At 53.3% G+C, this 67,792-nt stretch overlaps 6 protein-coding genes across 7 annotated transcripts in view; 2 read left to right on the forward strand and 4 right to left on the reverse strand.

Annotated features, from left to right (window-relative positions):
* Positions 1–10,706: 10,706 nt before the first annotated feature.
* Positions 10,707–19,306, reverse strand: CRYGS (crystallin gamma S). 2 transcript variants are annotated; one of them, XM_083869035.1, is made up of 3 exons: positions 19,194–19,306; positions 12,724–12,966; positions 10,707–10,990 (listed from the first exon to the last, which is right to left on the reverse strand). In XM_083869035.1, the coding sequence occupies exons 1-3, from the start codon at positions 19,224–19,226 to the stop codon at positions 10,718–10,720; spliced, it is 549 nt and encodes a 182-aa protein (XP_083725161.1). In that variant the 5' UTR covers positions 19,227–19,306; the 3' UTR covers positions 10,707–10,717. The 2 variants fall into 2 exon arrangements, with proteins under 2 accessions (XP_083725161.1, XP_083725162.1); XM_083869036.1 differs by lacking the exon at positions 19,194–19,306 and adding an exon at positions 17,234–17,401.
* On the reverse strand, positions 19,026–27,819 carry TBCCD1 (TBCC domain containing 1; the record flags this gene model as incomplete). The annotated part of the gene is made up of 7 exons (XM_083869037.1): positions 19,026–19,480; positions 20,072–20,247; positions 23,212–23,709; positions 24,343–24,529; positions 25,582–25,948; positions 27,206–27,358; positions 27,481–27,819. 6 exons carry the CDS (start codon positions 27,817–27,819, stop codon positions 20,118–20,120), a joined length of 1,674 nt encoding a protein of 557 aa, XP_083725163.1. The 3' UTR covers positions 19,026–19,480; positions 20,072–20,117.
* Positions 27,820–28,136: 317 nt separating this feature from the next.
* On the forward strand, positions 28,137–40,274 carry DNAJB11 (DnaJ heat shock protein family (Hsp40) member B11). Its single transcript, XM_083868780.1, has 10 exons — positions 28,137–28,280; positions 28,560–28,716; positions 31,539–31,636; positions 32,552–32,684; positions 33,602–33,744; positions 34,313–34,395; positions 34,924–34,981; positions 35,482–35,593; positions 36,108–36,267; positions 39,428–40,274. The coding sequence occupies exons 1-10, from the start codon at positions 28,213–28,215 to the stop codon at positions 39,490–39,492; spliced, it is 1,077 nt and encodes a 358-aa protein (XP_083724906.1). The 5' UTR covers positions 28,137–28,212; the 3' UTR covers positions 39,493–40,274.
* Positions 40,275–45,705: 5,431 nt separating this feature from the next.
* PROCR (protein C receptor) lies at positions 45,706–48,143 on the reverse strand (the record flags this gene model as incomplete). The annotated part of the gene is made up of 4 exons (XM_083868624.1): positions 45,706–46,542; positions 46,630–46,896; positions 47,771–48,007; positions 48,086–48,143. 4 exons carry the CDS (start codon positions 48,141–48,143, stop codon positions 46,430–46,432), a joined length of 675 nt encoding a protein of 224 aa, XP_083724750.1. The 3' UTR covers positions 45,706–46,429.
* Positions 48,144–55,489: 7,346 nt separating this feature from the next.
* Positions 55,490–61,845, forward strand: PFKL (phosphofructokinase, liver type). Its single transcript, XM_083868428.1, has 22 exons — positions 55,490–55,590; positions 56,136–56,209; positions 56,306–56,383; positions 56,469–56,658; positions 56,830–56,995; positions 57,100–57,144; positions 57,234–57,342; positions 57,666–57,761; positions 57,840–57,932; positions 58,233–58,358; positions 58,446–58,510; positions 58,688–58,751; positions 58,838–58,984; positions 59,081–59,151; positions 59,238–59,325; positions 59,444–59,596; positions 59,735–59,899; positions 60,072–60,133; positions 60,464–60,575; positions 60,664–60,763; positions 60,879–60,984; positions 61,070–61,845. Exons 1-22 carry the CDS (start codon positions 55,506–55,508, stop codon positions 61,215–61,217), a joined length of 2,343 nt encoding a protein of 780 aa, XP_083724554.1. The 5' UTR covers positions 55,490–55,505; the 3' UTR covers positions 61,218–61,845.
* A 2,531-nt stretch (positions 61,846–64,376) lies between these two features.
* CFAP410 (cilia and flagella associated protein 410) overlaps positions 64,377–67,792 on the reverse strand; it is a 6,754-nt gene continuing 3,338 nt past the window's right edge. The window contains exons 5-7 of the mRNA XM_083868622.1: positions 67,724–67,792; positions 67,246–67,339; positions 64,377–66,084 (exon numbers count right to left, since the gene is read on the reverse strand). The exon at positions 67,724–67,792 is cut by the window's right edge and continues 103 nt beyond it. Of these exons, the coding sequence (XP_083724748.1) occupies positions 65,959–66,084; positions 67,246–67,339; positions 67,724–67,792 (289 nt within the window). The 3' untranslated portion in view covers positions 64,377–65,958. The remainder of the gene's footprint in view (positions 66,085–67,245; positions 67,340–67,723) is intronic.

Genomic DNA, 67,792 nt, shown 5'->3' on the forward strand with positions numbered 1-67,792 from the left:
GCCCCGTCGGAAGATATTAGAAATGGGAAAGAGGGGGGGGAAGCTTTTCTTCTCTAAATGTCTGCTATTCAAATCATCTCTTTTTTTATTTCCTTTAAACCCATCATTTGTATGCTGTAGGTCGCTACTTTAAAACCCAGCTCGCTGTTGCTGAAAGGATCACCCGTATAATGATGTCATCCATATTCAGCTGGAATCTTGGCGCCGCTGGAGCTCCAGCGCTTCCCTCCTCTCCCGCTGGAAGCTCAGCCGCAGGCTCCCCACTGCTCCGCGCTCACCTGGAATTTCCCAGTGGGAATGAGCGGCCTGGGATGGGGACGGGGAAGGGGGAGGAAGGGGGTCCTGGCGGGAGGTGCATCAGGCACACGGAAGGATGCTGTGGTGTACAGATAATAGAGCAGGAGGAATAAAAACACCTGGTTTGGAGACTGTTCTGGAGGAAGATCCTTCCTTGGGGTGACCCCACACAGGAGAACAACCTGCTGACACTGACATCACCACAGGAGAGAGATGGGGGTGTTCACCTGGAGAAGATTCCAAGGAGACTTTAGAGCCCCTTCCAGTGCCTAAAGGCTCCAGAGGAGTTGGAGAGGGATATTGGACAAGGGCCTGGAGTGACAGGACAAAGGGGAATGGCTTCCCACTGCCAGACACTAGGATTAGATGAGATATTGGGAAGGAATTCCTAGCTGTTAGGGCAGGGAGGCCCTGGAAAAGGCTGTCCAGAGAAGCTGTGGCTGCCCCATCCCTGGAAGTGTCCAAGGCCAGGTTAGATAGGGTTTGGAGCAACTGGGGATAGTGGGAGGTGTCCCTACCCATGGCAGAACATGGAATGGGATAACTTTTAAGGTCCCAGCCCAAACCATTCTGGGATTCTATGACTGGGTCTGTCCTGGCTGTCCCAGCCCTGCCAGCCTGGCAAGAGCCAGGTTTCATGTATGGAGCAATGTCTCAAGCCCACCTGGATGCCCCCTGCCAATTCCAGCTTGTCTTTATTAAAATCCTAATTGTACACATGTGCACAAAATCCCCCAGCCCCTTTTGTGTCAGCCCTGATGTTTCCCTGACACACTGATTGTACCTGGATCAATGTTCTGTTAGCAACTAATTGATCTTTTATTAACATACAATAACTTACTTATTAAATAGAAATTAAAGACTTAATTGCAACACTTAATCTAGAGTGGCTCAGTATATCACCCTCATAAGCATAATGTATAATTTAATTAATTGACAGAGCTGATAATAGCATGTCATCTGTCACCAGTTCTCCTGACCTGGGAGCTGGTTGCAGCCGGAGGTGTTTGCCACGGATGCAAATATAGGGCTCTCCCAGGAATGCCACCATGGGATTTGGGATATTCTGGCTCATTACACCCAGCACAGACACCTGCAGGGGATCCCCATCCTACCAAAATGCACTCACAGGATGTGGCCACTGGTCAGGATCATAAATCCGTTCTGAAGTTTATCTGTGGAGAAGGAGAAGGCTGATGGGATGGACCAGCTCATCCCAGGGCTCCCCAGCACTGGCAGAGGAGGATGCAAGGATGTGGTTGTGCTGCCTCTCTCCTCCCTCCAAGCAGAGATTTCTCTCCAAAAACAGGATTCGGGCAGCATCCCCCAAGTGGGGAAGTGGCCCCACATTCCTTGGACCAACCAAACAGGGATTTATTTTCCCACTGGTCACTATTCCTTCTGTGCCAGCTAAAATTTTGGTCCATGCACCATTTTTCACAGCCAGGCACTTACATCCTGCTCCCCCTTTCCCATCACCATCTCCCAGCAATAAAGAATTTCATTTTAAAAACTGAAAGATTTAATTTAAAAATACAAAATGGCAAAGGGAGGGTTTTTTAAATAAAAAAATAAAGGTAAAGAGATGATGGTTGGAACAAAATGTTCTAGAAGAAAGCTGTTCCCTTGGGGTTTCTTTTCTTTAAGCTTTGCATATTACAATTTGAAATTTTTGTAAAGAGATCCCCATTTTATATTCACACTGGTAGCCTGAATTTAAATATCTCTCTCACCTGAGATTAATACAGGCTTCACCCTGAATTACTTCCCAGCTCTGAAGTACAGCTCTGGAGAGCTCAACTCTCCACAAATTCACTTCTCTTTTAGAAGCATAAAAGCTTATGAAATATATGAAATATTAAAATAGCATGTGTGCCAGGGCAGAGAGGGGGAAGGGAAGGCTGGGTCAGTGCAGGGGGGCTCCTTTGATATGAAAACACACTTTTCCCTCAGATGAAACCACGGATCTGTTAGCGCAGGACAAGAGCCCCATTAAACACTGGAGGCAAATATTTGAGCCCACAGAATGATGCTTTTTCTTTATTTTATTTCATTATTAAGCCCTGCAATCCATGTCGTATAGGACAGAAATCAGCATTCCCCTCCACAAGAGAAAATATCAAGTTTCTCTGGAGCAAAACAAAATAGTCCCTGCAAACCAGGTTATAAACAAAGTTGTAAATGCTGGCTCCTTGTCAGGTCAACTCAATAATAACCAAATCCACCTGATGGGGGGAAAATACCTTGTTTAGATGCTGAGCACCCATTAGCTGATTGCCAGGGACATCCAGCAGTTTATAAAAGGATTTAACCCCCGAGGAGCTGCCAGGCTGCTGGTAGGGTCATGCAAGGTGGGACCTCGTGGAGACTCAACGCTGCTCAAATAAGTTCCCAGGAACTGGAAGTCCTGCAAATCCCTGTTTGCTCATGAGCCATGAGTGGAAGATCATGGAATCACAGTCACAGAATGATTTGGGTTGGGAGGGATTTAAAGCTCATCCAGTTCTACCTCCTGCCATGGGCAGGGACACCTCTCACTACCCCAGGTTCCTCCAAGCCTCATCCAACCTGGCCTTGAGCACTTCCAGGGATGGGGCAGCCACAGCTTCCCTGGCAGCTTCTCTGGATCTGCAGTGAGCACCAACCTCAGGAAATGGTGGTCCACCTTCATTGTGGGACATCCTGGATGTCCCCAAGAAATTGTGGTGGCTGCCAAAGTCAACTGGACAAGCACATCTTGGGAGATGTCATGACGTCAACACAAGGTTTGCTCTTGATAGGAAGAGAAGAAATAGTTTCAAGTTGTATCAGGAGAGGTTCAGGTTGGATGTTGGGAAAGGTTCTTCACAGAAAGGGCTGCCCAGCCCTGGCACAGCTGTCCAGGGCACTGGTGGAGTCCCCAACCCTGGAGGGACTTAAAAGCCGTGTGGATGTTGCACTTGAGGACATGGGTTAAAGGTGGCCTGGGCAGTGCTGGGGGAGCCGCTGGCCTTTTCCAAGCTAAACCTTTCCAACATTCCATGATTCTCCAGTGGTTTCTCTTCGCTGCAGCATTTCCCCGGTTCCCGATGATCCGTGTGCACTGTTCCCGGGGAAGGTCCCCAGTGCTGCGGCAGAACGACATCAGTGCAGCTGCTCCATTCTGCCAGCTGCAATAAATTCCTTTGCTGGAGCTGCTCGTCTGAATCGAATATAGTTTATTTCATTTTAAGAAGTCCTTTTTCCTTTTTTTTCTTTTTTTTTTTTTTCATTTCAGGAAAATGAATGTTAGAGCCAGATAAGAAACTATAGTCTGCTTTCAAGAAGGTTACAAGAAAACTGCATCTTGCATTACTAATCCTTTATCTTTCATGTTAACAAAAAGATTACTGACATATTTTTGAATGAAAGAAAATAAAATAGCAAACGCATCTAAAGAACTGTGTAACTTTCATGCAACACACAAATCGGTTGTTAAACGGGGCAAAAAAAAAGGAGGAGAATGAAGGGAAAATTCATAATACATTTCTCTTTGTAAAGTGAGCAAATCAACTTTCTATAATAAGAGAAAACTAGTGGAGGACTAGAAGATGCTCCTTTCATGAGCAGAAAACCATGCTATTTTTGCCAGAGGCTGGATTCAGGCAGCAGAGGAGGAAATCTCCCTTGCCCAGGTTTTCCAGGGAGGGGATCAGGAGATGCCAGCCCTGGCACAGCCATCCTGCTGCATCCCACAGCCCCTACCAGCAGCTCTGGCTCCAAAGAGCTGTGGATCTGCCCAGACTCAGAGGGAGGGGGAACATGTCCCACCACAGAGGCATGTCCAGGACAGACAGCCATCACAGAGAGCCTGGCTGGTGGCAGATGGAGCTCACAGCAACCTGGCCTAGTGGAAGGTGTCCCTGCCCATGGCACGTTGGAATGAGATGAGCTTTAAGGTCCCTTCCAACCCAAACCGTTCTGGGATTCCGTGATTCCATGATCTCTGTCCCCCCCCCACCAAATCCACCCGGGAGGAGCCCTCTGGAGCTTCTCTCCCAAACCTCCCTAGAAATCCTAGCCCTGATCTTCAGCCTTGCTTTTCCAGAGGAAAACGTCCCCCTGCCTTGGCACAGAGTGGTTCATTAGGAAACCCATAATTGAATTCCCTGACCATTCAGCTCTAAAACCCCTTTGATCGAGAATTAGTTAATTACATTGGGCCCGGTCTATTCCTTGTCACAAATTTTGCCCATGTCCCCCAGATATGCGGCGGCAGGATCCGCTCCGCATTGTGTCCTTTGAAATGCGTTTAGGAGCCTTTGAAGCTCTCCCCCCTTAATGACGCATTGTTCGTTAATAAGTTGCCTGTAACGTTTCCCCATTAGGAAATAGCTGTCTGCGGCTCACTTGGGCTTCAATGAGGAATAATAATCCAAATGTAATTGATAATGTCGGAGAATAAACGGGGAGAGGCGCTACCTGGGGAATGGGCTGGAGCGGGGCGCAGGGGGAGAGCGGGGTCCCCGCAGCCTCCCCGACACCGCCCGACCTTGGGCGCGCTCGCCCCGCCACAAAATCCGTTTGACTTTGAGACAGGGGCTCGATGGGGACTCAGGGAGCCTGATAAGAGCCGGGGAGATCACAGGTGGGGAGTGCGGGCAGCCGGCCCTGCCCCCAGCACGCTGGCTCTCCGGGAAGGTGAGGGGAGATAAGGAGCATCTGGAAGCGTGGCGGGAGAGGAGGCAGATCGGGAGATAACGCTGAGATGGGCAGATCGCGCCGCGCTCGCCTCGCCAAGGACGGCTTTAATGAGAAGGCTGGGGGGCTCCGCACAGGAAGATGGGGACGACCCTTCCTTCTTCTCCTCTAAGACCAGAGCCCAGTGGTGCTCACTCCAAGCAGCAGTAGCTCAACAAAAAGCCTATGCCAGACTCCCAAAACATAATCTTTTTTTCCTAAGGTCGCACCCCGCAGTAGCAGCAGCAGCGCCGTGGTGGGGCTGCTCTGCCCAAATAACCCCCGCCTGCTGCTCCCTGGGGTGTCCGGCCCTCCCGGCCATCCTGCATCCAGGCGGGATCCTGCCTGCTCCCGGCCACCTGCAGCTCCCAGCCACAGGGATTTCACCCTTCCTTTGGAAATAATTGTTGTTTTTCCCCAAAAAAAGACAAGGTCTCAAGCGGGAATCTGCCAGGAGAGACCTCCCCGCTGTCTCTGCAGATGCTTGTCCTGGCTGTGAGGGCAGCTGTAGGATCAAGCTCCTGCCATGGAATATTTTCCTTGTTATACATCCCTATGCAACTCCAAAGAGTTTTGGGGGAAACATTTTAAAAATAAAAATTAAAATTAAATTTTAAAAGCTTAAAAACCACAGGGAAGTAAACTGGATATGTAGGAAACCCAGCTGGGAATACCTGCCTAGCCCGGCAGGAGCGTGCAGGGAGCAGTAACAGGGAGCAGGAGAGGAGGCTCCTGCCCGAGCTCAGTCCCAGCTGGTCCAGCAGCAGGAAGGTGGAAAGGGGATGCTGTTCCCAACTCTTCCCTGCTGCTTCTCCCCGCAGCCTGCCGTGCTTTTCCCTCTGCAGGGAGGAGGGGAGCCCGTGGGCAGTGCTGGCCCCAGCCCAGCACATCCCTCCGGCCACGGCTCAGGCAGAACCAAAAGAAGGCTTCAGGTACGTGTGGAATTTGATTTCCAAGAGATCCAGAAACTGAGCTGGGCTCAGTCACAATTACCCAGCTGGAATATAATCGGGGCTGGGAATTCTCGGAGCCTTTCCTCCCAGCATCATCCACTGGATGTGATCAGCCATGCAGCGCTTTTCATAAAAACTGACCTAAAATCCAGAAGATTTAAACAAAAGGGTTAAATATTTCCCTTTCCTTCTCCATCATTCCCAAAGCGATGAATTCAGGAATTAGGAAAACATCGGTTTGCTTTCACTCCTACCAAAATAACCTTGAATTGCTCTGTTTTGCTCCGACCTCCTTCAGCCCGCCCCCCAGCCCTGCTCCCTGCACAGCTCTCCGGGCGCACCGTTCCCCGCTCTTGCACATCCTCCTGTACATCCCCCCGCACATCCCTCTGCCTGTACATCCCCCCGCACATCCCTCTGCCTGTACATCTTCCTGCACATCCCTCTGCCTGTACATCCTCCTGCACATCCCTCTGCCTGTACATCCCCCCGCACATCCCTCTGCCTGTACATCTTCCTGCACATCCCTCTGCCTGTACATCTTCCTGCACATCCCTCTGCCTGTACATCCTCCTGCACATCCCTCCGCTTCCAGGTCGCTCTGCCTTGGAATCTGCTCGTGTCGCACATCCCTCGCAAGGTCTCGTCTCTTCCATTTGCTTCTATTGCCCTCTGCTGGGCTCTGGCAAAGGGAAGGACTGCGCTCTGGGAAGTGCCCTCTGCCTCTTTCGCTCCTCTCCTGCCCTCTCCTCTGCTTTCCCTGTGCAATTCTAGGGGATCTCAGAGCCCCATTTGGGATGCCAGCATCCCTCGAGCCTGTACACACATCCTGGAGAGGCAGCTCCTTCCCACGGCTCACAGACATGGCCAGCCCAGCACATCTGGGTGACAGGACCTGTGTGACAGTGGCCAGACACCGATGGAGTCTCCAGAACATCTGTGTATGAGAGAGACAAACCAGCTCCATCTCTCCCCGCCCAGATTTGGGCCAGACTTTCCTCACATTCTCAGAGCAGGACGGAAGGAGCATCCTGAAACCACAGCTTAGACGGGGCCAGCAGGGAACGCACAGGGTGGATCACACATAAAACAGAGGGAAAAACAACAACAGGAAAGTGATTTTGCTGAAACCAAAGTGAGGGCTGCAGTCACTGGGGAGGACCTTCAGACTACCCAGGCAGAGGCTGAATCCCTGATTTAGGGACTTGGGGTTCAGTGAGGAGATGGTGGGAAATGCAGGATCTGAAGTGGTAGAGCTCCAAGGGCAGCAGATGGCAAGAAAGTGCTGCCCTGAGTCACAGAATCATGGAAGCATGGAAACATAGAGTCATAGACCATCAAATCATGGAATCACAGAATCGTGGAATTGTGAAATCACAGAATTATAGAATTGTTTATGTTGGACAAGTCCCCTAAAATCACCAGTTGTTCCTCCAGCACTGCCAAGACCACCCCTAAAGCAAAAATCAAGACCTAAAATCAAGAAAGCTTAAACAAAAGGGTTAAACATCACTTCTTTCTCCATCCAACCCCAAAACAATCAAGTTGTTTTTCTTCAACTCCTACCAAAGTGGGCTTGCAGTGGTCTGGTTTGCCACATCTCCATCCCTAAGTGCCACATCCACACACTTTTTGAGCCCTCCCAGGGATGGGAGGGAAGGGACAGTGGCTTTCATTCAGGAGCAATCTTTGCTGGCAGAACAAAGATGCATCAAGGTGCTGGTACCTTGAGACCAAGGAGCATCAGCAACACCAAGGGAAGACCCCCAAAGCCCTGAGGACCTCGGGAAAAGGAGGGAAAATGGGAGCCTGGGCTGGTTGTGGTGGCTGTGTCCCACCATCAGGGCCTGGGGGCAATTGGGGAGGGCAGGGCTGAGTTTGAGTGTCCCACTAGGGCTGTGCAGCAAATTCCAGGCCAGATCCCACAGATGTGCTGCTCCATCACAGTGACATCCTGTGGCCACCACCAGCCAGCTCAGGAAAGGAACTAATTGGCACCATTCAGAGGAAGCATGTAATTTCTGTCCTCCAGCAAAATAATGTCCTCCTCAGCTTTTAAGCAGCTTCTGCATTTCATCAGGCTGAACCCAAGGTAGAAAAGGGAAGAAACTCGAGATCATTTGCCTTGGATAACTGGGGAGATTTCAGCAGCAGAGGTGCTGTAGGGGCAGATGGAGGCTCCCCTGTCTTCCTCCAGAGCTGGAGGGAAGGGATGGAACAGCAAGGACAGGTCAAGGAGCAGGAGAAAGGACCAGGATGTCCTGGTATCCAGTGGAGATGACCAGCTCTGAGGGGGATGTTCTTTCCTCCTCCAACACAGTGCCACCCTCCACCATTGCCCCATCCCATCCAGACCTGCTTTCTCCAGCAGCTGGAGAAAATTTTTGGAGGAGAGTGGCACAGGAAGGAAAAGAGGGGAAAATTACAGCAGGTCCTTGGGCACCAAAGGGATGGAAATGAAGGTGACTTCAAAATTTCCAAACCAGCCTCTGCTCCTCAGTCATGGGTGGTGCCAAACAGGCTGAGGATGAGAGACAGACAGAAAGACACCTGCCTGGAGGTCTCTGCTTCCAGAAGTTCTCACACACCCACCAGATTATGGATGATGGAGGAGAGGAATGCCTTATACCAATTAATTCCCAAAGTGTAATTAACATCTGGGCCTGCTCCATGTGATCCCCAACTGCTAATGAAGCATGGCACCGCTTTAATTCCTGCTACGCCGCACCATCCTCTCATTAAATCCAGGAGCAGGTTCCATCATATTTCCCTTAGAGGGAAAAAGGGAAAGAGAGAGAAATGGAGCAGGATTTGTCTCAATGAAATATGATAGATTAAAGTTTGCCGGATAAAGAAACTAGGGATGGGGGAGGGCACAGAATGGGAAATTTTGTAGGTGTGTGCAGGCGGGCATCTGGATATTCTCTCTCCCCGTGACCTCCTTACACCCCATCCATCAGCCTGGGGTTGGCTCATTCCAAGCAGCAGAGCCTCTGCTCGTGTCTAACAGGCCCACCGGACACAATCTGCATGTCAATTACTGGAGCAGACCCCCTGATACTGGGAAATGGAAATTAGCTGTCAAGGAAAAACCGGCATCAGCATGGCTGGGCTTGGGCTGCTGCGCTCCCCGCTCATCTCCACAGGCACCCTGCTCCGTGGCAAGGGAAAAACAGGAAAAGTCATCTGGAATAACAATAAAATAAAACCTAATGATAAAAAACAACCCACCCAAGTAAAAGTTTATTGTTATTTGTGTCAGTTGCAAATGTTGAGGACACAGCATTCGCCCAAGGACAAGAGCCTGGAGGACAAGGAGAAGGGGGAAGACTTGGGATAATTGGGGTTTAAAAGTGGGCAGATCAACGGTGAGAGGGAAAGATATGGGAAAACTCTACCTTAAGGGCAAACCAGATCCAGGTCTGGGTCATCCAGTGCTCCAGGGTGGATGCACACCACAGAGCTGGTGCATCACAAATCCACCTAGTGCAGGGAATATGGGATGGGGACAGGGGGACATTCCCCAAAATCAGAGTAGGAGATGGCTGGAAATGCACTGAGTGGAGCTCACCTGTCTACAGGAGATTTTCCATCCACAACAGGGACAGCAACAGGCTCACTGTCAAAAAAATAAACAGGAGCCAGGCTGTGCTCAAGCTGCTGCCCTCAGAGAGCTTTGCCAGAAGCCAGGGGGGAAACAGGAGCTGGAGCTGAGGGCTGATTGGTCTGGAGATATATTATGGGGAAAAAATACAGTGAAACCCAACTGAATGATCTGCAACATACTGATCTGTGATGGAAAGGAGGGGAGGAAGGATGGAAGTGGGTGAAGATGCATCACCGTGTGCAGGGAAAGGCTGGAATGGGGTAGGAGGCTAGGGCAGAGGGGTGACAGCAGGGAGAGGCGGAAGGAGGAAGGAGGGGAAGTCAACTCTTCAGCTCGTCTTTATGCTGGCAGAGGTCTAGAGGGCTGGAATCCTTCCCATTTCCCACCGGCAGCAGCTTTCCCGGGAGGTGGCAGCCCCGTGCCTTGACAAGTATATCCTGGCTCCCTGTAATAACCTCATACATCAACAGGAAGAGACTGCAGAGCATGGCTGGGAGGGCTCTGCTCCCACCTCCGTGCATTGTCCCACAGCCCCTCGGCTCCGTGGGCTAACAGGCTGCAGGTCCCCGGGGCTCCCAGGGGAACAGTGCCCAGCCATCAGTTATTGCTGCCCCGGAGGCTGTGCCTGGGACCTGCCTCTCCTCCAGCAGCACCGGCCAAAATGGGGTGTTCCTGGGGACCAACTGGGCTAACTGGGAGCCCCCTCTGCTCCCCGCACATCTCAGGTGTCCAGGGAGCTCTTGCTGCCCTTCAGGATCACCCAGCAGTCACCTCCCACGCCAGGGCACCTCCCAGAGGCGCTCACTGCCTCTATCCCACATCGAGCCTGTTCTCCTGCTTCCAGCTCCGTGCGGTGCTCAGCCCAGTTCAAGCAGCCGAATCCCTTGGCTCACACCTACAGGGGACATCCTGTACCTGACACACTGGGCCTGCCTTTTTCCTAAAGGAGCAGCGGGACAGAGGGCAGGGGATGGAGAAGGGGTGACAGTGGGGCAGCCGGGGCTGGCGGGGGCTGTTTTTCTCAAAAAAGGCTGCGCTCCCCTCCAGCTCCCTCGGGACAGAACACCCCCCACACAAACCCCGAGAATAACCAGGACAAGGCGGAGCTGAGCGACACAGTTGCTTTATTGGGGGGGTGTGGCAGCCCGCTCACGGGGCCGGCTCACTCGGTGATGCTGCGGAAGGACTGGACGGCGGGGCTGGCCGCGCCCCACTCCACGGGCTTGCGGTACTCCCCCTTGGGCAGCACGTACTGCCGGCCCCGGTAGTTGGGATGCTCGTAGAACACCCAGACGCCCTCCAGCACCCTGCAGGCGTGCACCTCCCGCATGTGCCACTCCTCCATGATGGAGGGGCAGTCTTCGGTGGCTTCGAACATCTGCCCGCCAAAATCTCCCTTCTCAAACACCTGGATGTGGCCTCGGCCTCCACTTGGCTAGGGAGAAAAGAAAAAAAAAAGGAGATAAAATCGTAGAGCCGTGGAACGGTTTGGGTTGGGAGAGATTTAAAGATCATCCAGTTCTATCTCCCACTATCCCAGGTTGCTCCAAGCCCCATCCAGCCTGGCCTTGGACACTTCCAGGGATAAGGCAGCCACAGCTTCTCTGGGCGACTTCACTGGCAATCAGAGCATCGGATGGAGGCACTGACATGCCCCAGCTCTGACACGGGGGCAGAGTTTGGGCACAGCCAGACTCAAATCAGGTACCAACCACCCCCAGCACACCAGGACAGGGCTGAAATCTTGCGTCAGCCTCCAAAAGCACAGGTAAATTTTAGCAGAGCAACTCCAGGGATAAGGCTGAGTCAGCAGTGGTCTCGCTATCCTGGACTGCCTTGAACCCCTCAGTGCTCCACATGAGCATCAGAGAGCCAGACCCCTGCAGTCCCGTCTCCCCCGGGCGGAGAGCAGTTTAATGAGCTGCTGACCCCGGCGGGGCCGCTTTGCTGCAGAGGCAGCGCTGGTTCCCACCGGGGCTTGGAGCGCTCCTGGCCCGAAGGCACCGCGGCAGCGTCTGATCTGCAGCTGCCCGGACACCTCTTCCCCCGCCGCCACAGCCTGCCCCAGCCAAGCTCTGCGGGGTCTCGGGGTCTCCCCAGGGCAGGAGGGAAACCCGGGTACCAGGTGGATATGCAGGATAAGGCTCCTACATTTCAGCCTGGTGGAGGAAGCTGCGCTGCTCTTACGTCTCACATGTGTTTTGGCCTCATGTCTTAAGCCGGATCAGTGCTCTGAACGGGATGGAAACACTCCCTGCCCCATGAAAAGGGATTTAGACCCAGCTCAAAGCCAGAACAGGTTCAGAGGGGTGTTAGACTCCCAGGTAGAAAAGCAAAACCCGTTCTCAGTTGTGAGATCTGGTTGCTCCATGCAGTGGGAATTCACAGCCATGCTCCAAGTCAGAATACCCATGGATCACAGTGTCTGCCCCACTACTGGCAGAACCTCAGCAGCAGCAGCATCCATCCACACTTCATCCACAATCCCAATTTTAAAGGATGCTCCTCCCCATAGGCTTCTCAAAAGGATCATTCTCTCTGTTCCTCTCTCCCCATCATCAGTTGGGAGGGGATGGGGCACACCTCCTGTGCTCTCCTAATAGCAGGAGGCACCAGGCTGTTCCAAGGAGGGCTCCAGGCATCCTTCCCATTTCTGGGCACTCCAGAGCTGCTGCTGGGCTTGGTCTCTCCATGCCCAGAGGGGTTTGGTGGCACAGATTCAGTTCCTTGTGTCAGAAGGGAGTCTTGGCTTGCTAGAGGGAAATCTGCCCCTCATTCTAAATGTTCCTGCAAAATCTATATTCCACTGTTACAGGCCTTGAGCCTGGTTGATCAGTTGGTTGCACATCAGAGGAAAGGTGAGAGGAAAACTTTTGAGCAACCTGCATAGACACTGAAATCCCTAAAGGAACAAGCGGATGAAACTACACTGCTGTTCCTATGGAAACTCACCCACATTTAAAGGGATCTGCCTTTCCCCATTGCAACCCAGAGTGGGAGAGATTCCCCTTCTCCCTCCACCAAACTGGCTTGTTACTCCCAGAGCATGGGAACAAATCTCTGCAGCCTCTGTGGTTCCCCAGGACAATGGGCATCACATTTCCCCACGTGAAACCCTTCCACAACAGGCATAAATGACATCATCCCCTGGGGAGAGGTGACACCTACAATCTGGATGTACTTGCAGGAGCCCAGGCGGTCGTTGAGGCCCATCCAGTGGTGGTAGTCGGGATACTCCCCGTGGGTCAGCACGTACATGTTCCCAGCATAGTTGGGCCTCTCGTAGGCCACCCAGGTGCCTCCATCCACACGGATGGAGTTGCAGCGGCTCAGGTAGGTGTGGAAGTCGGGGCAGTCGCTGTCACACTCGTAGTAACGGCCGAGGAAGTTCTTGTCTTCATAGAAGGTGACCTGAAATGAGCAGAGAGGGAGGAGTGAGGAGGTTCCTCACTCAGCACATCTCCATGTTCTCGCCACATCACAGCAGGAAATATCTGAAAGCTGAGCCCTCGGGATATCAGAAATCACCGAGCCCAGCCATGGAACGGGACCAGCTGCAGTCAGTCAGGCTAATTCACCTGTCTGGCCCCAACGCCGCCAGCTGCCACCAGAGTTCTGCCCTTCTCACACCTTTGTTCCATCTCAGTCCAACCCAACACTTCCACAGAGAAGTCCCTGTCCTTCTTCCAGCAAAACACTACCAAAACTCTTCCCTCCCACCTTCTCTAGATCAGGAGTTACTGAATTATGGCCAGAGAGCTGGGAGAAGTCAATGGAATGTATAAAGCAGTTTTGTGGGGACATGGGTGGGTCTGGCGCTGGGTTAACAGTTGGACTTGATTCCTTTAGAGGGCTTGTCCAGCCTTAAAAATTCCATGATTTCTTTTATACTGGCTTACCAGTTGTTTCCAGTGAGATCTTTACTGATGAGGGGCTGGAGAAGTCTCTTTCCTCCCAGGTTATGTCTTCTAGCCCATCCTTGTTTCCCCTTGAGCAACCCAAAACTTCCTTTCTCAAAGCTCACTGCACAAAGCTGGACATCACGCAAGCCTTGCCCATGCCAGGAGAAACTAAGGGAGCATTCTGTGTGCATGGTGGGTAGCAGTTTTATGGATATCCAAGTCTTTGCAATTGGCTTGTTCTGCTTTGGTTGCTGCAAGTCCACGAGACCTCTGACAAATTCACAATCCATCCCCACATTTCTTTCCCAAGAGCTTCTCTATAGCCAGGCTGCTGCCCCCAAAGCACTTTATCCTAGAGCACTTTATCCTTGATCACAACCTGGCTTCAAATGATCTTCGGAGCTGATGAGCAAATCCCATTCCTCACGCCCAAGGCATCACCCTCCCAGCCAGCCCTGGAGAGGAGACCCAGTTTTCCTCAAAAATCTCTTCATGGAAATATTGCCAAGCCCTAGACCAGACCAGTCTTTCCTCCAGATCCATTTTTAGATCCTCTCAGGTGAAAATTACTCATCAAACATTGCTATTCTCCAAGAGGATTGCCAAACCATCACATCTATCTTGACTACATCCCTTGCTTGCTCACAGCACCAGATGGTCTAGAGAGAATCTTTCTGGCCACACCCAACATGCAGTGTTCCACAATCCATTTTTCCCATGTTTTTTTCCATAGTTTGAGTAAGATACACCCCCACCTGCTATACTTCACCTACAGTGCTTTGCCTACTGGTGTCGATGTAACTTCCCTACTCTTAAAAATCATTCCTTGTCAGTGTTGCAACCCAAATCCAAGACAACTCACTCACTCACTTTTTATTTTTAATCATTTGTTTTGTACTAAAAAATTACATTAGCCGGAGTTTTCATGGAGCTGGTTGGTCAGTGTGTCCCACCAGCCTGACCAAGGAATCTGAGGAGTCAGACTGATCATGCCAGAGGATTCGTGCTCTTGATTTTGTGGCCTGTTACTGGACATTTATTAGGATAATGCTATTTTCCTCTTAATTTTAAGGACTGATCTGCCATCACGAAGCAGCTGCACACAAAACAATCTGTCCCCTAACATCCTGAGCAAGTTCTTCCCACCTTCAATGGAGAGCTGGGAATCACTCTGACCTTTCCAGCAGTGAATAAGGGCTGTGAAAGAAAAGCACTGAAATTCTCGGTTCCTGTTTTCCCACTCTTGGGCAGTTAACCATGCTGGCCAGGTCTTCCTGGCCACAACCCACTGCCTTTTTCAGATCCTGCTTCTGGATCATTGTCCCTAAAGGTATGACTCAAAAAATCTGCCTAAAGCAGCACTGGGTTTGGCAGTCATGCATCACCAGACACCCTCTTCTTGAAGCCAGTGGTCAAGGAAGCCACAGCATGCCTGGAAAACCCTCTGGAGGGATTCAGTTATTCCTGGCTCAGCATTATCCTCTGCTGGGATGGCTGATCCCTCTCTCCAATATCTGTCCCCAAGCTCTGATCCTGTCCCACTCCTGTCCATGCAGTGTCCAGCATGGTTAATGATGAACTCTGCCCAATGTGGATCTACTTTCTGGGCAAACCCTGGAAGGGTTCAAGGCCAGGTTGGACAGGGATTGGAGCAACTTGAGATAGTGGAAGGTGCCCCTGCCCACGGAAGGGAGTGGAACTGGATGGGCTTTAAGGTCCTTTCCAACCCAAACCACTCTGGGATTCAGTGATGTTCCTTCCCCACCCAGCCTAAAACAACCAAACTGGAGCCTAGCAAAACTTCCTGACATTTTCAGGGGGGCATTTTCCCTGTACTTATAAAACCACAAAACCAAAGAAATCCAAAGGCACAATAAGGATATGGCTGTTCCTACAGAACTGTCCAACCTTGGTTTAAACCTGCTCCTTGGTTTAATCTCAGAATTTAAGGGATCTTGCCCACCCGTTCTCCGGCACAGCCCTTCAGACACACCCTCAGCTCGTTTCAGACCTTTGCTTCCCAGCTTGCCTGCATGGATTCAGGTACCAACAGTGCAGGTTGATGTTTTCACCCACAGAATAATTACAGACAAATTACAGATTCCTATTCCAGATTTGCAGCTTTGTTTCTGTCCCCTCTCACTCGCAGGGAAATCATCTTCCTTCAGCCAAACGCTCCAGGAGCTCTGCTCTCAGCACTCCCCTGTAAACCTCGCCTCCCCAAACCTTGCCTTTTGGGGGTTACCAGACACACATTGCCTTTGCTAGAGCAGATATTCCTTTCAGGAATGTAAAACTCCTGCTTTGGTCACCTCACCTGAATTACCACATATTTCTTTTCAGCAGTAACTTAGCTAGATGAAAACTCATAAAAAATATCCAGTAGTGCCTCCTCTGTCAGCAGTGATCCCTTTCCACAGCAGATCACTCGCCAGGGTTGTGAGAAATGGTGTTTAATTCCCTACTTTGCCCTTTTCTTGTCCCTGGAATGTGTTAAACAAGAGCACAACATAAAAAAATAGGAGATAACTCCTCCTGGCCATCTTGCTGCCCCTCAGCAGCACAATATTCAATTAACTCCCTGTGGTACACTCCAAGGGGATGCAGTTTTTGGCAGGGGAAAGGCAGAACTTGCTCAAGACTTTCCAGGAAGACAGGACACTCAAGGATGGAGCAGTTGCTATTGCCCAGCACCTTTTTTAGGCTTAGGTACAGAAAGTTTGCACCCCAGGATCCGGGAGCCACCAGCACACCCTCCTCAGCTTCCCAGACCAACAGCCCAACCCTGAGAGCCACAGATCTGAAGGACACGGAAAAGCCAAGATGGGATCTTCCATGGCACTGCCCAGCGCCTCCAAACCCACTGTGCTTCCAATGCCCCTCGGGTCTCACAGCCTCCGTGGGCTAAAAGGAATCGAGCCCAAAAGCTAAACTCAGATGAAGCTCTTCCCTCAGCCTCCTAACAGTGTTTGCCCCCTACTTCCGTAGGGGACACCGGCCCAAGTCCTCGCCCTCCTTTCCTTTCCCAGCTGTTTCTCCCGGCACCAGTCCCAGACCCAGTACAAGTTCTGTGGGCTCAGCCAGCTCAGCTCTGCTAAACCCAAGCCTGAGGTCAGCTCTGCTAAACCCAAGCCTGAGGAGCTGGATCCCCACCAGAGATGTCACTCCAGCTGCAGCTGAGCTTCCCAACCTACCTCCTTCTCCAATTCCAGTTCACCCCAGCTGATTGCACCGGAATCCCAAGGCCGGTGTGCATCCCTCAGGGAACACTATTCCCTTCAGTGCCGTGGCCATTGCTCAGGAGTCCTTCTGTTGCAGCACACCCTCTGCTCCACCGTGGAAAAGGGATGTGGCAGCTCCACTGGTGCTGGGAGTCAGGCTGTCCCAAGGCTCCAAGGGAGCCTTCCATCAGACTCCACTCTGCAAGGGCAGGGACTCCTGGCTGGCACAGCCACCTCCACCCCCAGTTTACAAGGCATCAGATCCTGCTGATTTAGAACCATTTCAAAGTGCCTCTCACCAGTCACTGTGCTTGACTCCATCCTCTGGCAGAGCCACACCTAGAGGAACCAGCCAAAATCTGGGAAGATACTTGGGAGGGCTCAGCTCCAGCTCCCCTCCACGTGAGGAGGGATTTCAAGCATCTCCCCCTGCCCACACACTGACAGAGTGGGAAGCTGTCAGCAGAACAAAGAAAACAAAGTTTCTCCACAATCCATCCTTGTGAAATTCTGCACTTTTAGCCAAAATCATGAATATGCTGTAAATAAACTTACCTTGGTTCCAGCTCTGGACATTTTCCGTTCCAGCCAAGCTCCCCTGTGCCGGAGGAACGTCAGCAGCTGTTACAAACAGCCAGGATCCGAGGTGCCCTTTTTATAACGGGCTTGTTTTAAACCAGACAGCCGCTTTGTCATGAGAATAGGATCCAAAAATTGAGTCAGTGATTCTGAGGCTATAGCCGATTTCCAGAAAAGCAAACAGGATTATGGAATAAAGGAAGGCTTCACCATCCTCCCTTTGTTACCATTTGCTGAGTCAGAACACCAAAACTCTGCCAAATGCACTCAAAACACGCAGCCCCCTGCCAAGTCCAGGAGGATGAGTGGTAATTTGGCTGCTCCCTCCCTTCCAAGCTTGTTAAACAAGAAGGAATCCTCGTTGGCTCTTAGAGACCCACCCCATTTGTAAGGTGGGCACATGATATTCATCAGGGCAGGTGCCTGTGCACGGAAGGATACAGTTAAAGAACAATAAAAAGTGCTCGGAGCAGACATTAGAGGCTTGCAAAGACCAGCTCTGCATTGGAAACCCTCAGTGGAAGCATCTGTGCAGCAAAGAAGCTGCAGATTTTCCTGGGACACCCTCAGCTGGAGCCACACTGCTCCAAACACCTCCTGACACAGAGGGAAAGAAGGACATCTGGCCACCTCCCCACTTCCCACAAAGTGAGTAATTTCACACATCAAATGATGCCCAGATTTCTGCTTGTCCCTGCAAGTGTCACAAATTCGACTCCCAACTCTCAGCCCAGCACCTGAGGTTGGAGCAGAGTTTTCCCTCCGGCCACACTCCAGCCCTCAGCGGGGGGAGGCTGAGGATCAGTGGCTTCCACAGCCAACCCCCCCCGCCAGTGCATTATGAAAAACCACCTCTGCAGCTATTCAGTGCCCCAGCCCAAAGGCTTAGTGAGACAAAAGGACATGAATTTGGCACAGCAGCGCCTGAAACACGCATCCCCTCTTTCAAATCTGTCAGGACAAGCACTCTCGCAACAGCAGCTCTGTAAAAGCAGGCAGATAGGAGAGCCCAGGGCACACACAATCAGCAGCTGCTCCTCTTCCCATTTTAGGAGCCTTAAATCACCCACAGCTGCTGCCCTCACCAAGACCACTTGCATTGATTTAGTTTTTAATTCCTGAAGATCAGAGTTGAAGCACAAGCTGGGTTCTGCCAGCCAGGTTCACAGCTCAAAGCTGTGGTCACTTGGTACATCCCTCCTTTAGAGGTTGGTTAAATACAATAAACTCATCTTACATAAATAAATATAATAAACTCACCTCACCTGCCTGCCCAGGAGCCAAGGGAGACCTTCAGAGGAATTCTGAGGCTGTGCAGTCCAGAGCACTGTGCCTTCCCCTCACTCTGAGCTTGGATAGCTCTTCCCAAGGCACCACCAGCTGCTGCCTCCACTCATCCATGCAATGCCTTTGCCTATTTTCCAAGCTTAAGTGCTCAGCTATGAGCACATCTCCCCAAAACACATCCCACCAGCACACGAGAATGGTGCTTATTCAAGCTGATAATCTTTATGAAAATTATGAGAGATAGGAATAGGGCTTGTACCAAAACCTTGTGCCAGGGCAGCATTCAGCTCCATGGCTGAACTTTACAGGAGTTTTACTTTCAGCCTGGCAGGACTTACATTCTTTTTTTGCCCAACTTTCCTCATAAATTAACAGTTTCTCTCTCTGACAGATTCACATTTCATTAAGATAAAAGATTCTGTGTCCCTCTAAGACCAACTGTACAGGTAAAACCCCTCACACGTGCCAGGTTTATCCAACAGCTCTGTTTTATTGACATTTGTGAAAACAACACAACCATATACAAAAATTCATCTTCACAAAAGTCCTGTCTTCATATTAAAAAAATTAATCTATTGGATTTCATCCATAAAAAAACACTTCAACATTTCATTTTCACATTTATAAAAACAGCACAGCTGGTTTGTACCATGAGGATGCAGGTGATGCCCAGGGCTTGCATCCAGCTTTGTCCCAGGAAACCTGGTGTGCTGGACACCTGCCCACCATGGACGCTGACTGTGGTGACAGCTCTGCAGCAAGGCACACTTCATCTTCCCCCAGTGCCAGGCACCTCCCAGGCACCCACAGCATGGCTGCAGCACATTCCTGGGATCCAATCCAGGGCTGGGTGTCACATCCAGTGGGTGCAGGTGGGATGGCCACAAAGTCCTAATGAGAGCTGGGCTGAGAGGATCGCTGCCTGTTCCCAGAGCTCTGGAACAAAATAAAAAGAGACAATTTTATTTCTAACACCCGCAAAACAAAAAGGAATTCAAAAGGCTAAATCAAAAATAAAACCATTTCCTAATGGTTTGAAACATGCCATGGCAGAAGAGCACAGTAAGGGCACGTCTCCAGCTCCTAAACCACTCCTGCTCAGGAAGAGTGAGAATTATCCAAAGTCTCATTGTAAGAATTACTCAAAGTCTCACTGAAAGAACAACCCAAAGTCTCAATCAACTCTCTTTAGCAAGAAGTGAGATGGTTAGACACCAATACACAGAGTTTCTTTGCAAGAGCAGCTATTCCAATCAGTTTTATGTCACATCATGTGCAATATGCCCATCTGCCTTACAGATGCCTCCAACAAATCAAACTTGACAACAAGGCAGTGCTGAGGAGGCAGATTTCAGCTGACAATGGGTTTTGACAGGAAAGTAAGAACTAAACCCAGATGCCAGGCTCTTGTGAGAGCATTCACTCAACAGACTCCTGCTTTTCCTACCTCTGCCTTGGCTGTGCACACAAACATGGGACAGTTCTTGGGGGGAGAGAAGAAGCGAGAGAAAGAGGCCTTTTACTCACCTCCCTTTCCTTCAGCTGGCCAGGAATGTTGTCCTGCCCAGGACTGTTATCCTGCTGCCTGCTTGGAGCCCACAGCAGGAGGGACCAGGCTGTCCAGCTGCTGCCGGTTCCCCGTCTGAACCAGCCACTCATAGAATTTGTTCTCTACCAAGGTCTGGAACTGTTTCCTCTGATCCCTGAAACAGAAACATCATCAAGGAAATATGGAAAAATCACATTTATTTACAATATTATACTTCTACCACGTCTCCACTACCCAAACAAGCCTCTAGATGTATCAGGAAGAGCCAGGCTTGGTTCCTGAACCTTGCAGAGACAACCAGAAAAGGTTTTTACCAAGTGAATGCGATGATAATGAGCCCCAAAGGCAGAACCTGGTGGAGCTGGAGAAGTCATACAAGGACATAAAGTTCTGACAGTGCTGGAAAGGACGGAGATCAGGGAAAAAATACACCTATAAACACACCTCACATGATTCCTGTTGCTCATTATGAACTTCTGGGGTGGTTTTGTTAAGCCCAGCAGTAGGAGGGTGGGCCACTCAGCTCAGGCTAACTGGCACTGGTCATATGCCCAAAAGCATCTCCAGAAGAAGCATCCCAGTCCTCTGGGATCAGCTCACATCTGGAATTTCTTAAGCCAAAGGTGGCACAGTTGTTGAGTAGCTCCTGATGGACTTTTTCAAGGAGTTTACACAACTCATTTCTGAACACCAATGAAACATGAACATTTTTCAATATTCTGGAGATTTTATGTGGTTTTGTTTTGAACCCATTTGATGTGCTGACCCCATTCTGTACTGGGAAAAGCAGGAAACAAGTTCAGAGGAGATCACAAAGGTGATCAGAGGGATGGAGCACCCCTTCTCTAAGGAAAGGCTGGGAGATTTGGGAGAAGAGAAGCTTTGGGGTGAAATCATTGTGGCCTTCCAGTGCCTGAAGGAGCTACAAGAAACATGGAGAGAGACTCTTTCCATAAGCCTGAAGTGACAGCACAAGTGGAAATGGCTTCCCACTACCAGAGAGCAGGGTCAGATGGGATATTGAGAAGGAAATTCTTCCCTCTGAGGGTGAGGAGGCCCTGGCACAGGGTGCCCAGAGAAGCTGTACCTGCCCCTGGATCCCTGGAAGTGTCCAAGGACAGGTTGGATGGGGCTTGGAGCAACCTAGGAGTGGAAGGTGTCCCTGCCCATGGCAGGGGGTGGAATCTGGTTGGGTTTTTAAGGTCCCTTCCAATTCAGGCCGTTCTGTTTGATTTTGTCTCAACTCAGTCTCAGACAGGCTCCATGGATCCACATCCTTTTTTCAAGTTAAGACTGCTGTCTGTACATTCTCTTCCATTTGAGCCACTCCCCAAAAAGCAGGGTTCTGGGACACAAACTAACCCAAATTTCTCCCCAGTGAACACAAAGGCAGCCACTTCTTTCTTCCCTTGTGGATTTATCTTCTCCAAGAGCTTTTTTCTCTACCTTGATCTGCTACTGACCCTGAAAGACTTTCTGTCTGATACGCTCGGAAAATGAATAAACAGGATTTTATGCTTTTGCAAGTTGTTCCTCAAGCTGTCTTCTTGGTCCCGTCTTACGGGGGTTTTACTTTCAGCCTGGCAGGATTTACATTCTTTTTTTGCCCCACTTTCCTCAATCAGACAACTTCAACTTCTTGAAAGATGTCTTCTTATTTCTAACACTCTCATTCACCTCCCCGCTTGAGCACAGCAGCTTTTTTCTTTCTACAAGCCTGATATCCTGTTTGCTCTAAGCTTCCTACTTGTCTCCCTTCTTGTTTCCCTGCCTGCAGGAGACAACAGACATTTTCCACTGTCAGCTGCCCAGTTTCTTTTCAATAAGCTTCTAAACTTACCAGAGTTTCCCCCCTTTTATGGAATAAGCAGCAAGCTCTTGCCTCCTGTGACTGCGGCAGACGATGGCAAATCTAAGCACATCATCCCTATTTCCTCACACTTCTTTCACAGGAAGGTTTTGACAGGGCCAGACACCTTCCCAAAACTGTGGTGGGAAGCAGCAGCCCTGGGAGAACAACAGATGTTTGAAATGGGGTTTTATCCCCATTCTGTGCTTGCCAAGGAAGCTGAGCAGAGGACTGATCTGCTGCAGAGGAATTAAAAAGCTACTGCCCACAAGGTGATCTGCTGCAATGATCCACAAGCACATTCCCAGCTCACCTCACCAAGGGCTGGACAGTCATTTACACCTTCAGTCCCAAGGTGGAGGTTGGGCTAACAGGGACCCCAGGCAGCTCAGGGTGCACACCCAGCCCTGGCCCAATCCACTGCCAGGGTGGATCCCTCACCTTGACAGTATCTGGGAATGCTTTTCCTGGACTCTCACAAGCTGGGAAAATGCAGCCATGAGAAAGCACCTCCTCAGGAGCAGCGTGGGCAAGGGAGGGGATTGTCCCCCTCCACTCCACTCAGTGGGGCCCCACCTGCAGGGCTGCCTTCAGCTCTGGGATAGCAGCACAGCAAGGATGTGCTGCTGCTGGAATCCAGAAGGCCACGGAGGTGTTCCAGGGGTGGAGCCCCTCTGCTCTTGAGACAGGCTGGGAGAGCTGGGGGGGTTCAGCTGGAGAAGGCTCCGGGAGACCCCAGAGCCTCTTTCAGTGCCTAAAGGGGCTCCAAGAGTGCTGGAGAGGGACTTTGGAGAAGGGACTGGAGTGACAGGACAAGGGGAAATGGCTTCCCACTGCCAGAGGGCAGGGTTAAGATACGATATCGGGAAGAAATTGATCCCTGTGAGGGTGGTAAGGCCCTGGCACAGGTTGCTCAGAGAAGCTGTGGTTGCCCCATCCCTGGACTGTTCAAAGCCAGGTTTCACAGGGCTTGGAGCAACCTGGGCTAGTGGAAAGTGTCCCACGGCAGGGGGTGGAACAGGATGAGCTTTAAGGTCCCTTCCAACCCAAAGCATTTTGGGATTCTACAACTCTGAGCTATGCCTGTGAGCATTACTCTTCCTACCTTACCAAGCAGAATCCCAGGAGTGCTAATTACTAATGCTCTAGGACTGGCCTGCAAGACACGGCCCACAGAACCCAACCCATCCTTCAGGGATTTCTGTGTAGCCCCATCCAGCAACCCTCTGTCCCCGTGGCCCAGCTCTGCCCTTCCTCAGGCAGACTCACCTGGTCAGCCCTGCCTCCTTCACCATGCGCTGCCACACCTGCACCTCCTGCTCCCGCTGCCTCAGAGCCTCCTGGTACTCCTGGGGAAGCCCCCCTGGGGTCTCTGTGGTGTCTCCTTCCATCTCAAAGGGAATCACAAAGGTGTAGAAGTCCGAGGGGGGCAGCAGGCGGTAGACACCCGTGTCACTGCCGTCCCTGCACACCAGCATGGGGCTGTCCCAGTAGTTTGGCAGAGTGGCCAAGCCTACCTGAGCCATGTGGTCTTCCAGCATGGGGTAATGGGTGTGGAAAGGGGCAAAGCTCACTGCCTGGTTCCCCGAGAGGATGAGGGGCTGCGTGGGGGTGAGGGTGTGGAAAGTGCAGCCGGTGGTGGATGAAAGGGACAAGCGATGGCAAACCACAATGACCTTGACATTGTCACAGCTCTGGACGTGGACTGACGTCTCCACAGGGCCCAGGACAAAGGTGCTGTTCCTGCACTTCTCGATGGTCACGGATCTGCCAAAGAAATACAGAACCATGAAGGCTGGAAGGAACCTCCATCTAGTCCAGGCAGGGTCATCTGCAGCAGGTGACACAAAAATGCATCCATCTGGGTTTGGAATGTCTCCAAGAGAGGGAGATTCCACACTGTCCTCCCTGGGCAGCTGTAGCAGTGCTCTGCCACCCTCAATGGAAGGAAGTTCTTCCTCAAATTAAGGTGAAACTTGTGTTTCGGTTTATGGACACTGCTCCTTATCCTGTCACTAGTGCCTCTGAGCACAGTCTGGCACCACCCTCTGGCACCTCCTGGAGATCTCTGTATGGATTGATGGGATCCAGTCTGGTCCTCTCCAGACTATCCAGGCCCAGCTCCCTCAGCCTCTCCCTGTGAGGGAAATGCTCCAACCCCTTCATTATCTCCATACCATCCACTGGACCCTTTCAGGAGCTCCTTGTCCCTCCTGAGGAACCCAGACCTGAACACAGCACCCCAGCTGTGCCTCACAGGGCAGAGGGGCAGAATCACTCCCTGACCTACTGGGAATGCTCTCCCTAATGCCCCCCAGGATCCCATTGGCCTCCTGGACCCCAGGACACACTCATGGTCAGCCAGGGGTCAAGCTGTGTCCCAGGAGAAGCCAAACTCACCGCAGAGGGGACAGGAGGTAAATGAAGGACTCGTTGCAGCGATGGATTCTGACGTGAGCCCCCACCAGAGTGTCTGAGCTCTTGGCCAGGGTCTGCCTGTACACCTGGCTCATGATCACCATGGGGGACACCTCGGGCACCACCCGGGCACTGCAGGCAATCTTGGCTCTCCTGGTTGTTCCTTCCACTGCAAAACAAAGCCCACAGAAGTTCTGAGTCCAGCAATCCCTCAGGAAAATAATCAGCCCCGAAGGTCAAGGATGGAGCTCCCCACACCAGTCACACCATTCCCGATGCCTCCTGGGCAGGTCAGCAGCACAAGGCACCAGGAATTTCAGAAACCGAGAGACGCTGAAGGATCAAAACCACTTCAAGATTACTTAGGAGCAGCCAAAGCTTCCCACAAGCTCCAGCCAGCCCTGACCAAACAATCTCCAGTTCCACAAGCCTGTTCCTGAACATGAGACTCATCTTAACAGGAAGATGCTGAGGGCAAGTTTTAAGCAGGAATTGTGTGTTTTAGAAAGGGAAATGCTCCCTCTAGGACACAATCCTTAAGCCCTTTCCCATCCTCCCTAACCCACTGTCCCTTTTGGGATCCTGCAGTCAGGGAAACAAAACACTGAGCTGAATTCCTTACCCTAAGGGGGAAAGTACCTTGACTCCACTGACATGTCCCTGAAGGAGAAGGGCTGGATTGGAGACAAGGAAACCTACACCAAGTCCCACCCCACTGCCAGATCCCCAGTCAGCAACAAGAGCCAAGTTCCCATTTCTGGGTTTTTTTTCCCTAATTTTATTTATACTCTTTATCTATATTTATTTTTCTGTATTTCTAAATTTATTTCTGTATTCCTAATTTTCCACATTTCTATTTTTTGGTTTCTCTACACCTTCATATTTCTGTTTCTGTATATTTCTATATATTTCCATATATAGAAATATGTATATGTTATTATATATATTAAAAATATATGTGCATATAGAAAAATATGTATGTGTTAATATATATAAATATATACATTTTCAAGTATATTTCCATATGCTTCTGTTTCTATTTTCCCATATTTCTATTTGCCATATTTCTGTATGTTTCTATATACTTCTATTTTGCCCACCTATTCCTATTTCCCCCCACATTCCCAATTCCCCCCACATTTCTGTCTTTCTAAGACAGAAACTCTGTCCTATTTTTCTGTCTTTCTAAGAACAACTTCCCAGCAGTGTTTTTTTCCCCACCTTGCTGTGCCCAGGCCAGCTTTTTCCCAGCCTTGAGGCAGACAGTCATTCCCAGGGGATTAGCAGTGAGGGAGGAGCGCAGCCAGCTCTCCAGCTTGGGCAGGGAGAAGGTCCTGGACACCTTGGAATACCCGTTGTGGCTGTGGCAGGACTGGGTCAGGGCCAGCTCGTGGAGGGGCCGGACGGTGCCCGAGTTGCTGACGGTGCCCTCCAGCAGGAAGCTCAGGGCACACACGGCCTCAAAGGACACCAGGCTGCTGCAGGTGGAATGCGAAGAGGCTGAGAGCTGCTCTGGCTCCAGCAGCAGCTCCAACATGTCCAACAGGTGGCTCTGCACGAAGGCAAGGTGCTCCTGGTCGTTCCAGTTCTGCAGGGGCAGGAAAACGCAAAAAAGGGGGTGAGTTCTCCAAGCTGAGAAGCTCCATGGACATCATAGATACAAATCCTTGCTTAGAGTCCTTCTTAGAGGAAGAAAACCCAGCCAGACACAGTGTTCATTCCTCTCCCTCCTGCTGCTCTGCTCTCCCAAAGCTGGAAAAACATCTCCCACCAAAAACTCAAAATTCAACATTCCATTCCAACTCAAGTACCAAGTATTTCCTTCCAGTGAGCAGCACCAGGCTCTTCTAGAGTCCTACACAAATCCAGGCCACTGCTGCTGGCATTTGAAGGGAGGAAACAAATCAACAACTGACACTCAAGGTCTTGGAGCTGCTCCACTGGAAAATCCCCGCAGCTGGGCCAGGATTCAGTGCTGCCTTCCAGGATAAAAAGCAGAGGGTCACTTCTCCACTGTGAGAACACCAATAAACCAAACCCTCTGAAAGAATCCTCATTTCAAATTCTAAAGGGCTCCAGCCCAAAAAAAAGCTGGAATTTTGGCAGAGCTTCATAAAGCTGAGTTTTGCTGAAGGAACACACGGCTGTGACTACACCTTGTCCTCCCCACTTTTGTTCAATGTTTCAAGATAAAAGCTACCCAGGCCCTATTTTTAACGATTCCAGCCTGCCCCAAGCTACATTTCACCAGCTCACCCTGCTCACAGCAGCAGGACTGCGCCAGAATTCCAGAGCTTTGCATGGCCTTACACAGAGTTGCAAATTGTAATTCATTCCCCCCCACACAGAGCTGCCCATGGGAAACATCCAACTCCCTCCTTCCTAAATACCCGCAGTATTTTAAAAGGAAACAGTGTTTCTACGTGGATGATCTACAGCTGAACAACCAAATTCCCCTTCAGACACAGAATGTGATGCCAAGGAACCCCCTGGGATCCCAAACTCCACACTGGATCATGGGGAAGGCACTATGAGCATGAGGAGAGCTCCCTAATAAAGCAAAAAGGCTGTTGCTTCATAAAAGGAGACCTGCCAAGACTCTTATGGAATGTTCAGTCGGGGAAAGCTTCATGGAAAACTTAAAAAAACCTTTTTATAAACTGTAGCAATGATAACTTCACTTCGTTTACTATGGAACAGGAATTCTGCGTGGGGAGCCGCGCTCACACTTGGCTACAGGTGAAACTCTCCCAAGGAACCAAGCACCGCCTTTCCAACCCCTCTGAAGGCAGCTCCCCACAGAGAATCAGCTCCTGCAGGGGGAGAAGCGCACAGGCACGGGTACCTTATTCCCGCCGGCCGATTTCCCGGCTCCCAGGCTGGGAGACTTGGTCCTGGGGCTGGGCCACTCGTCCCCGAGCAGAGACCGCCGCAGGGAAACCTTGTGGAGCTGCTGCACGTACAGGAAGAGCAGGAACTGCAGAGTGTCCACGGAGAGCTGGAGGGCACGGGAGAGACAGAGAAGGGTCAGGCTGGGTCGGGCTCCCCTCCAGGCGGGGCCGGGTCTCCCCCTGCCCGGGGCCGGGTCTCCCCCTGCCCCAGGCCGGGTCAGGCTCTTGCCTTGCTCCGCTCCCGCTCCAGCTCCTCGGCGCTGGTGCAGGCGGCCTCAGCGTCGGCCCAGCGCAGGCGGAGCGGCGGGGCGGGCCCGAGGAGGCCGCGGAACAGCTCGAAGTAGAGCCAGGCGATCTCGCGGCTGAGCTGCAGCTTCCCGCAGGCGATGTGCCGCCAGGAGGGCCAGCGCAGCCGCGGGAAGCAGCCCTGGTCGGCCCTCGCGCGGGCGTAGGCGGCCGCCTTGCGGAGGTAGTGCGGGGTGAGGCGGGCGGGCGGCGGGGCCGGGAGCGCTCCCACCAGGAACGGCTCCGTGCGCACCCACAGCCGCAGGGGCCCCGCCGCCGCCATCGCCGCCGCCACTTCCGGGTTCCGGCGCGGGCACCATAGAGACGGCCCTTCCCTCCCGCCGGGAGCCGCTGCCCATTGGCTGCGACTGCCAGCGCGGGGGCGGGAAAAAGCAGAGCGCTCGCTGATTGGCTGTTGGGAAGGAAGTAACCCCAGAGGGGTGGTGAGGCGTGGCCGGCGCTCTCGGCGGCGACGCTCCGGCAGGCGATTGGCCGGTGGCGGTGAAGTGTGAGCAGCCCATTGGCCGGCCGCGCGCGGCGGCGCGCTCGGATTGGCTGGCGGGAAACACCCCGCACTCCCATTGGCTGGCGGCGGCCGCCGGGGCCGGGGCGCTGCGGAGCCGCCCGGACGCGCCGCTCCCGCCGCTCTCCCTCAGCCGGCAGGGCCGGGCCCGCCATGGCCCCCGCCTGGATCGGCCGCCTCTGCCTCCTCCTGCTGTGCCTCTGCGGGGAGGCCGCCGCGGGGTGAGTGCACCGGGCCGCGCCCACGGCCCTCGGGGTTCCGCCTGAGCACCGGGCCTGCCCCCTGCTCAGGGCCGGCGGCCGCGGCGCTGACGGGACCCCGCTCCCTTCCCCTCATCGCTGTCCTCTCTCCCGTTTCCCCTCACCTCTCTCCCCTCGCCCGTTTGCCCTCCCGTCTCCCTCCCATCCCCTCTCCCTCCCTCTCTCTCCCATCCCCGTTCTCCTTCACCCTCTCCGCGCTCCCCTCCCCCTTCCCTCACCCTCCCTCTCCCCCCACGGCAGGAGAGATTTCTACAAGATCCTGGGGGTGTCCCGCGGCGCCTCCATCAAGGACATCAAGAAGGCCTATCGCAAACTGGCGCTGCAGCTCCATCCCGACAGGAACCCCGACGACCCCCGGGCGCAGGAGAAGTTCCAGGACCTGGGCGCTGCCTACGAGGTGAGGCCGGAGCCGGGAACGTCCTCCCCGGGCTGGGAAGGATGGATGGGGCTCGTGGTAAAACAGGCTGGAGCTTGGCCATTGGGACTCGTGAGGATCCATCCTGTAGCGTTCAGGGGGTGGGAAGGGAAGTTTATAGGGAATGTAGAGGCTCTTCCGTAAGGTGCAGCTGGAATCCATCCTTCCCCTGTTACCCTGTGAAATTCCATCTTCCTCCTGTTAATATATTGAATCCCATCCTACACCTTTTATTGTCACAGAGCCCCAGGATGGTTTGGGTTGGAAAGGTCTTAAAGATAATCTCATTCCATCCCTTTGCCGTGGGCAGGGACATCTTCCACATCAAATCCCCTTCCTTCCTTCTCATCAATTTCCATCCTCTCCTTATGACTGCACCAAATTCCATCCTGCCCCTGTTAATACATCCAATTCCAGATCCTCTCCCAAATGAAAAACAAAGGTCCAGAGCCTATCAGGTTGCCTGGGGAGCTGCTCCTGCTAGAGGACAACCCAATACCTCAGCTCTCTCAGCCAGGAGGAAGCCAAGGCACCACCTTAAAGTCCTTTGGAATTTATTCCCAGTTCCTCAGGGGAGAAGTGGAGGTGCAGCAGCTCCAAGTGTGAGCAGGGCCTGGCTGGGATTAGTCTGAGCTGGTGGGAAGTAGAACGTGCAGGCCTTGGGTTTAGAGGATATTAAGTGAGAAAAGCAATTGTGGCTCACAGGAGGATTCCTGTTATTCCATGATGATGTTGTGGCATGCAAATGATCCCTCACACTAATAGCACAGTGCCTGAAATAAATCAAATATGGATTATTGTATTGCCCAAGGGTTTGAAGTCAAAGCCTGCTTTCCTTGGCTGTACATACCTAGGGATGGAATGCAGGCTGTTTCCTCCCTGTTTTCTGTCCTTTTTGTCCTCCTTCTGTCACTGCTGGACTCCATCTGCTCTTGCTCCCCCCTGGGCAGCAGAGAGACCCAGAGGAAGATGGTGCTGAAAAATTCCATTAGCTAAAATTCCTAGCAGTGACTTGCTCTTTGGGTGGGAGGTTGGGGATTTTTCCTTTGGGAAAAATGCAGCTGCAGGGGAAAGGCTGGCTCCTGCTTCCCTCCCTGGTGCTCCTCAGATATGCAAATATTCCCCAGATGAGGAAGTGAGAGAACCAGCTGGCATTTATTTCTCTGTGTTAAGAAAGAAAACCATTCACTTTAGTTTTGTCTCAGAGCTGGGACCCCTTTTTAGTTCAGACTTGAATAAACTGGCTTAATTATCACATGGAAAATGAGTATAAAGGGGTTTTTTTGTAGATAAAAGTGATCCCCCATCACTTGCAGCACCTCAGGATTGGTGCATGTGGAGCTGTGAGATTGGTGCTGCCTCTGTGAGCTGGGATCTTGTTGGCACTTTCTGCTGGCAAAGGATTTCTCTGCCTCTTCCTCGAGTTCCAGTTGTTTGCCAGCAGTTGAGATTATTCTTTCTGTTTAAAAGCTGAGTGAAAAAATGCTTGTAAAATCAAATCAGAAATCCAGTATTGATGTGTGTGAGGTTTGGAGGAAGCTTTTGGTGCCCTCCCTGCAAGGTCTTTATCTGTGTTTAGCCAGGACAGCTCGGAAATCCTGCTGAATTAGCTGTGGGATACATTGAGTTGGTTTCCTTGTTTTGGGCAAAATAGAACCAGAATTGGGCGTCCCTTATAAACCAGAATTTTCCTCACCACAGAGACTCTGTTACCAGCAATGCTGCTCAGGGTCTGAGTAGCCGATTAGGACAAAGCTTAAAAAAAAAAAAAAAAAAACCAAACCTGAGGGGAAAGTAGGTTAGTGAACCTGCTCAATCTCTTAATTTTCACAGGCTCAGTGATTCCAGCCCAGAGCTGCATGGTCTGTGTTCAGGTCTTTCAACTAGGAAGGAGACTGATCCCAGGAGAGGGAGCTGAGGCTCTTCTACAAAGAGTCAGGAGTCTCAGGATAGATTTGGGAGGAGTTTCCATGGGAATCTCAAGTGCAAAAGGATAACTGAACCCTATTACCTGCTGGGTGGAAGTAGTGAAGTCGCCACTGATTTTTTTTCCCTGTTGCTAGTATTTATCAGTGGTTATAATTCCACAGAATCTCAGGATGGTTTGAGATGGGTGGGACCTCAAAGCTCATCCAGTGCCACCCCTGCCATGGGCAGGGACACCTCCCACTATCCCAGGTTGCTCCAAGCCCTGTCCAAACTGGCCTTGGACACTTCCAGGGATGGGGCAGCCGCAGCTTCTCCAGACACCCCAAATTCAGCTGGTTTTCATCTTTTAGCTGCTTCTCCACCTGTTGAGTTGCTTCTCCATCTGTTCCCACTCCTGTGCAGCCTTCTGGAAGCTATCCTGCCAGCTCTGGCTTTTCCAAATATGATCAATGAGGGAGGAAGGGCAAGGAAGACTAAATGTGACCAGAGACTTCTGAGCATCTCTGAGGCAGGAAAGAGCAAAGATCAAAACTTAGGAAATAAAATTGATGTTTAAAAGTCTTAAAAGTCATGGCTGAGATACAGGGATGGTGGTATGTGATTATTTGTCTCAGCATGTCCTCCTTTGTAGGATTTGATTTATTCATTCTGATTCTTCTTTAATATTTAAGATAAACTCAATGTTTACATTTTTCCCGGTTCTCCTGATTTTTTAATTAATTAAATGTGCTTGTTATAGGCTTAACTTTTCTAGACAGCACAGCAAGCAGGGCTCCTGTAGTGTCCCCAGTGACAGTGCTGGGGGCCCTCAGAGCCTTGTCCAACACCTCCCCTCAGCTCCAGGTGAGCCTCTCCTGCATCCCTGCCTTTTCCAGGTGCTGTCAGACGAGGAGAAGAGGAAGCAGTACGATGCCTATGGAGAGGAGGGCCTGAAGGATGGGCACCAGAGCTCCCACGGAGACATCTTCTCCCAGTAAGGAGGTTTAACCCCTTGGGGCTGTCCTGCAGCTGCTGCTCTGGGTCTGCCATGCTCAAGCACCCTTTTGATGGGGTTTTTACCTGGCCCAGGGTTGCTGATGTCGATGAATTGAGAATTTGAAGAAACACATTTACAGTGGGTATCCACATGCAGTTTCCAGGTTTGGTGTGCCCCACTTCTTGCTGCAAGCAGGAACCAGTGGAGACTTCCCTCATGGGCATCTCTGGGCACTGTGGGTGATTTTTCAGGTGCAGCACCTGCTTCAAACACATGGAAACTTTCCCAGGTTATCTGTGTGTGACTGGGGTTTCACCTGTTGTCACACATCACTTTGGAGACACTTTTCCTTCTGCAAAGCAATGCTGTGGTTACTTGCACAGCACCTGCAGAATTTGGAGCATTGAAAACCAAAGGCATTTGCACATTGGATGGACAGAACCTGATCTTATGCCCCTTTAGATAAATTTCCTAAAATAACTCCAGAAGTTGCTCAGCTCCTGTAATCCTGGGTGAGGACTTGCACCTCTGCTCTGTTCTGAGGGACAATATTCAGGATTCCTAGGGAGTTTTCCTCATCCCTCTTGTCCTCAAACTACTGAAAACCAACCTGCTAGCACTGACTTGCAGTGCTCCTTGGAGTTTACACCTTTTGGTGGTGGGAGCTGTGTGGCAGTGCAGTGTGGAGAGGTCAGATTTTGAGTCTTCTGCTCCAAATTTTGTTTTCTTTAGTGCAGAAAGCTCTTCCAAAGTGGCTGCTCTGTTCGAAGGTTTTAGTTGTGTTCTGCAGGAGCAAAAGGAGGTTCCTGGGTTTACTCTGGAGCTTTAAGCCTGCAAGGAGGCTGTTTTTTAGTGGAGTAGAAGCATTTGCCCAGAATTCCTTCCTGACCTAATCAATGTGCTTGACTCCAGCTTCTTTGGGGACTTTGGATTCATGTTTGGAGGAAACCCTCGCCAGCAAGACAGGAATATTCCCCGAGGAAGTGACATCATCGTGGACCTGGAGGTCACATTGGAGGAGGTGTATTCAGGAAACTTTGTAGAAGTAAGTTTACTTGTCTCAGTGTTTCCAAGTGTTCCCAGGTTTGTGATGCCTGACCAGAGCTCAGAATATCTTCTCCCAAAAACTGGAGCTGAAATAGATGCCCCTTTTCTGTGTCTGGCAGTGGAGGATGTGGTGCTATTTTCTGTAGTTTACTGAAGATATCACACGTTTATTCACCTTTTGCATCTGGCAGTGTCTCCATGAAGTGTGATAATACTGATTTATTAGCTCAGCTTGACTAGTGCAGCGGCCCAGTGGGGAGAGGTGTAAATTGTCCCTCTGTAGAATTTAGGGATATTTGAGAGGCTGTTCATAAGCTTCAAATTCACTTTGCAATTGTTGCAAAACCACAGTGAGGATTTTTCAGTCTCCTCCTATGGCCAAACGTGTCACTGCAAGTTTCCAGATTATATAACTCAGGAGAGTAAGTGGAAAATTATTATCTTCTTTTAAGCAAGCTCTGTCTGTGGTGCTGACAGTCCTTCCTGTCTGCCTGTTGGCTTTCCATGGGTTGATTTTGTGTTGTGGCTGTTGGGGGAGCTCCAGATAATTTCCCTGTTGTGTGGGACAGGGAAGTGTCATGACCAAAGTGTGGGGTGCTCCATCCTACTGTTCCCTTTCCTGTGTGGAAAAGTGTGGGAAAGGAAAGGGAATGGCAATAGTGATGTCAGAGAGAGCTTTGCTGGTGTTTAACGTGTGATCACAAGGTGAAAACTTGGCAGTGTTTTGCTGAGGCCACATGTGGCAGCACCACACAACAAAGTGTCCCTGCCCGTGGCATGGGGCTGGAATTGAGTGATCTTTAAGGTCACCAGATTTGGTCACCTTCCAAACCAAACCATTCTCTGTTCAGAGAAATCCAGACCCTTGTGGAGACCCAGGAAAGCTGACATCAACCTCTCCCTCTTTCCCTGCAGGTTGTCAGGAACAAGCCAGTGGCAAGACAGGCACCTGGCAAACGGAAATGCAACTGCAGGCAGGAGATGAGAACCACCCAGCTGGGGCCTGGGCGCTTCCAGATGACTCAGGAAGTTGTTTGTGATGAATGTCCCAACGTCAAGTGAGTTTGGTGCTCTTTCCTGCTATACAAAATCGTAAATTGTGTGATTTTATGTAGTGATATAGGGATGTTTATTCCAAAACCCACCGCTAGGTGGGGGAACGCACGTGTATTCCCAGGGAGAACTGGGGACTTTGGGAAGGCTTAACACCGGGTTCTCATTTCCAGGGAGCCTCTCTTTATCCTTATCTGTTGAATGTAGAGCTCCCCAGTTTCCTCTTTCAGCCTTTTAATCCTTGCCCAGTGACACTGCAGTGGAAGTTCCACAGCTAAGTCTGAACGGGAAGCCACAGCTGGGAACAACTGGCTATGGAATGCCATGATGTAGTCACACTGATGCTGACTGTGTATTTGAGGGCTTTCAACATCACCTTCTCTACTCTCTGAGTCTCAGCTCACCAGAAAGGCAGTTCTGACCCTCTAGCTTTAGATGTGAGCAAGGAGAGCATGTATGAGCTTTGTGGGGGTGTTCTCCTTACCCCAGTGACACAAATTAAAAGTTGAGATGAAGTTGAAATAAATAAATGAATTTGGAATCTGAGTGCTGGGCTGCTCTTCCCATTTTCAGGCTGGTGAATGAGGAGCGGACGCTGGAGGTGGAGATAGAGCCAGGGGTGAGGGATGGTATGGAGTATCCCTTCATTGGGGAAGGTGAGTGTGTGCTGTGCTCTGAGCTGCTCCTCTTCCATGCTTCTCTGGCACTGGCAGTGCCCAAGCCCCCCATGTGTGTGGGGGGAGTGGGGGTGCTGTGTCCTCTGCACCTGCTGGAATCCAGGAGCATGTTCCCAAGTCTGGATAACACAGTTCCATTCCCTTAGCTGGGAGTGGGGACATGAACAAAACCAGCTCTAAGTCTGATGTTTGGCATAACACTTGAGCAGGAGCATCTGTTCCAGGCCTGAGCTTGTGAAGGATCCCCTCTGCCCTTCAATGACTAAAGGACATCATTAACATGCAGACAGGTCTCCCAGAACAGCAGAGGTGTGACCTTGCTGAGGAAACACTCAGAAAGCCTTAAGCTCTTCAGGATATATGTAAACAGAATTTTGGTCATCTAAAGATCAATTAGTTGGGTTTTTTTTTCCTTTAACTTGTGAGCTGCAAGTTTAATATCCTGCTTGTCTCTCCACTTGTTCCTAACTATTTCCTTTAAACAAAGCTTTTCTTTCTCCCCCACAGGTGAGCCCCACGTGGATGGAGAGCCAGGAGATTTGCGGTTTCGAATAAAAGTTCTGAAGTAAGTCTCTGGCCTAGTTAGGCTCTTGCTTGGCCAGATGGAGCTTGCCCTTCAGCAGGGCAGGTGCAGGCCTGGCACTCAGAGCTGTGCAGGATGCTCAGCCCTCATGGTGCTGGAGCAGCTGGACTTGATGCTGATAAAGTGGAATGGAATTATCAAAGTATCTTAATATTTTTGGCTTGAATTCACCATGTGTGATTCAGAATAAATATCACATTTTTCCTAGCGCACAAACTTGCTATTGTAAAGGAAATGCGCTACTAAGAAAATTGCTGTGTGAGTCAGGACTTCTTGCCACACCTCACCACTCAGTGCCCTAGAAATAGAAAAGGCACTTATCAGTCCATATCTTACACAGGAAAATGAGGCTAAATTTGATTCATTCCTTACTTCCCCTCCTATTTATGATTTCTCTAAACTCCCAAATAGAAGGAAAGAAGCTCAAGGACCTGTTTCCCCTCTGGGGAAGGAGAAAACCTCAATAGCTCTTATTTCCACAGGCACCCAGTGTTTGAAAGGAGAGGAGATGACTTGTACACAAACGTGACAATCTCGCTGGTCGAGGCACTGACGGGCTTTGAGATGGATATTGCCCACTTGGATGGGCACAAGGTGAGGCCCAGGGTGTTGTGTGTATCCCAAATTCACCTGCAGCTCTGTGCTGAGGGTTGGCTTGCTCAGGGTCCGCTTATCTACAGTAATCCCTCTGTTGGAGCATCCCAGGCCAATTCCCATGGAGCCAAAATGGGCTCTCTGCAAGGGGTGCACAGTGTGTGCCTGACTTCCAGGCTGTCCCAGCAGTGTGTGGTGTTAGTTCTGGCATGTGTCCAGTAAAAACACCTGGACCCATCACTGGTTTTGGCAAGGAATCAATGCCAGTTGGAGCTTTCCAGTGGGTTGGAAAGAGTGTTGGGGTGCACACACAAAACATGGGCTGCCCAGGGAGGTGGTGGAGTCGCCGTCCCTGGAGGGGTCCAAGGAACATCTGGAAGTGGCCCTTAGTGCTCCGTTCTGGTTGACAAGGTGGGGATCAGTCCATGATCTTGGAAGTCCTTCCCAACCTCAGTGATGTTGGGATCCTGACCCTGTAACACTAATAATGTTCTAAAATTCCTTTCCTCGCCAGGTTCACATTGTGCGGGATAAAACCACAAAACCCGGCGCCAAGCTGTGGAAGAAGGGGGAAGGTCTTCCAAACTTTGATAACAACAACATCAAAGGCTCCCTAATAATCACCTTCGACGTGGAGTTCCCCAAGGAGCAGCTGACACCCGAGCAGAGGGAAGGTGCGTGCCCAGAGCCCTGAACCTGCACCTGGCACAGCTGATCCAGGGGCTGGAGCAGTCAGGAGGGATTGTCCTGTCCCCGTGCCCCTTGTCCAACATAACACCCTTGGCTCACAGCCTGGGATTAACTCCCACTTCCCTTGGAAGGGAGGGAGCTTGGCTGCTGCTTGGTTGTGGCTGAGGTTGGGATGTGCTGCTGCTGGAATGCAGCTCTTGGCAAGTTTGCAGGTGCTTTGTTTTGGTGCTGCCCATCTGTCTGACCCCACAGCCTTCCTGGGCTCAGCCTCTGTCTGCTTTGCCTCAGCTGGAATGGGATCACAAAGGGTTTTTCAGCCCCTGCTGCTACTTTCTTGGAGGCAAGACTTGTGGAAATCCCTCTGCTGCAAGGGTCAGGAATGTCACACTGTGTCAAGAGAAGCTGTTCCTCCCCACAGCTCCTTCCACCCTGCTCCCTCTAGGACAGATCTGCTGCTCAGCTTTGGTGCTCAGAGGGAAACCTGATGGACCACGTAGGAATCCTAAAAGTGCCAGGAGGGTAAATCCTTAAATCCTATACTCCTAGCAGGGAATTCTTTGCTCCAGCAGCCTCTGTGCTTCTGCTGCTCCCTGTCAGAGTAGGAATCAAGGGCCTCATCCTCTGCCACGGGACAAAGATATTCCTGGCATGTATTAGTGCAGCTCTTCAGGAAATCCCCATGCCCAGAACTTCTTGTGAAGTGGATTCACTTCTTTTAGTGATTCCCTGTACTCCTGATGTTTGTAGTGGGAAGCCAAGCCCTGGGTGGGTTTTATTTCACCCTCAGCACTTGCTGCTGCCTTGTCCACACTGTGCCAGCTGCCCTGTGCAGTGCAGTTGGTGGGTGCACCTCCAGATGTCCTGAGGCTCCTCCTGCAGCTGTTTGGGCTGGGAGGTCTGTACCTCTAGGCTGGGCTTTGAGTGATCCTGGTTTTTGGTTTTATCCTTGTGCTTTCCCTCTTGTTCCAAGAGTGTTGTACAGGTCACAATGACCACGTCACTCTGGAGACTCAGTCCAGGCTCTGCTGCCCTCCCAGAAGCTTTATCAGGCAACAGCAGCTCTGAAGCAGATGTGAGGTTATTCCAGCTGTTGCTCTTGGCAGTTTAGAGGACACTGGGCAAGGAGCAGGGACAGAAGCCTCCACGTTTTTGACAGAATTGCTCACACACCTCTACGGATATCCAAGAACAGAGATGATGGCACTGGCATGGGTGTGTTCAGGCACGGGGCCTTGGGTATTTCTCCACTTCCTAAAGCAATTCCACATTTCCCAGGGGAAGGTGACTGGGTGGGCAGTCAGATGCCTTTCTGTGTGCTGAGTATCTCCAAACATCCATGATTTGGGGAGTTTTATGAGGGAATAGGTCTATCCCTGTGTGTGGCAGCAGTTCAGTGTACATTCAGTGGAAAACCGTAGGCTTCAAAATTCAAAACATCCCTTTTTTCCTTATTGTTGGCAGTGGTCCTCATTTCTTATCTCCTGACCACATGTCTGCCTCCTGGGGCTGTCAGAAGATACTCTGGCTCCAAGAGCACCACCCCAAGCTTTGGAGTCACAGAAATAATATCCCTTCTTTCCTGCAGTGGGATTTGATCACTGTTGATCAGAGCTGCCTCTCCCTCTGTGCTGTAACCTGTCACTTCTTGTTGGTATCAGCAACATTTCAAAGGAAAAATTGAAGTCAGGCTCCAGTAAAAAGTGCCTGAAGTGCAGTAGCACCAATTGTTAGGATTCCTGGTTGGAATTCCTGATTAAACCTCGGGTGTGTGTTGAAATATCCTGCGCACTACTGACGTTGTTCTTCAGGCCCGCAGGCCACTGCCAGAGGTGTGGGAGCTGCTGGGAAATCAGGTGTGGGATGATGCTAATCCCAATTTTTTCAGGGTTCCTGGAGCACACCTTTCTCCAGCTATGGTTTTCTTTTTTAAGAACCACGCATCCAGGGGCCACATCCTCACCCACCAGCCAGGAAGTGACTTGGAGCCTCCTCTGGGTCTGGGAGAGGAAGTTCATTTGCCTTGGAGAATGACCTGTTCCTAATAATGAGCGGCTCCTAGACAGGGGTTCCCTTTGTCCTGGTGTTCCTGAAAAGAGTTCAGGAATCTCTGGCTATCAGACAAGCAGCATGAGAAGTTCTTGCTTGGCAGAGAGACATCCTGCTTCCAGTTACTACTTCCAGGACAGTTTTCCAGTATTTTAACGTAGCTACTGTGACCCTTATGCATCCCATCACTGATTTTCAAGGACAGGGGGATGTGTAACCAAAAAGGTATGAGGATAGACAAGCAGGACAAGGGTTGCAGGGAGACAAACTGGTTTTTAGTAGGATTTCCTGAAGGACTTGGATGCCTGAAAGGTTGGAATTTTCTTCTGTACAAGTAAATTGGTTGTTTCATTACTGATAGTCAATCTAAACCTCCCCTGGAGCAACTTGAGGCCATTTCCTCTCATCCTGTCTCTTGTTCCCCTGAGCGGAGTCTGCCCCCCACTTGGCTGTCCCCTCCTGCCAGGGAGTTGTGCAGAGCCACAAGGTCCCCCCTGAGCCTCCTTTTCTCCAGGCTGAGCCCCTTTCCCAGCTCCCTCAGCTGCTCCTGGTGCTCCAGCCCCTTCCCCAGCTCCATTCCCTTCCCTGGACATACTCCAGCCCCTCAATGTCCTTTTAGTTATTTCAAGGTTAACCACAGTGTTGGGAGTTTCCCTCTGTTTTGGGTCCTGTTTTGGGCTCAGTGGTTTTTGAGGCTGCTCTGAGCTGTGTCCTGAGGGACTCCAGGGCAGTGAGTGACCAGGCTGAGTTACTCAGAGGGGACTCCCTTTCTAATCTCTGTAAAAACAGTGACACATTATCCACCCTTGCCCCTCTGTTTCCTCTGCTCCCTGTGGACTTGCCCTTTAAGCAGCAGTGGAGACCTGCCAGCCCTTCCCTGTCCTGCCGACCCCAGGAGATGAGCTATTATAGATTGAAGGGCTGACTCACTCTTTTAGCCTGTTTGGTAAGAATTTGATGCAGGCAGATCCTTGAACTGCCAGTTCCTTGGAATGTTTCATGTATGAGATTTCAGGAATGGGGAAGAAGTGTTGGGAAAGTCATCCTGACATCTTTGCTGTGCTCTGTGTGTGTGTGACACTCTCCCTTCCCTTGCAGGTCTCAAGCAGCTGTTGAAGCAAGGATCAGTGCAGAAGGTCTACAATGGATTGCAGGGATATTGATGTGTGGAAAAATTGGACTTCCCTGGAAATGCAAAGTCAGATTTGTTTTCTCCTGCCCACTGTAGAAGGGGGAAGAGGGAGGGGGGCAATGGTTGAGGTTTAGCTCATCTTTGGTTTGTAAATTATGGAAGTGCTCAGAGTTTGGGGAAATACTTTTTTCAGGACATAACTGGTGCTGCCTATCATGTTCCACGTCCTGGAACAACAAAGATTCCTTAAGCAGGAAAACATAGGTGGGAAAAGGAGTTTTAAATTCCACACGGATTGGAATTTCTGGTTTTTAAATATATTTTGATGTGACTTTTCTTGGCCATCTCAACATATTTTCATAGCTGCTCCTGCTTTTTACATCCTTTGTGTAAATTTCTTCCAAATTCCTGTTGTTTTGGGGTGATATTTTTAATCCCAGCCCTTCCTCCCCTTCCCCTCTGAGTCCAGAGTGTGGTATTGGTTCAGAGTCTGGTTTTGGGGCAGGAACACTGGTGCTGTTGGGAGTGCACTGGGCTGTGTTGGGCCCCACAGTTGATTGGGAAAAGAGTCTCTCGAGGCCTTTGTGGGCTCTCTTAACTACCAAGTCCCAAAAGTCAAGGCTTGGTTAGAAATTTGAAGTTGCACCAGCTTAGCAAAGACTTGGTGGAATTTGGGAATGGCTCCTCATGGCCTTGATTTTCCCTCATTGCCCCCACATGGAACCAGTCTGGAAAAGCTCCCTCCGCTCCTGCGCTCTGTCCTCTGTGAGGACGGGTGAGGCTGATGGGAATAAAGTGTTTGTTGGAGTTGGAATGGCAAAACCTCCCTGTTGATGTGTTTCTGGAACAGACATGGGCTTCCCTGTGCCAGGCAGCAACAGCAATCATGGGATCAGTAAGGCTGGAAAAGCTCTCTGAGGTCAAGTCCAACTGTTCCCCCAGCACTGCCAAGGCCACCACTGCCCCTTGTCCCCAAGTGCCACATCCACACGTCTGTTAAACCCCTCCAGGGATGGGGACTCCTCCACTGCCCTGGGCAGCTGTGCCAGTGCTTGACCACTGACCACCCTTTTTAGGGAAGGAATTTTCTGTCCTATCCAATCTAAACCTCCCCTGGAGCAACTTGAGGCCATTTCCTCTTGTCCTGTCACTTGTTCCCTGGGAGAAGACCCCAATACCACCTGACTCCATGCTCCTTCCAGTTCCTTCAGGGATCTTGGGAGCTGTAAAGTGGGATCCCTCCAGCTTCTCCCTACCCCCATTCCCTGTTTGGGAAGTGGATGGGCGGTGGTTTGCCTACAGGGAAGTGTTTGCTGGGGAGCAGCAGATGCAGCTTCAAGGTGGTTTTGTTTTCGGTTTATTCCCTGTTTTCCTTCCTTGGGAGCAGGAAGCAGCTCAGGGTGGGCACAGCCCCTGTGTCCATGCTGCCCTTGGTCCAGCAAGTCCCACCCACCCCTGCATGTCCAGTTGGAGTGACGCAGGGGAAGCAGCAGCCCCGGGAAGATTTCCTGTTGGATCCTGTGTACATTTGCCTTGGCAGAGCACAACGGGGGCTCAGGGAGCAGCTGAGACAAACCCGCAATGCCAAACCCTTGGTCTCTGCTTCTCCTCAGAATCCATAAGGATAAAGTGGTAACCCCAGCTGAGGCTGCTTCCTCTGCCCATGATGCCCAGTCTTTTCCAGGTGCTGCCTCTGCTCCCTCTTAGTTCAAGTTTCTAGGAAACCTCAGATTTCAAATAAGTTCCTTTCCATATCCCTGTGCATGGGGCTATTCCTGTTACTCCAGCCCCTTGCAACCCTGCTCACCTGTAGCAATAAACCCAAAAGGCCAGGATTTCACCCCTAAGCTCACAGTTCTCCCCCACAGGGGAAGGTGTAACCTCTCCTGCTTGCACCCCCAGCAGCAGCCAGCAGGTTTATTTTGGGCCTGAGTCCCTGTTCCCACTGCTGCTTTTCCTTTCCCTGCTAATTCCTTTCCTTCCTGTGGTTTGTTTTTATTGCATTGTGGGGCCAGACTCTTTGGAGAATGCAACAATGGCTGCAGAGCCCCAGCTTGCACAGCAGCAAGGAGAAAAACAGGAAAAAAAACCCCAAATTCGAACCAAGAATCCCTGTTTCCTTCCACTGTTTCCCCCTGCTGTGGGGTGTGTTCAGAGCCGGCATCCAACGCCTTTCCCACCTCCAGACAAAGCTTCCAGGGCTTCCACACTTTCACCCAGCAGCAACAGCAGTGCTTGCTCAAATGTTCCCCGTGGCTTTGGTTCTGGCCCATTCACTGTGTGCTTTTTTTAGGATCGTGGAATATTTGTCCTCCAAGGACTGGGGGTGCAGAGGGTGCTTGGTGTCTGTGACATCTTCTGTCCCCTTTTCCAGTGACACGGAGCTGGTGGGAGCAAGTCATGGCACACACAAACTCCTTTATCCATAGAAATGCTTCCCACAAGGTTTAGGTGTTCACATCTTGGTCTGGCACCAAACAAGGATCCTGACTGAACCTCCAGGCTGGGAATTCTGTAGTGCACAGCTTGAATTTCCAGTCCTTTCAAAGCAACTCCATTCCCAAACTGGAACAAATAAACACAAATTTCCTGGGCTTCTTTTAACCTAAATCCTTGGAATGCTGAGGATTGTGAGGGTTCAGATGAAGGCACATTGTTCAGTTCTTCTAGGAAAACACTTGTCCTTGGAATGCACTCCCAGAAATCCATGCTGCTTTGGGAAGGCCTGGGCTGAAATGCGGTCCTGGTTTATTCCTGTAGGGAAGGGTTTTCAGCACCTGCAGAGGCTGTGTGTGTTCCTTCAGAGCCTCACCACAGGCTGGCTTTTATATGTCATCACCTCCATCAGCTCTGCGTTCCCACCCTTTGGCTGGATCCCTCCCATCCCAGGGGAGGGGAAGGAGCAGATGGGATGAGGATTCCATAGCAGGTTGATGATGGGAGGGAACACAGAGCTCAGATCCACATTTCCATCATGCCCTGCAGCCTTCTCTGTGTTTTCTGTCCCTCCACTGCCTGGGCTGGCTGCACCTAGAGCCACATTCCCCATCCCAGACTGGATGGTGAAGTCTTGGAGCTGCTCCAAGGAGTTTGAGCCCTTGGTGTGGGAGTCTTGGGCAGAGGGCTTTGCTCCTTCAGTCATACCAAAGGCTGCTCCCAACTCTGGGAAGTGGGTCAAAGTGTTCCCAAACAGCCATTTTTCCACAGAGACTTCTCTGAAAGCACAAGCAAACTTGAGTTTTTCCAAAGAAAAATGTTTTTTTCATGTCTTTATCTCTCTCTGAACCTTTCTGCTCCAGGGCTGGGCAGAGGAGGAAGAAGGGAGAAGGGGCTGGTGCCAGGGGAAGTTTGCTCTGAGGACACATGGGTTTGGAGTGGGAGCCTCCAGCTGGGAAGGGAAGGTGAAGAGATGATTCCTCACTGGAATCCTTACTGTGATTCCCGGCTAGGAGTCCCCATCCCTGCTCGCCTGCATTGCAGGAGCTGGTGGAGCAGCCTGGCTTGCTCTGGAGCAGCCCCCAGGGAGAGGGCAGCCCTCTGGGGCAGGGCAGAGGTGTGGGATGGGTGGTACCCGCTGCCTTCATCCCGCCTGCCACGTATCCCAGCAGCCAGCTCTCTCCTGCTGTTTCCTCCGGCTGACCTGGGAGGTGAGCAGGAAGGGAAGAGGGCAGCGCTGGGCACCGTCCGCCCTGCGAGGAGGGAGGGGTCAGCACGGTCCTTCCCTGTCCTGGGAGGCTTTTCCAGGGAGCTTTTTCCATGTGGGAGCAGGAGGCTGCTAGGAAACAGATCCCCTCACCCCAGTGCAGCCCCTGGGGCTAACAAGGGTGTCCCAAAGTCAGGAATTAAAAGCATCTGTGGCTGTGAGACTGTGACCTCTGGGAATTTGGAAGGATGGGGTTTGTTTAGTCCTGAAAAGCCACAATGACACCAGTGCAGGCTCCGAGTGCGTAAGAGGTTTTTACAGGGATAATCCCACTTCCTTCCAGGTGGATCCCGTCAACCCCACTTTTTTTCCCTCTCCCACACCCCAGCAGGCACCAGAGCCCATCACTGCTTTTGGGCAGCTCCTGGAGCCATCCAGCCCTTTGTCCTGAGGAACAGCATCTCCACAAGGATACGGATGGAGATACTGACCTTGCAGAGGGAGCTGATGTCCAAAAGGAAACAGGGTGACCTGTCCATCCCATCCAAGTTCCCCATGGGATGGGGCAAAGGAAAGAGCTGGTTCCTGGCACATGGGCATTGCCTCACTGGAACAAGGATCAAGGCTTGGGTGTCTTATCTGAGCCCTTATCCAAGACAGCGACAGCGGAGTGGGCTGATGGAAACCATGCATGGAACACAAAGCCTTGCCCAGCAATCCCTGCAGATAACAGGAATGGGTCACTTTGGGAGCTGGTTAAAGCTGCCAGAGTTTTCCATGTGGGTTCATTCACCCTCCTGCAGAACCCAAAAATCCTCCAAGGAGAAAATTGAAACCACCCCTCAGTGATGGAATACGCACTGGCGCCTGTCCCGAGCTGTGAGCCGGCGCGTAAGAGCGGCCAAATCTGGGAAAGCATGAGCCATGCATGTGGCTGCTGGCTGCCAGGAAACTGGTCTGTGTTGGAGTGGTGGTGAAACAGAAGCCCAGCTCCCGGTTCTGAGGCAGCCGAGCCACTGTCCCCAGCTGTCACACCCAGACAGGCCTCAGTGGCCCTGCCATGAGGCACTTGGGGGTTTTGCAGTGAGGAAGAGAAATATTGGGCAACAGATGGTGATGTTTGGGGTGAGGAGGAGAAATTTTGGGGCTACGATGTGTTGAAGGTGGACGCTGCCAGCATAACCCCTCTGCTGCTGGGCACCATGTTCAGGTCAGACACTGATGCTGGTCACCATCAGAGAGGTGCTTTGGGATGGAGGTGCCAGGTTTGGGTGCATAGCCCATGGATACCAATGGAGATGAGGCTGTTCCTTGGAGTTCTTCACTTTTGGGGGACCCCCACTGCCCAGTCCCTTGTGGAAACTCAAGAGTAACAGCAGAGTCAGCTTCATGCTGGAGCATTCTCCAGACACACCCAGGGGGTTCAGGGGCGGGAAAAAGGCTTTTCCAGAGTTGCGTGAAGTGGAGAAGCTCAGACTTGCTCATCCAAAGATGACACATTTCTGGAGCAAAAAGCAAACCAAGCTGTGCTGTTCCAGGCCTCCTCCCCAGTGTTTGCCACCTGGGTCTGTCCTGGGTGCCACCTCTGCTCCATGACAGCCGTGGGGATCCCACAGCATCCACACTCAGCCATCCCAGCCAGGGCAAGGAGCTGCAGCCCAGGGAGACTGGGAATGGCAATCACTCCAAGTCTTGGGAACCGCAGTGAAACATCTGCAGGTAGCAGAGATTCCTCGAGTCCGAAACTCAAAGCAGAGCTGGAAGTGCAGCTGTTTCTCCCAGCTGGAAGGGACTGAGTCCCTTTGTGGGCAGCCAATGCAGCACGTGTGACCTCTGGCAGTGCCCTGGTATCCCTGGCTGCCGGCGGCAGGAACAGGGAGCGTTCGGCCCACAGCACAGCTCCTGCCAAGGGCGCTGCTCCAAGGGCCGAGCGATGACGTTCCCGTCCCTCATCCCTGTTGTTTTGGATTCTCCGGCCTCTCGGAGCCCGCCAAGGGTGGGGAGCGCCCCAGCCCCTGCCCCAGGAGCCCGGGGGAGGCGGAGGCTGCTCTGGGGTGGCTGGGGGCCAGGGTGATGAGATGTGGGCTTTGGAGACCTCCTCCTCCATCCCTCCACAAGGACAACCCCCAAGGTCATCTTCGCATCCCTTCCATCCCTCGTCTCTTTTCCCATCTTCCCTCATCCCACCCTGTCTTGCTCACAGGGTGTTTAGAAAGGAAAGAGCTGGAAGCTAGTCCAGGAAAACCTCTCTCCTGTGCTGTCCTCTGGCTCATTCCCAGCCCTTCCTGCTGCCAGAGCAGTGGAGATGCACAGGAGAGCTCAAAATCCCCTTTTGGGTGAAAGGGAAACATGGCCAAGAGTTTATCAACACAATCAAAGTTTAACCAGTCAAAGTGGAGTTTTTAGCTCAGATTTGGATTGTGGAAAGCTGTCCCCTCACAGCTGTGTGTACTTGACCTCAGCATCTCCATGAGAGGAAATTAAAAATATTGAGAAAATTACTTAAGTGAGTCAAACCAAAGCTAGGAGAAAGTTTAAATGAGCTCAGGAGGTGCACCACCCTCCTGCAAACACCACCAGCATCTTTAAAGAGACCTGGAAAATGTAGCACACAACCCAAGGTCTGGCACAGGGACTGACAACACCAACGAGCCCACCCAGCACCAGCAGCCGTGGTCCAGGATGGATCCCCAGCCCCACATTGGTGCTGCCAAGAGGAACAAGAGCAGCCAAAGGTGTGGTGGGACCTGATGGGTGGTTTTATTACACAAGATGTGACATCCTCCCTCCATCTCCACAGGGATAAATGAGGGTTTAACACCATCCTTTTAACAATTCCATGGCTGTTTCTCCTGCTGCTTTACCCCCATGCCCCTCCCACCCCATTTTTCCATCCATGCCCAGTGTTTCTGTGTGGAGTCTCAGTGCATTGCCCGGCGTGAGGACAGTCCACAGGGCTGGGGGCTGCTGGAGGGGTTAGTCCAGCTGGGACAGGGAGGCCACCGGTGTCCTTGGGGAGCAAAGCCTGTGTCCCTGGAGACATGCAGCCCTGGTGAGGGACAGGCTTGGTCCCTGTCTCCATGGTGGGATGATGGATCCATCCTTGGTCTCAACACAGGGATGATGGATCCAGCCCCTGCCTCCCCAGGAGGATGATGGATCCACGGAGAGTTGCAGGATCCTTGGGAAGATGGTGGATCCATCCCCTGACTCCACAGGGAGATGATGGGTCGGTCTCCTGCCTCCACAGGGTGGTGATGAATGCATGGGAAGATGACAGGTCCGTCCCCTGTGTCCATGGGGTGACATGGGCCAGCTGCCCAGGCTAGCAGCTCCCTCCTGTGCACAGGAAGATGCCTAGGGCCATGCCCAGCAGGACGAGGCTCCCCAGGACCAGCCCCAGAACCAGCGGAGTGCGCGATCGGCCGCTGACTTTCCCTGCAAGAGGCGAGAGGGATGGAGGTGACGACTGGGCCACGCCACCATGTCCCTGTCCCCGGCCCCGGCCCTGGCCCCAGCACAGACCTGTCCTGGCGCTCTGAGTCTGCAGCAGGCTGACACAGGTGGTGTTGAGGAAATACTGCAGGTCCTGGGTGGTTATGGGGTATTTCATCAGCTGTTCCTGGGCAAAGATGGCCACCGGGAGGTCGCCAGGCCAGCGCCTCTCCCATGTGGCATTGGGGACATGGAAGCTCAGGAATGCTGTCCTGTTGAGGGTCACCTCGTAGAAGCTCTGGGTTGTGCCATTGGGGTAGAGGCGGCAGCCGAGGTGGCAGCGCAGGTGCTGGGTGACTGCAGAGACAGAGGGGACAGGGTCACCACGCTCCCACCCTCACCACCATGACCATCACCAGCAGCAAACTGGGCTCTGAGTTCACACAGCCTCAGCCTCGCACCACCCAACCCACCCACAGCTTTGCTTCCCCTCGGGTTGACCATGGCAGTGACTTTTCCAGAGGCCAGGATTATTTTCCCTCCCGTATCTCCACACAGCACAGCTCCCGTTTTACAGAGAGGGAGGTCTTGGGCACAGAGCTGCTCGTGGCTCTCACAGATGGAGCAGGACACGAGGACAGGGACACTGGGAGGGGTGGGGTGAGTCATGTCAGAGACCCCACGGTAACACCGGGCTCCCCAAGGGTACAGGAGTGTGGGGCTGGGGCAAAACCGGTTTGGGGATAGCAAAGGAAGGCAAAGGAAAGCACACGCCGGGCAGGAGAAGCAGAGGTGACAGGGCTCGTGGGGCAGAGTGGGCAGGAGCACAAAACCATCACCAGCAGCATCCCACAGCTCCCACAAGCTGCGGGATGCAGGCAGGGAGCAGGGGGGATGCAGGCAGGGAGCAAGCAGGATACAGGTGGGATGCAGGCAGAGCACAGGCAGGGAGCAGACAGTGTTCCTAAACCTCACCACCCCACAGGCTGCAGCCCCCGGCCCCTTTCCTGAGGAGCAGCAACAAGTTGAGCATCACCCCGTTCCCAGGGTGCGCTCCGGTAAGAAATTCCCGGCTCCACAGAAGGGCTCCCTTTGCCCACAGAGAGGTTTTGCACATGGCCGTGTCCCATCCCTTCACCCGTCTGTCCCTGGAGAGCCACCCCCGTGCCCGCAGCGCAGGAGAGGCTCCCCTTCCCCGGGGCACGCACCCCGTCCCCCGGGTACCGCTCACATTTGATGGGTCTCTCCTTGTTGAAGATCTGCACCAGCTGCCTGAAGGTCTTCAGGTAGTCGATCACCACCTCCCGCCGCTGGGCCCAGGCGTCCGGAGACTCCAGCGGGAGCACCTGGGTGACATTATTCCCTTCCAGGACATGGCTGAGCTGTCCATTCAGGCTGGCGTTCCCCCGGAACATGGAATTGCCCATGTAGACGCGGGTCAGCTGGAGCATGGTGAAGGCGAGCGGGGCTGCGGGAGACGTGGGACATCACCCAGCGCCCCGTGAGCCCCGTGTGCCCCCCGCCAGCCCCGTGTCCCCTGCCTTACCCGCCTGCTCCGCCGCGACGCCCAGGGCCCCTCCGAGCAGCAGCAGCCGCAACAGCATCGTGGGGACGGGCACCGCGCTGGGGACACGCCGCTGGTCCTGAGGCTGGCCCGGCTCGGAGCTCAGCCCGGGCACCGCGCTGGGGACGCGCCGCTGGTCCCTGGCCGGCCCGGGGGATGTTAAGCGGGCCGGGGAGGTGGGGCTGTGGGAGGAGGAGAGCGGGACTCCGGCCAGGTCTCTCCCATTTCCTTAACCCGAGGCACCCGCACCCCTTCCCTGCCGGATATGCCGGGCTCCGCGGCGCCTGAGCATGCAGGATGAGGCTCCAAACTACCCCCGGCACAGATGGAATTGGGCGAGCTGCCAGCACCTGACTCAGTTTCCCCATCCATGGCCTGGGCAGGGCCCTGTCCCGCTCCCCTGGGGGATGTGGGGCACCAGCAGGACGCGGTGATGGGGACCATTCCCAGGGAATGGGGAGGATTGGAGGGAGCAGCCTCCCAGCACTGCACTGCACCCACCTGGTGTGGAGAGGGCATCCAGAACAGGACCCCCCTCCCCGGAAAGGGGTGACACTCTGGGTACCTGAGCTGGGCAGTGGGGATGAGAAATCCATGGCAGAGCTTCCTCCATAGGTTTGGTTTTTAATTACACTAATGGTAATTGTAAATTAAATAATTTAAAATGTGAAATTTCTAGTAAAAGCTCCAGCTTGTCTCATTGGCAGACCATGGCACAGCCTGGGGGGGCACATAATGGCATCACACAGCCTGCTGTGGCATGGAATATAGTCATGGAATGCTCTGAGTGGGAAGAGACCTGAGAACCCATCTCATTCCACCCCTTGCCATGGGCAGGGACACCCAGGTTGCTCCAAGCCCCATCCAACCTGGCCTGGGACACTTCCAGGGATCCAGGGGCAGCCACAGCTTCTCTGGGCACCCTGTGCTAGGGCCTCACCTCCCTCACAGGAAAGAGTTTCTTCCCAATATCCCATCTAACGCTGTCCTCTGGCAGTTTGAAGCCATTCCCCTCTACCAGGCCCCTTGGGAATATTCTCTGTCCAGCTTCCTCGTTGGCTCTTTCAGTTACTGCAAGGGCACAGTGAGGTCACCCCAAAGCTTCTCCAGGCTGAACAATCCCAGCTCTCCCAGCCTTTCCTCACAGCAGAGCTGCTCCATCCCTCTGATCACCCTGGTGCCTCCTCTGGACTGTCCCCAGCAGCTCCAGCTCCTTCCTGTGCTGGGCCCCAGGGCTGGGGCAGCTCTGCAGGTGGGGTCTCACCAGAGTGGGGCAGAGGGGCAGAATCCCAATCCCTTTCCTGCTGCCCCTGCTGGGGATCAGCCCAGCACAGAGACATTTCTGGGATGGGGCATTGTTGGATGGAGGGAGACTGACTCAACCGATGTTGATCAATCAGGCTCGATTTTATTTGTTTTCTCGCTTACATTTATATTCTAAATAATTAGTTCATACATATTGCAAAAGCCAAGCTCCTGATTGATAGTGACTACACAATAGTTTACTTCATGTTATATCAGCATATTGCAACAGTTGTATCGCCTTGTAGCATTTAGTTCCTCTTTTCTCATGATCTCAATTTCTCTCCCTCATCCTCATGCTGGCCTTGTCCTAGCTTCTAGTTACAATATTAGTCTGAGAGCTAATCCCTTATCCTCTTCCCATTTCTCAGCTATCCTCTCCACAATTCCCCCTTTTTCTTTAATGGTTGCAAGCACTTGGGACTGACAACGAAAAAAGCAAGCAAACTCCAATCTCATGCATAGAATGACAATTAAAATCATAAGCAAAAATTATAGCTTTTTTTTCAAAAGCTGAGTTAGCTATGATGTTAGACTAAAAGTTTATAGCGGCTCTGTTCTGAAGGACTGCGTGTCTCAGGCTGTTTATGTCCTGAGTGAGTGCTGATATGACCTCTGTAGTAACATTTGCCTGCTTTATAGCCCAACATGCAAGTTTATTAAGTGACACTAATGCATGAGCTGTGCCAACTTTAGGGGTTAGAGATGCAAAAATACGAGCTGCAGGACCCCATAACTCTACTTTGTCATTACAATTTTTATCAAGGGCCTGTAAAGATCGTCGTCACTGCTAACATCAGTTACTAAATCAGATAGAATGTTGGATGTGATGTTAAGTTGTTTACCTGTCTAACAAGCCAATCGCCTTAACTGCGTTAAGGCTTGTGACTCTGCTACACCTGGGGCAAGGATGGAGGCAAGGATCACTCCTGGGGGATCCCACAGTTTACCTTGTTATTGCAGTTAGGACCCAACTGGTTCATGGCCTATACAACAGCTGACAATTCCAAAGTTTGTAAAGAATCCCCCTCTTCAGCAGGCAATATTACTTCTTGCCACTCATTTCCCTGCTGCCATGTAATAGCAGCTTTTTGTGACTTTTTCCCAGCATCTGTGAAAACTGTGATTGCTTTTGGGATGGGCTGTTCACTCTGCAGAGGTTTGCTCAGCCACTGTTGTTCTCCCACCCATCGCAAGGGTGGGGGCCACTTTACCGTTGTCACAACTGTGGCCCCTCCTCCCAGCAGAGCAAGGCCCACCTCCTCATGATTTTCAATGTACCATTGCAGTATATCTCGAGCTATTGGCAACAGAATAGTGCCTGGTTCATTCCCCGTAATCTATCGTGCACGCTGTCTACCTTTATGGATAAGGACTGCCAACATTTCTGATTTTTGAAAAACAGTTCTACATTGTCATAGGGGTGGCTGTAACCATTCTAATACCCAAATGTCTTTCACCTTTCCCCTATTCTCCCCCCTTTTCTTTAATTGCTGAACAAGGGCTCCAAGAAGATGGCGTTTCCCGAGCCATATAGCCAAATCAATAGGCAGGAGAGGGTCACAGCGAGAAGTACTGCCTTGATGAATGATTTCAGCAAACCAAGAGCAATATTCCCCTTGTGCTGTTGTCTCATTTTGCCAATGAGAAATGTAACTTTTCCACACTTCCCTCGCACATTCTTGTTTTCCAATTAAACAAGTGTGAAATGGATTGGAAGGCGTGGCAAGTGATAAACACAAACTATCCTGACCAGATTGATTAACCCAAGTGACCCATATGTTTTGCCTTTTGTCTATTTTTGGTAGCTCTGTGAGCCCAGCGGCAACAACACACATCCCAATCAGCAGGATCCACCTGATGCATATGAGGTATTCCCACCCCATATTTGCAGGTTGTCTGCAATATGCGAGTAGCCTTTTGTGCCAACAGGCAACACACCTCTCTTTCTATTAAAAATACCAATTGCTGCCTATCTCTTTGACTTAAATCTTGAACAAGGTTTACTGCTTCTGGCACAGTACTGCACCCTGTATAATTTTTTATGGCTGTTTGCCAATTATAACGATGCCAATAAAAGGAGCAGCGTGGGCACCATGGCTGTGCAAGCTGCTGTTGAAAGACCCACCACTGCCTGCAACAAGCCCCACAATATATTTTTACCCAAGCACCACAGTTAGGCTTGTTGCAGTGCAGACAGTTAGAACTCTTAATTAATTGTAGTCAGGTGCTTTGTAGTTCATGTAACAATGTTAGTACATCAGTTCTATTTTCTACTACAAGAGGATTAGGCCACACTGGCTGGAGCTGAGCTATCACAGGTTGAAGGATCAGGAGCAGGCGATGCCGCTCTCATTCTGCTGGACTGCTGGGTGCTGTCATTCACTGCTTGCATCCAGTGGCTGGGAATCCACACAGGACCTGTGGGTGTAAGCACACATGTGATCTCAACCAATATACTGTACTTCAGCAGGTCCAGTGTTAAGAATGCTGATCCTCTTGTAGAGTCAAAACCATAGTATCCTCTTTGTGTTTCCGAGCGATGTTCCGGAGCCAAGGTCGAAAATGGTAACAATTGAGCTATCCGGGTGTCAGCTGGAATGAGCACTGGAGGATACAGTGTCTGTGCTAAAATACAATTCTCGCCTGTGAAATCAGCATCAATAAGTCCCACAGTAATGTCCAATCCTTTTAAAAAAGTAGAAGATCATCCCAAAAGTAAAGCAGGAACCGACTGTCCCTGATAGGTTACTGGTCCCTTTACTCCAGTGGGAATTGGCACAGGGCAATTGTCCTTAATAGATATGTCCACTGTGGCTGCCAAGTTCAGGCTGAGGCTTCTGGAGGTGGCAAGGTGCAGGTCGCTGGCTGCTGTACAGCTGCTATCTGTGTCCCGGTGTGGCGGCTGGATGGCGCGCTGGTCTTGCCGTTTCCCGATTTCCTCCGACAGGCTCCTTCCTCGGTCTCCTCCACCTCGCTTCGGCTGACTTGCTGTAACAGCAGCTTGGAGTGGAGCAAGAGCAGCAAAAACTTGAGCCTGACTACTCTCTTCCTGTTTCTGAAATGTTTGACTTAGCCCTTTAATAGCCTTGACAATAAATGCCTGAGGCCCAGAGGGTACAGATGCTGCTTTCTCTAGAGCCTCTTCTACAGACCAATTAGCTCCCAAGGTGTTAACTAGGTTTTTTTGTAGCCTGATTACCATTTTGAAGTATACACTGTTTTAACATAGCTCCTTGCATATAGAGTGGCACTCTAGCTTTTTCTATTCCCTCTACTAGTCGATCTACAAATTTGCCTAATGGTTCTTCTCTACTCTGTTTTATTCTCATATATATATAGGGGTTCCATGTGGATCTTTTACCTTATCCATAGCAGCTCTAGCGAGCTTCATGACCTCTCAACATTTCTCCGGTCCTAACAGAGCCTGTGCCTCTGTCCTTATCCAATTGCCTATTCCCGGCAATTCATCTAAGGTAACCCCATGTAGAGGATCCCCAGGTTGTCTCTGTGTGGCAACTGACTCCTGCGCTAGGGCTTGCCAGTGAGCTTGAAATAACAAAAGTTGGTGGGGTGTAAAAACAAGCTTAGAAATACCCCGACAATCTGCTGGCAACAGCAAATATGTACTCCAGATATAATCCAGCATTTGCCGAGCAGGCTCACTGTTTACCCCATATTGGCTAACAGTGGAGCGCAATTGGGAAAGTAATTTCCAATCAAGGGAAGTCAATTGGGCAGTGACACCTCCTCCCGGTGCAGGATTATATATTACCGGGCATGCCATCGAGCTCCCTGCTTCTATCATCTGTGCATTCCTTCGTTCTACTCCTTCTCTAGCTAGTGCACTCCATACCTCCCTCTGATTCCTGGCCATTACCTCTGTCAAATCTGATTCAATTTTAGGAATAGTTTCATCACTCTCCCCAGTCCATGGTAATGGACATGAATCTGTCAGCTGACCCGCAGCGACTGGAGGCATTGGGGGAGCCGATGGTACAGAGTCTGCAGCCACCGTGTCCCCTCTGGTGGCACCCATTTGCTCTGGAGGCAGATGTACTGTTGTACATGCAGGAGGCAAGGGAAAGTCTGACTCTGATGAATACATCAGATTCTTTCCCTGGGCTGCTACTGCCTGCTGAGCTGCTCGTTTTTCTACTTGGTGTTGCAGCAGAGCATTATGTACTGCTCGCCACTGTTTTCTTAACTTCTTAGCTGTTTTATCATCATCTAAACTTTCCTCCCATAGTTTCTCCCCAAATTTTCGCCATTCAGAAAGCTTATGTACTGTATGGGGGTTTATAAAGCACCCTTTAGCATATCCATATGCTAGCAAGCCTGGCAACTCCTTTTAAATATCTATACCCTGGACTTGCCATTTTTCTAGTATACAGGCAAATAAATCATATGCTGCTTGCCTCTCCATATTAGTCAGCGCTGTGCAGCTCCCAGAGGTCTTCGGCAGCACGTATCAGCCGGCCCCACCGATGTGAGCACCGGGGCGCGGAAGCTCTTCTTTCGCCGTTTCTCTGCCGGCCCCACCGATGTGAGCACCGGGGCGCGGAAGATCTTCTTTCGCCGTCCCTCTGCTTGCAGGACCTGAACTCCTACTCCTCCAACCGTGGTGCCATATCACGTTTCGGGGTCACCATTTGTTGGATGGAGGGAGACTGACTCAACCGATGTTGATCAATCAGGCTCGATTTTATTTGTTTTCTCGCTTACATTTATATTCTAAATAATTAGTTCATACATATTGCAAAAGCCAAGCTCCTGATTGGTAGTGACTACACAATAGCTTACTTCATGCTATATCAGCATATTGCAACGGTTGTATCGCCTTGTAGCATTTAGTTTCTCTTTTCTCATGATCTCAGTTTCTCTCCCTCATCCTCATGCTGGCCTTGTCCTAGCTTCTAGTTACAATATTAGTCTGAGAGCTAATCCCTTATCCTCTTCCCATTTCTCAGCTATCCTCTCCACAGGGCATGGCCAGCCCTCACCACCTGCACCCCAAGTCCTTCTCCCAAGGCTGCTCCATCTGCTCATCCCCAGCCTGGATTGATCCCGGGGGTTGCTCTGGCCCAGGGGCAGCACCAGCAACACCTGGTGGTGTTAAACCTCATGAGATTCCCATGGGTCACTTCTGGAGCTTGGCCAGGGCCCTCTGGATGGCCCCATTGTCCTTCAGGAGTGTCACTGCACCCTCAGCCTGGTGTCACCTGCAAACCTGCTGAGGGTGCCTCAAGCCCTCTGTCTGTGTCAGTGATGCAGAGCTTAAATATCACTGGTCCCAGTCCAGTCCTGCTTACTGATGGCCACTCTGAGGCACTGACCCTCTGCATGTGACCCTGCAGCCACTTCCTTATCCATCTACCAGTCCATCCATGGAATCCAGCTCCCTCCAATGCAGAGAGAAGGACATTGGGTGGGATTGTGTCCAGGCTTTATAGAAATCCGGATAAATGTCATTCATAACCTCTCCCGTGTCCACGGCGTGAGTGAACCCATCAGAGCAGGCCAGCAGGGGGTTGGTGTGGCAGGACCTGCCCCTGGGGCGGCCCTGCTGGCTGTCCCCATTCCCCTCCTGTCCCCCCTGCCCCAGCAGAGCTCCCGGGAGGGTCTGTCCCAGGACATTCCCAGGCGCAGAGGGGAGGCCGGTGGGTCGGCAGCTCCGCCTCGCAGGCTCCTCATTTCCACCCTTTTAAAGACGGGGACAAGGACTCCGGTTTTTTCCAGCCCCCTGGGACGTGACCGGACCCCCAGGGCCCTTCAAACACCCTGGAGAGAGGCCGGGCAGCTCCACCAGGCGGTTCCTCCAGGGCTCTGGGGCGGGCCTCACGCCAGATGGCGCGGTCCGGGCTGTGCCCGCCGTCCGCACGGATGGCGCACCTTGTCGCGACGTGTCACCGCGGCTGTCGCTGCGCGGCGGCGGCCGGGGCGTGTCCCCTCGGCCGGGGCGTGGCCGGGGCGTGGCCGGGGCGTGTCCCCGGTCCGTGCGTGTCCCCGGGGCGTGTCCCGGGGCGTGTCCCCGGTCGGTGCGTGTCCCGGGGCGGGTCCGGGGCGTGGCGGCGGCGGCGCCGGTGCCGGGAGCGCAGCGATGGCGGCGGCGGAGCTGGAGCGGCTGCGGATGGCGGGGGCCGGGATGGCCATCGCTGTCCTCACCAGCGGCGGCGACGCGCAAGGTGCGCCCGGCGGGGCGGGGGGTCGGCCCGGGCCCGCGGCCTCCCCTCGTGTCCGTCTCTGTGTCCGTGTCCGTGTCCGTGCCCGTGTCCGTGCCCGTGTCCGTGTCCGTGTCTGTGCCCGTGCCCGCCCGGGGTCGGAGTCCGCTCCTCCCCGGGCCCCCTCCCGTGCGCCCCCCGCCCGCGCCGCCTCCCCGTCCCCGTCACCCCCGGGCCGGCGCCCTGAGAGGGCAGGGGAGGGAGCCCCATGGCGGGAGTGGGGCCGTCCCCGTCCTTTTCCCCCTCTCCGGGATAAGCAGCTCGCTCCCGGGCAGTTTGCCGGCCCCGGGCCCGGCTGTGCGCTGAGTTTCCCCGGGCTCAGCCCACGTGGCTCCCCGCCCACTCCAGGGGACACCTCAGGGTCACCTGTAGGATCGCATTCCATGTGGGGTGCAGGGTTCCGTGGGGTTCCCCCGCTCGAGGGGACACCTCAGGGTCACCTATAGGATCCATCTCCTGTGGGGTGCAGGATGCTGTGGGAACACTCCAGCTCACAGATCACTTTGCAGGCATGAACGCCGCTGTCCGCGCCGTCACCCGCATGGGGATATACGTGGGAGCCAAGGTCTTCCTCATCTATGAGGTTGGTGTTCCCCTCTAATGCCCATCATGGTTGGGGGGATCCACCTTCCCCCCTGTGCCTGGGCACCTTTCACCTCTACCCTCTTCTTCTCCGCAGGGCTACGAGGGGCTGGTGGAGGGGGGCGACAACATCAAACAAGCCAACTGGCTCAGCGTCTCCAACATCATCCAGCTGGTGAGGGTCACTGCGGGGCCACGGGACGCCAGATCCCGGCCCCCCAGACGTGTGTGACAAGGCGGGTGCCCCGTTCTGTCCCCAGGGCGGGACGGTGATCGGCAGTGCCCGCTGCAAGGCCTTCACCACGCGGGCGGGCCGGCTGCGCGCTGCCCGCAACCTGGTGGAGCACGGCATCACCAACCTGTGCGTGATCGGCGGCGATGGCAGCCTCACTGGCGCCGACATCTTCCGCTCCGAGTGGGCCGGGCTGCTGGACGAGCTGGTCCGGGAAGGTGGGTGAGCCCCTCCAAGACCCCGGGTGGGTGGACAAAGCCATTCAAGGGTGGTGAGGTCCGCAGGGTGACCCCGCTGCTGTGACCCCAAGGAGGGCTGGGCTCCAGCTCTATGATGGTGGGGACATGAATGCCCTGAAATAACCAGTGTGGTGGCCGTGACCCCCCCAGGGCAGATCAGCGAGGAGGTGGCGAGGAAGAACTGCCGCCTGAACATCGTGGGGCTGGTGGGCTCCATCGACAACGACTTCTGCGGCACCGACATGACCATCGGCACCGACTCGGCGCTGCACCGCATCATGGAGGTCGTGGACGCCATCACCACCACGGCACAGAGGTGAGCAGGACGGGGCTGGGGGCTGGGGGCTGGGGGCTGGGGGCTGCACTGCCCCGGCCATCGCACCCACCCACCTCCTTCTCTTCCCACCCATGTCCTTGCAGCCACCAGCGGACGTTCGTGCTGGAGGTGATGGGTCGCCACTGCGGGTAAGCCCCCGTGGGTGGGGAAGCCCACGGGTGGGACAGGACGCCTGCCACGTGTCAGGGCCAGTGCTGCCACTGCCATGTTCCCCCAGGTACCTGGCGCTGGTGTCCGGCTTGGCCTCGGGCGCCGACTGGCTCTTCATCCCTGAATCCCCTCCAGAGGATGGCTGGGAGGACCTCATGTGTGAGAGGCTCGGGGAGGTGAGGGGGGGTTCCTGCCATCCTATCCCATCCCCTGTTCCCCCCGAGGAGTCCCCGCAGGGGCCCGGCTGAGCCCTGTAGCCAGTGCCCGGCCCCTGCGAAGCTTCGGGAGCTGCCGCCATTGTCCCTGTGAACCGGGGCACTCAGCCGAGCGCAAATCCAGCCCTCACATGCCAGGGGCAGCGCTGGCTTGGGGGCTCAGCTGCCTGTGACCTGAGCCACCCCCAGGGCAGCACGGATGGGGGAAGGGGAGGGCGCTCGCACACGGCCCACAGTGAGTTTTGGCTGAGCCATGGTGGCTGTTTGTCCTCCCCTCGTGCCAGACACGCAGCCGAGGCTCACGGCTCAACATCATCATCATCGCCGAGGGTGCCATCGACCGCAGCGGAAAACCCATCACCTCCAACTATGTGAAGGATGTAAGTGACTTCCCTGGCACCACCCTGTCACCCACAGACACCGGCGGCTCCCCTCCCTGATGTCCCCTCTTCCCGCAGCTGGTGGTGCAGCGCCTGGGCTTCGACACGCGGGTCACTGTCCTTGGCCATGTGCAGCGTGGAGGGACCCCGTCCGCCTTTGACCGTGTGCTGGTAGGTCCTGGGGAGGGCACAGAGAGAGGGAACCCTGCTCCTGCCATCCCTCTGCCCAATGGAAAGGGTTTGCCAGCTGGAGTGAGGCTCAGATGGGTTCAGCCCCGCTGTGCTGGGCAGAGCTGCGCACCCATTTCTCCTCATTTACTCCAAATTTCATGGATTTTGAAATAAGCCCGTCAGCTTTCCAGCAGTGAATCAGCAGCCACATGGTTTCCAAGCCTGTGGGAGCATCCCTGAGCATCCCACCCAGCTGGCACTGGTGGCCCCAGTGTCACAGGTGCCCCTGTCTCTTTGCAGAGCAGCAAGATGGGGATGGAGGCAGTGATGGCGCTGCTGGAGGCCACACCAGACACCCCAGCCTGCGTGGTCAGCCTCTCCGGGAACCAGTCGGTGCGGCTGCCACTCATGGAGTGTGTCCAAGTGGTGAGTACCGGGGAATATGGGTGGGGGTACCACTTCTCTCTCTGTGAACGTGAGTGTCACAGTGCTGCATCTTTCTCCCGGCCCAAGACAAAGGATGTGCAGAAGGCCATGGATGAGAAGAGGTTTGAGGAGGCCATCCAGCTCCGTGGAAGGTGAGGAGCAGGGACCAGGACTGGGGGAGACATCTGTCTTGGACAGGGGCTTCTCCTTGTGGGGAAGCCATTGGTTCCTGCAGCCAGAAGAGTGTCCCCACTCACACCCCAGGGCCACTGGGGAGACTCCCCCTTCTCCCAGACGTGCCTTGGGGACACATCGCCGTGTCCTTGCAGGAGCTTTGAGAACAACTGGAACATCTACAAGCTGCTGGCGCACCAGAAGCCAGCTCAGGAGAAGGTGAGGGGTGACGGGGAGCAGCAGGGTACACCATCCCTGCCTTGGGGACACACAGGGATGTGCTGTTCCCATCCCTGTCCCTGCAGAGTCCCTTCAGCATGGCCATCCTGAATGTGGGAGCGCCGGCCGCCGGCATGAACGCCGCTGTGCGCTCGGCCGTGCGCATCGGCATCTGCCAGGGACACACCATCTACGTGGTCAGCGATGGCTTCGAGGGCCTGGCCAAGGGGCAGGTGAGGGGACAGTGAGCCTGGGATGTCCTGGAGGATGGGATTGGGCTTGGTGGAGAGGGGCTCTTCCCACCCCTAACCCATCTCTGGTGTCCACAGGTCCGCGAGGTGGGCTGGCACGACGTGGCAGGATGGCTGGGCCGTGGTGGCTCCATGCTGGGCACCAAGCGGTGAGTGCAGCCCTGGGGAGGGGGACACAGGGGAGGAGTGTCCCCACCATCCACACCCCACCCTCTGCCCCCCTTCCCCACCACAGGACACTGCCCAAGACCTGCATGGAGAAGATCGTGGAGAACGTGCGCAAATTCAACATCCAGGGGCTGCTGGTCATCGGGGGCTTTGAGGTGCGGCAGAATTCTTGGTTCCGTGGGCTGGGATGGCTGTGGGCATCCCAGAGGAATCTTTCTGGGATGTGGATCTGGCTGCAGGGCCAGCATTTCCCAGTCCCCCGGCTGCTTGCAGGCGTACGAGGGGGTGCTGCAGCTGGTGGAGGCACGTGGGCAGTACGAGGAGCTCTGCATTGTCATGTGCGTCATCCCCGCCACCATCAGCAACAATGTGCCCGGCACCGACTTCAGCCTGGGCTCCGACACGGCCGTCAATGCTGCCATGGAGGTGAGGGACACGGACAGGGACAGCTCACGGGGCCACTGTGCTCCACCACCTTCCATCATGGTCCAGAGTGACCAATATCCTGTGCTGGGGAAGCAAAGGTGGCTTTCCTTAGTGTGACCTCCCCTTCTTTGGGCACAGAGCTGTGACCGCATCAAGCAGTCGGCCTCGGGCACCAAGCGCCGCGTGTTCATCGTGGAGACCATGGGGGGCTACTGTGGGTACCTGTCCACGGTCACCGGCATCGCCGTGGGCGCCGACGCTGCCTACGTCTATGAGGACCCCTTCACCATCCACGACTTAAAGGTGGGCGGGCAGGAGTGGCTCTCTGGCTGAAATGAGAAGGAAAACTGGGGAAGGGAGGGCTCCAGAGCAGGGCAGGAGCTGGAGGACATGGCCATGCCGTGCAGTCACTGGGTTGATATCAGGACTGGACAGCTGTGGGATGGCTGCTGGCATCTCGGTGTTCATCTTGCAGGCCAACGTGGAGCACTTGACAGACAAAATGAAGACGGATATCCAGAGAGGGCTGGTGCTGCGGTGAGTTTGGGGCACTTGGGGACAGTCACTGCAAAGCCCAGCCCTGTGGCAGGGAGCAAGGCTGGAGCTGAGCCCTTCCCATGGCCAGAGAGGGATCCTGGGCATGATGAGGTTTAGCACAGTGGGTATACACTTGGCCATGGGGACACTGGGTGCCTCTGCTGCTATCCCCAACCCAGCCCCAAGGTCGTCCTGGGCATACAGGCTGGGGCTCCAGACCTCAGGGAGAACAAAACAGCACAAAAAAAGGTGTTATGGGAAACAAAGGGGGACCCCCTGGGCATGCCAGTGGAAGGAGCAGCCCCCCAAGCCCTTCCCTCTGCTCCCCAGCAATGAGAAGTGTCATGAGCACTACACCACTGAGTTCCTCTACAACCTTTACTCCTCCGAGGGCAAAGGCATCTTTGACTGCAGGATCAATGTCCTGGGCCACCTCCAGCAGGTACAGAGGTACAGGGGTCAGGGTGACACAGGCCCTGCTGGCCCTGAGAGCTGGGCAAGGTCTGACATCCCCATTTCTTTGTCCCCAGGGGGGAGCCCCGACCCCCTTTGACCGGAACTACGGGACCAAGCTGGGAGTGAAGGCAGTGCTGTGGATGTCAGAGAAGCTTCAGCAAGTCTACAGCAAGGGTGAGCCGAGGGCAGGGGTTTCCGTGGGGGGCGGGGGAGGCTGATGGCTGCTGCTCCAGGCTTCCAGCCTTGGCCCCCAGTGAGGTGGCCAAGGTCAGCAGCATTCCCCTCCCAGGGCGTGTGTTTGCCAACTCTGGAGACACTGCCTGTGTGATCGGGCTGCGGAAGAAGGTGGTGGCCTTCAGCCCCGTGACGGAGCTCAAGAAAGTCACAGATTTTGAGTAAGTCCCCATGCCCCAGCGGTTCACTGGCTCACAGGGGAACCTTCCTGGGGTGTCTGCTCTACAGCTGTGTCCCCATGCACAGGCACAGGCTGCCCCAGGAGCAGTGGTGGCTGAACCTACGGCTGATGCTGAAGATGCTCGCCAACTACCAGATCAGCCTCACCGAGTACATCTCGGGGCAGATGGAGCACGTCACCCGTCGCACCCTCAGCATCGAGAAGGGCTTCTAGTCCCACCAGCCTGATCCATAGCCCCTGCCGTGTCCTCTCTGTGCCCACATGCTGCTGGGGGAGCACTGTGTCCCCTCTGTTCTCAGTAGCCTTGTAGCTTTGCCATCGACCCCTTACAGCAGGCAGAGCCTGGTGCTGGCTCCCAGAATGGCACAATCCTGCCCCCAATCACTGCTGCGGGTTCTGGTCTCTGTGCGGATGCAAAATGTTGCTTGAGCCCAGCCGTGCAGCCCAGACCCTTAATCTTCCCTTAATAGTTTATTATTATTTAATGATGGGGTATTTTGAGTCCTTATTTAGCGGCTTGACCGCCTGAGCCAACTGCTGCTGCTTGTAGTCGCCTGCCCCACGTGCAGGAGGGGAGTGAGGAGGATGTGGAGCCATCCTGGAGTGGGTCAGAGCTGGTCCCTGGAGCTTCTGGGTGCCCCTGAGCCCTGGTGAAGCTCCATCCCCCGTGGGGGTCTCGAGGGCTGAGCACGGGGGCCTGGCAAGGCCCTGTCCCCTTGCATGACGCTTGGCTGCGACTGTCACTGCGTGGCTGTGGCGCCGTGTCCGTCACCTCACTGCTGCTCTGTGACCCCGGATCCTGCACCGCCTGCGGCGCTGCTCCTCTCCTCTAGAGATAAAACCTGCTGGAGCCAAACCTGCCTCCTGGAGTGGTCATTGTGGGGGGGAACAGGGGTGGGGGGACAAACAAAGCCTGATGGTCTTCTCAAGCTGGGTTAAGGCCAGGCCAAGAGATTTCCTGGTTTTGCGCATCCTCAATGCCCTGGAGAGTGGGTCCGTAGGCGGCTTCTCCTCCCTGTCCAGGTCATGGTGGGTGCAAGGTCAGCATCCTTTCACAATTGCTTCACAATTCCAGCAAAAAATCCCTTGGTTCCCACCTTCAAGGGAAACACCCAAGTGCTTTAGGGTGGTGCTGTGCTCATTTGTGAGGCAGTTTCTCACAGCCCTGGCCAAGTGTGCCGGCCTGGCCGAGCTCCACAGGCTTGGGCTGCGCCAGACGGTCACAGGGAGCCCCTTTCCCAGGCCACTTCCCTCCTGGGGCTGTTGGCTGACGGCTCCAGCACACATCACAGGCTTTGGGGTCAAACATGCTGTTATTTTGTCTTCCCCATGGAGCTGTCCCCAAGTGAAAGCTCACCCTGGCTTGCCCCCTGGCCTTCTCTGATGGAGTGACTCGCTAAGTTAGGGATGACATTTATCCGGATTTCTATAAAGCCTGGACACAATCCCACCCAATGTCCTTCTCTCTGCATTGGAGGGAGCTGGATTCCATGGATGGACTGGTAGATGGATAAGGAAGTGGCTGCAGGGTCACATGCAGAGGGTCAGTGCCTCAGAGTGGCCATCAGTAAGCAGGACTGGACTGGGACCAGTGATATTTAAGCTCTGCATCACTGACACAGACAGAGGGCTTGAGGAACCCTCAGCAGGTTTGCAGGTGACACCAGGCTGAGGGTGCAGTGACACTCCTGAAGGACAATGGGGCCATCCAGAGGGCCCTGGCCAAGCTCCAGAAGTGACCCATGGGAATCTCATGAGGTTTAACACCACCAGGTGTTGCTGGTGCTGCCCCTGGGCCAGAGCAACCCCCGGGATCAATCCAGGCTGGGGATGAGCAGATGGAGCAGCCTTGGGAGAAGGACTTGGGGTGCAGGTGGTGAGGGCTGGCCATGCCCCATCCCAGAAATGTCCCTGTGCTGGGCTGATCCCCAGCAGGGGCAGCAGGAAAGGGATTGGGATTCTGCCCCTCTGCCCACTCAGGTGAGACCCCACCTGCAGAGCTGCCCCAGCCCTGGGGCCCAGCACAGGAAGGAGCTGGAGCTGCTGGGGAGAGTCCAGAGGAGGCACCAGGGTGATCAGAGGGATGGAGCAGCTCTGCTGGGAGGAAAGGCTGGGAGAGCTGGAATTGTTCAACCTGGGGAGGCTTTGGGGTGACCTCACTGTGCCCTTACAGTAACTGAAAGAGCCAACGAGGAAGCTGAAGTAGGACTTTGCACATGGCCTGGAGTGACACACCAAGGGGGAATTACTTCCCTCTGCCGCAGGGTCAGATGGGATAAGAAATTATCAGCTGTGAGGGAGGTGAGGCCCTGGCACAGGGTGCCCAGAGAAGATGTGGCTGCCCCTGGATCCCTGGAAGTGTCCATGGCCATGTTGGATGGGGCTTGGAGCAACCTGGGATAGTGGGAGTTGTCCCTGCCCATGGCAGGGAGTGGAATGAGATGGTCTTCCAGTTCTCTTCCCACCAAAAATCATTCCATGATTCCATGATTTCAGTGCTTTTCCCCTAAGTGAATGCATTTTAGGCTCTGCAGGAAGATGGTCACTTTTCTCTCCTCCCTGGACCCAAGACCTTGCTGAGGCAGGCAGCATTGCTGCTCTTGAATGAGTATCTGCTCTGGGGACCCCAGGCAGAGACCTGGCTTCTCCTGGAGCTCATTTCCTGGGTGGGAAATGGGTTCTTCCACTCTCCCATGTGCCACTCCACCTTGGGGGAGCCGCAGCCCACTCCTTCCCTCCCTCCCTCAGCCATGGACCTCACACCTGCCTCCCCACCAGCCTCTCAGAGTCTCTGAGGATGGTTTGAAGGGAAGTGGCTCAGTACAGCTGCTGGCATTTTCCACAGCTAGGAATCATCTGCATTCACCGCTCGATATTCCCGGCTGAGGCAGGGCAGGGTGACAGCAGGTCATGTGGAAAATCTGTTGGTAGCACAGCCCTGCAGCAGACAGGTTTAGGGTGTGAATGGGGACAGAGGTGTCCCCAGGCTCAGACCAGCTGCACAGTTGAGGGACAGGGGTCATTGCAGCCCTCACACCTCATTTCCACCAAAAAAATACCAGGAGGACCAAATTCCTGGGAGAAAACAGGCACAGCCACTGCATTCTGAGGATGAGCAGGAGGGGACTGACTGTACTCCCAGGTTTCCTGGCACATCCAGCCCACCCTGAAAAGAGGGCAGAGCAAGCCTCCTGGAGCATCCTGTAGTGGAAGGCAGGCTGCCAGGGCCCTGGAAGGGCTGAGCTCCCTGTGGGGTTTGCTGGGATGCTGCAAGGAGCAGTTGGGAGCTCTGAGGGCAGCACCAGCAGCAGCCAAGGATGATGAGCACAGCACGTAGGCGAGCAGCGCAACTTCTCCAGGAATTGTGTCAGTGTGGCCTGGAGGGCACAGTGATTGCTCCATCAGCCCCATGACCGAGTCCTGATGGACACTTCTTTTGATCATTCGCATCCCAGAAAAGCTGGGGGTCCAGCTCATCCCAACAACTCCCCTGTTCCTTGACATGGACAGGCCAGGGGCCTGGGAGAAGACTTGCACTCAGCAGGGTGAGTCTCCCAGGCCCTGGCTGTCAAAGGAAGTTTAGGACATCATAAATCACACAACTGCAGCTGGCTTTAACGCAGAAGGCAAGAACAAAGGTCTTTCAAGGAGTTAAAGGCATCAGCAAATCTCCCTCTGAATGACGAGGGTCAAACTGTGTCCCTCCCCACCAAGGTCAGGCAAACAGGCTTGTGGACACAGGGCTATCACCATCCCCAAGGAGCATTCCTTCCTGGCAGCACAGCCTTGACGCTGCACAAACAGGGACGAGGGCCATGGAAAGGCCATGTCGCCGGGCAGTGCTAGGAGGCACAGGGGGTTCATGTCCCGTTGTCCTGCCCAGGTGGCTCTGCACTGAGCTTTCCTCACCAGCTCCTTTGCTCCCTGCCTTTGCTGTGGTTGCATGAAGGTTGCAGGACAGCCCAGCGGCCCTGCAAAGCAGCACTGGGAGCAGGCTCACCGTTTCAGAGGCGCAGTGAAGCGGGAAGGCTCCCAGCCCTCCTCCTGCTCCGCAGGGCTCACAAAGCATTCCCTGAACCAGAGGTAATGGAGCAGTGCCCCCAGCCAGGCCTTTGCTGAACTCCAGCCACCACTTACGCGGCCTTGAGGGATAATTGGGTTTATTTGGTATGTCACAACGGTTTAGTTTGTACTTAAACAGCTCTACAAAACTTGGTAAGTGCAGTTTTATCAGTTAAAGAGCAACCCCACCCCTGATGCCTGTGCAAAGCAGGCAGAATGCTCAGGGCCTTTTAACTGGCGTGTTTCCTTAAGCTGCTCTAATGCCTGCAGGGAATGTTGGGGTGAGAGGACAGCTGAGCATTCAGGATGTGAGCGTCATTTCTGGTTCACCTAGGCTGCTCTGAGCTTTCCTTTGGGCTGCCTGACCACCACGGCAGGCGCTGTGTGCACCAGCAAGGACCTGAGGAAGTCAGCCAGGAGCTGGAAAATAAATTAATAACTGGACATTGACCTTCACCACCCGCACCACACAGGTCTCAGTGACCATCTCAGCCAATGTCTCCCTGTCAGCCTTCACCAAACCAAACCTCTGCGGTACAAACTGCCCTCAGAGGTGCTGTGCATCCCCAGGCTGGCTGAGGGGCAGAGACCTTCCCAGCCATCAGCAGGCTCTGCTCCCACCTTGGATCACACAGCACCTCTGCCTGCAGCCCTGTTCCCTTCTGCTTTGCTGATTTGCCCACAGCTCTCATCCAAGAGCCCATCCACACAGGATACAGTGTCAGAGCCTGCTGCAGAAGCAGGAAATCTCTGGAGAAGAAGCATCCCATCCCATGCCCTCGCATGGGAAGCAGAGTGGGGAGCACCGAGGCTTTGGCTGCAGCCAGGGGTGTGGGCAGGACAGCACCGCAGGGCAGGGGCTCCAGGGAGGCTGGAATGGAGATGGATGTTGTCACTCCTCCTGCAGCTCCTTCTTCTGGAAGGCCTGGAGCCTCCTTGCCACGGTCTGCTGGATGATCTCCAGCCCCTCTGCGTCCAGTTCCTTCATGAGCAGCAGGATGGCATCCAGGACATTGTTCTGTCAGGATAAGGCAGACACTGCTTTGTACCAACCAGCCAGGACAAGGACACGCGATTTTCCCTGCTCTTTCTAAGAACACCTCCACCACTGGCAGCAGTTTGGAACAGCCACCTGCAGCCAGGAGATCTGGACTAACAACCAAGCCCTGGGGGCAAACACAGGCAGAGGCTGCATGAGGCACGTGACAGGCTGGAATGCAGGACAAACCCATCCGCCCAGTCCTGTGCGGGCTGGGGCTGCCCACACGCCTCTGGCTCCCCGCCACGCTCCAGCCTGGCCTCTGGAAGGAAAAGCAATTCAGGAGCAGCTGCCCTCACTCTCCAGCACGTATAGGATGGGAAAGGACAGGAGTCCCTTGCTCTGAGGAATGAGGAGAGCTGTGCTCTCTGCAAAGACCCTTGAAAGTCCCCAGCCCTGCCACCACCACAGGACCACTGCCAACACCAAGCCGTGGCTCTGTCAAATCATGTCCTGAAGAACTCCAGGGAGAGATTCCACAGCCTAAATAACTGTCCTTCTAGGGAGAATCTTCTGCCCAACATCCAACTTGAGCCTCTCCATCTGCAATAGGGAGCCACTTCCCCCCTTTCAAATGGTCAGAGCCTGTGGTGCTGCTCTAGGCAGCTACGGGAGAGTGAGGCAGCGTGGGTTAGATCTTGCTCTGCTGATTGATGCAATGGCACTGAGCCAAGCATTCTGCAATTCCCAGCTCAACCACCAAAATCCAGGTTCATCCAAGGCCACATGGCAGAGGGGGCTGAGGAACCACCTAAGCTTCCTGTTCAGCAGCCCCTTCACAAGGTTTCACCCTCCTCCTGTTAAAGAAACACTTCCTAATGTCCAGTCTGAACCTCCCCTGGCATAGCTTTGAACCATTCCCATGTCTCTATTGCTGGATCCCAAGTAGAAGAGTTCAGCACACCCCTCCCCACATCCCCTCCTCAGGAAGCTGCAGAGGGGCATGAGGTCAGCCCTCTGCCTCCTTCTCTCCAAATCAAACAAGTCCAGAGCCCTCAGTGGCTCCTGGACATTTCTTTCAGCCTTGGCATCAGCTCTGCTCCCCTCCTCTGGGGACATCCAAGGTTCTTCACATCCTCCAATGCTGGGGTTCAGCCCCGCATACAAGGAAAAGCAATTTGGTCTTTAAAAGATACTCACACTCTTCTTGCAGCTGCAATCTGTCTCTTGAGGGGAAAAGCAGGAATATTTATCCCTGGGAACAGGCTTCATATCAAGCTCTTCCTGAGTTTTGCTAAAAAAGGGAGGAAAAGCAAATGTTATTATGACCAGGTGGGAGAACCTTCCTCTGCCAGGCCAATCCTTCCTCATCACAGGCAACCATGCAAGGAGCATCCAGCTGGAGGACTCTAGGGAATGAGCTGGAGCTCCCAGATCAGAGAGGATCCATCCCTGCCTGCACATGCAACTGATGAGCTCGAGTCACCTTCCACAGCAGAGCCTGTTTGGCAGACACAGAACCAGCCCCAGCAGTGCCACTGAACCCGCACAGCTCCACTGCAGTAACCAGAACAATGGGAACATGACCTGGCTGCAGGCCTGGCCCCTGGAATGTCAGGGTCCTTCCCTGCCACACACAAGTTCAGCCCAGAAAGGCTGGCAGGTCCCCAGCCCTCACTTTGTCCCATCCAGGCTGCAGGTGAGCAGCTCGCTGTCGGGCTCCGCGGTGGATCCGGCGGTGCTGGAC

The sequence above is a fragment of the Zosterops lateralis genome, assembly GCF_965231275.1.
Source record: "Zosterops lateralis genome assembly, chromosome: 10".
NCBI classification, from domain to species: Eukaryota; Metazoa; Chordata; class Aves; order Passeriformes; family Zosteropidae; genus Zosterops; species Zosterops lateralis.

Coding starts and splice junctions, on each gene's coding strand:
- CRYGS (XM_083869035.1), bottom strand. CDS start 19,226: ATGCAAGCCCTGGGCATCACCTGCATCCTCATG. Junction 12,967..19,193: donor GCATCACCTGCATCCTCATG/GTACAAACCAGC, acceptor TGCTCATTTCAG/GTCACCTTCTATGAAGACAA. Junction 10,991..12,723: donor CCTGCAAGTACATCCAGATT/GTAGGTGTCACC, acceptor TTTTCTCCCTAG/CCAAGTGGAGGCCGAGGCCA.
- DNAJB11 (XM_083868780.1), top strand. CDS start 28,213: ATGGCCCCCGCCTGGATCGGCCGCCTCTGCCTCCTCCTGCTGTGCCTC. Junction 28,281..28,559: donor TGCGGGGAGGCCGCCGCGGG/GTGAGTGCACCG, acceptor CCCCCACGGCAG/GAGAGATTTCTACAAGATCC. Junction 33,745..34,312: donor GATGAATGTCCCAACGTCAA/GTGAGTTTGGTG, acceptor TCCCATTTTCAG/GCTGGTGAATGAGGAGCGGA.
- PFKL (XM_083868428.1), top strand. CDS start 55,506: ATGGCGGCGGCGGAGCTGGAGCGGCTGCGGATGGCGGGGGCCGGGATG. Junction 59,326..59,443: donor TGGTCATCGGGGGCTTTGAG/GTGCGGCAGAAT, acceptor GGCTGCTTGCAG/GCGTACGAGGGGGTGCTGCA. Junction 60,576..60,663: donor TCCTGGGCCACCTCCAGCAG/GTACAGAGGTAC, acceptor CTTTGTCCCCAG/GGGGGAGCCCCGACCCCCTT.